This window comes from Peromyscus californicus, unplaced genomic scaffold, assembly GCF_007827085.1.
Source record: "Peromyscus californicus insignis strain IS unplaced genomic scaffold, ASM782708v3 Scaffold_7__1_contigs__length_154581171, whole genome shotgun sequence".
Classification (NCBI taxonomy): Eukaryota; Metazoa; Chordata; class Mammalia; order Rodentia; family Cricetidae; genus Peromyscus; species Peromyscus californicus.
Window position 1 is genome coordinate 139,008,665 of NW_026294595.1, and position 71,842 is coordinate 139,080,506.

Sequence of the window (71,842 nt, forward strand, 5' to 3'; positions counted from 1 at the left end):
TATCATCTGAGCCAGTTGCCTTGAAACCATTCTGGATGTTGGATCATCTGGGCCATGGTGTTATCAGAGACCTTTCAGGGGGTCTTGGCTGGTCAAATCTGATGTATCTTAATCTGGAACAAATCCATAGCCTCTTGCTTTCTGTGGAAACAAAGGCAGAGCCTCCTTTCCAAAGCAACATAACTTTAGATCCAAATTTTGAAATCAAGGTATCTTTAAAATATACATATTGGCTTAACTCAACAGCTTTTACAATCAAATATTTTTTTGCAGTTAAGAATCCCAAAGACAACACAATCCAGATTCTCTGTGTAATATCCATCTTTACATGGCTTACTTTTTATATTAATTTTACTCTCTCTTTAAAGACTTTTTAAAAAACTGTGTATTTCTTTAGATAACTGTATATATCATCTTTTTTGTATTTTAAGCCTACATATATTTTACACACATTGTAAACTATTCCATCTGAATCTGTCTTATTGTGAACCTATTGCTTTAAACTGCAGCATTCTAAGACTGAAACAACGCTGTGGCTGCTGGCTCTGCCCACCTCAGCTTCCCAACATGGCGGTGGTACAGTTTACCGCCAGCTCTGGGAGCCATCAACTGTCAGAAACAGTGGGTCTATGCTTCTATCAAAGCAGCGTGTAGCCCAGAATCCTCTTTTTTTTTTTTTTTTTGTACTATCAAAGGCTAAACCCACCACGCACCATGTTGCACGGCTTACAGAACCATCTGTGTAACTTGGTGGGAATATAACTCTGTGGGAATAGGTCAAGCCCACATATCATGAACCCGCCATAGACCAGCTCAAGCCCACATGTTGCAGCATCTAGCCACCCGTATAAGACATGAAGCAGGAACCTGGTTTTAGCTCTGTTTAGAATTGCTTATTAAATATTCTCAAGTTTAAGGTGGAAACTTGAGCCGTTGGGCACCATTTGTAGCTGGAGTTTTCTCCAGTCCTGCCTGGCCCACAGTCAGGACAAATCTCTCTTACCCACCAGTCCCACAGCCGCTTAGACCCAACCGAGTAAACACACAGAGACTTATATTGCTTACAAACTGTATGGCCACAGCAGGCTTCTTGCTAGCTGTTCTTATATCTTAAATTAACCCATTTCTATTAATCTATAAGTTGCCATGTGGCTCATAACTTACCGGTACCTTACATCTTGCTTTTCATGGCAGTGGTTGGCAGCATCTCTCTGCCTCAGCCTTCCACTTCCCAGAATTCTCTTCTCTGCTTGTCCTGCCTATACTTCCTGCCTAGCGACTGGCCAATGAGTGTTTTATTTATTAACCGATCAGAGCAACACATTTAACATACAGAACATCCCACAGCAGGAGTGTTGACTGGATTGATCTCATCCAGCTCTTCTGCTGGCAAGCACAGCTATCATGGGTCCATGGGGGTACTGGCCCTGTCATGTCCAGAAGTCAGTATTTTGTAGCATTCTTCCATGCATATGTGAATACTGAGTTTTACCTGCTAGTTCTGTTGGATGCCTACCCTGAGTAGGGGTAGAAGAACTGTGTGGTAACCAGTTCTGAAGATCATGATCATGGCTCAAGGGGTTGCTCTACTGGTTTCTCTCCTGATGTCTCCTGAGACTGAGGGGGTCCTACTGCAGACAATAAATAGACCAAGTCCTGGCGCATGCTGCCTTTTGGATCCAGGAATGAAAGGTAGAGAGGAAGTGAGTATCTGTGTCCTATTGCTACTGGATGCTGAATGTCAGCTGTACATTGCTACTGGATGCTGAGTGACAGCTGTACATTGCTAATGGATGCTGAGTGTCAGCTGTACATTGCTAATGGATGCTGAGTGTCAGCTGTACATTGCTACTGGATGCTGAGTGTCAGCTGCACATTGCTAATGGATGCTGAGTGTCAGCTGTACATTGCTACTGGATGCTGAGTGTCAACTGTACATTTCAAGCCACTGTGAGAAACTCAAATGGCATTCATGTGACCCTAATCATGACAGTCAGACTAAGTTCATAACTCTGCCCTGACTTCTGACTTCCTCCCCAACATCACTCAGTATCAGAAGTGAATTATAAATTGCTGAGATGCCATTTAAAATCCCAGAAAATTCTACATACTCTAGCCTTCTTGTGTTGCTGAGGCTTAGAGAGAGAAGGGAATTTGCCCCTTCCATGTCCACGGAGAGAAGAACTTTGGTCTAAAGATGGTGTGCTACTGTTATTTTCCAGAATCTAGAATGGAATCAGAACACAGGTACCTTGAATTAACAGGAAGGTGAAAAACTTGATGGACATGAAAGGACACTCTTCCCTGCCTAGGTACACAGTATCTTAGGTAAGCAAGACCAAGTCTAGATGGAATCCTAAGACCAATGGACATTTGGTCCAAAGCCATGCATCACAGGAGTCCTTGTAAAACTGTGATACACCTATCTCTTTAATGTAATACTATGTCTTAAAGCTATAATGGTTGCAAAGTGATTGTGGGCAATAAATATTGAGAGATAAAAGACCAGGCATGGGCTGGGATTATAGAAACTAGATGGCAAACAATCTGATGGAGTAAGCCATTGCAATTTAACGATAGAAGAATTCTGGACCCAGAAGTATGAGAAAGTGGGAAATAATCAAGTGCGTCTCTCATCTGCTGGGTGACACTGAGAAATCATCTCCCTTAGAGGGCCTGTAGAGTTGACATAAAGCAATGGGAGAAATGGCATCTCCCAATAATCGTTTTCTTGTCCTTTCTGCCCTTCACCATCAGTTAGCTGTATTTCTCACTCCTGCCACAAGGCTCAGGGGTCATTTGGAGAGAGGGGGATAGAGAGATTGTAAGAGCCAGAAGTAGTAGACATCTACAGGAAAACAGTATTTTCTGGGCATGGCAGGGTTATCAGCCACACAAATTCAGAGTCGCTGTGACTATGTGGTCAAGACATACCCAAGATCAAATCAGTTAAGATTCTAGCATGGATGGGGAAGGTCTCACAAAGTTCTACGACTACCTGAGGGGTTCTGGGCAATTGATGCTAGCTGGTGGAGTGGGGGTCAGTTTTCTTCAGGGATGCGTTCCTAGAGAGGCCACCTGTACTCAGCCCCCAGGCATGTACCACATACTGGCAGCACTAAACAGAGTGGGTGGATTTAACAAAAAGCAAATGAGCTGGATGGTGGTGGTGCATGCCTTTGATCCCAGCACTCAGGAGACAGAAGCAGGCAGAACTCCATGAGTTCAAGGCCAGCCTGGTCTAAAGAGTGAGTTCCAGGACAGCCAGGGTCCACAGAGAAACCCTGTTTCCAAAAACAAAACAAAAAACCAATGGAGTTGAGAGGGCATATTGGCAGGAAACAGTGGAGAAATTAGGAGGAAAGAAATGTGGGATGGCTTTGATCAAAAATACTGTATGCCTGTATGAAATTCTCAAACAATAAAAAATAAATAAAATGAAAATAAATAGTTTTAATTAAAATTTTAGTATTTCAAACATGAATATTGTATCTACATTGTTTCTGTTCCTTACTCTACAGCCTTCAACTCATCTCATATCCCATCCCACTCCCCCTTAAATTTATAACAACTTTTTCTTTAATTATATTGTTACCTATATGAAGGTGTGTGTATTCATATAGAGAGACTAAAAGACAAAACCACATGATATTCCCTTTAGATGCAGAAATACAAACATCCTTCATGATAAAAGTCCTGGAAATAGTAGGGACACAGGGGATATACCTAAACACTGTAAAAGTGATTTACATCAAGCCCACATCCAACATCATACTAAATGGAGAGAAATCCAAAGCATTTCCACTAAACATGGAACAAGACAAGAAGTTCCACTCTCTTCATACCTATTCAATGTAGTACTTGAAGTCTTAGCCAGAGCTTTAGATAACTGAAGTCAAAGTGTCCTTATTTGTAATATGATTTTCTACATACATGACCCTAAAGACTCCACCAGAAAGTTTCTACAGCTGATGAACAACCTAAGCAAAGTAACAGGATACAAAATCAGCACACAAAAATTGGTAGTCTTCCTATTTCCAAATGACAAACATACTGACTGAGAAGGAAATCAGGAAAACAGTGCTCTTCAGAATAGCCTCAAAAAGCAAAACAAAAACAACAATGAAACCCCTCAGGATAACTATAGCCATGCAAGTGAAAGACTTATATATTAAAAACTCCAGACACTGAAGAAAGAAACTGAAGAAGGCACCAACAGATGGAAAGATGTATTGGCCAGATTAACATTGTGGAAAACAGTCTGTCCTAGTTACGGTTACTATTGCTGTGATCAAACACCATGACCAAAGCAACTTGGAGAGGAAAGGGTTTATTTGGCTTACAGTTCCATATCTCTGTTCATCACTAATGGAAGTCAGGGCAGGAACTCAAACAGGGCAGGAACCTGGAGGCAGGAACTGATACAGAGGCCATGGAGGGGTGCTACTTACTAGCTTCCTCCTCGTGGTTTTCTCAGCCTGCTTTCTTACAGAACCCAGGACCACCAGTCGTGAATGTGAATGGCACCACCTACAATGAGCTGCACCATCCCCCATTAGTCACTAATTAAGAATATATTCCCATGCTAGGTTTCCATATCACCCCCAAAATATCCTAATTCCAGTTATCTCTCCCTGTCCTCTCTCTCTCTCTCATTCTCCCCCCTTCGCACCCCACCTGATGCAGTAGAAACTCCCAGGAGTCTATGAGGGTGATCCTAGTGAGGACTCCTAGTAAAAGATGATATGGAGCCTGAACTGGCCATCTTCTGTAACCAGGCAACTTCTGGTGGTGGGACTAGGACACCAACCCAGCTGCAAAACCTTCAACCTACAATCTATCCAGCCTGCAAGATGTGCACAGAACTTGTGGGAGTGGCCAACCAATGACTGGTCTAATTTGAGGCCCATACCAAGACAGGGAGTGCATGCTTGACACTGCTTGGATGACCAGGAACTGGAGGCTAGATAGCCCAGAGACCCAGGATAGAAAAAAATCAATAAAATGATTCCTAATGATATTCTGCTATACTCATAGATTGGTGCCTAGACCAATTGTCATCAAAGAGGCTTCCTCTAGCAGCTGATGTGAGCAGATGAGGAGGCCCACAGCCAAACACTGGGCAAAGAGAAAGCCCAAATTGGAGATCTCCATTAGGTCCTTCCCTCAGAGCTGGGGAATCCTGCAGAAGTGTTGGGGGGTTGTAGGAGCCAGAGGGGTCAAGGACACCAGGAGAACATGGACCAAAGAATCAACTAGGCAGGATTCAGGGTCTCACAGAGACTGAAGTAGCAGTCACAGAGCCTGCATGGGTCTACACTAGGTCCTCTGCAAATATGTTATGGTTGTGTAGCTTGGTGTTCTTGTGGGACTCCTAACAGTGGGAGTGGAGTTGTCTCTGACTCTTTCCCCTGCCCTTGGGACCCTTTTCCTCCTACTGGGTTGCCTCGCCCAGTCCTGATATGAGGGTTTCTCCCAAGTTCTATTGCGACTTGTTATGCCCTGTTGGGTTAATATCTTCTGGAGGCCCACCCATTTCTGAAGGGAAAAGGAGAAAAAATGGATCTAGAGGGAAGGGGAGGTTTGGAGGAGGGGCTGGGAGGAGTGTAAGGAGAGACGTGCAACTGCAGTTTGGAGGTATGCTAGGAGAGAAGAGTTTTCTAAGATCCACGTTTTTTTAAGATTTATGTTTGGGGAAAGGAAACTTAAATTGAGAAAATACCTTCACCAGGTTTGCCAGTGGGAAAATCTCTGGCAATTTTCTTGATTGACGTGAAAGGGCCCAGCTCACTGTGGACAGTGAGACTCCTGGGCTGTGGTCCTGGGTGCTAACCTATGAAGAGCAAGCCAGTAAACAGAGTTCCTCCATGACCTCCACTTCAGTTTCTGCCTTGAAGTTTCTGGCATAAATTCCTGCCCTGCCTTTCCTTCACATGTACTGTGATTGGGACATGTAAGCTGAAATAAACCCTTTGCTCCCCGAGTCAGTTTTGGTCATGGTATTTTACCACAATAGAAGCCCTAAGACGCCGGTGAAACAACCCTAACTTTCCTTCAGTTTCCTCCTTGTGTTCCTATTCCTGTGTGAATTAAACACATTAGCGATTAACTCTGAGTTACCAATAACGGATCAGTGCCACACTCAGGAAAGAAAAAACAGCGCCTCCCTTTGGAGTCATTTACCCAAGAGGGAGTCCAGGTTTGAAATCTCTCTACCATGCCATCCGTGTCTCCCATCCTCCTAAAGGCTTCCACTCTGTGCTTACTGGCCTGCGTAGAAATCATCCCACGAGGATGAAAGAAGATACCTTATAGACATCTTTAACAATGGTTGACAAGGGATTTAGTCACTGACTCCAACTGACCAGGACAACAAACAATACTACAAGCATCGTTGTTTATCAACCAATATCCAAGTGTTGAACTCAACATTTATGGTGAATATTCATTTTAGAAGGTTGCTCTCAACTTCTGTATTTGCTGCTTTCAGCAAATGATACACATGCATTGGGTCAGGGACAGTTAAAATACATAATTCAACATTATAGCTATGCATTAACTTAGATTGTAGAATTGGTTAAATGGGAAATCCAGGGCAAGTAAGGTTGATTATTACATTATTTTCTTTAAAAGAGGCTGAGTACACAGTAGGATAGCAGTCTTAAGTGACCTCATGGTTTATTGTTGACTCTGACTGTGAGGTCCAGCAGAAGTTCCAGTCTCTTAGGATGTAAGAGATGTATTTACCATAATGCAGTGACACATGTCTTAGTTGGGCTTCTAATGCTGTGAAGAGACACCATGATCACGGCAGCTCTTATAAAGGACAATGTTTAATTGAGGTGGCTTGCTTACAGTTTCGGAAGTTCAGTCCATTACCATCATGGCGGGGAGCCTGGGAGCATGCAGGCAGACGTGGTGCTGGATCTGACAGTCCTACATCTTCATAGGCAGGCAACAGGAAGTCGAGTGACCGTCACACTGAGGGAAGCTTGAACAAAAGAGACCTCAAAGCCCACCCCCACAGTTATACACTTCCTCCAACAAGGCTACACTTCCTAATAGTGCCACTCCCTTTGGGGGCGATTTTCTTTCAAACCACCACAACACATGTTATAATTCCTCTCTCATTGCTTCTGTGTGTTAACGTCCATGTGCCCATACATTGTGAATCCAGGGTAGATCTTAGCCTTCCATACTCTTCCACAATGTTTAGACAGTTTATACTTTTTAACTATTGTAAGATACATGGGTGATTTTTTAATCTTTTTTAAGTTGCTAAGTGATTTTTGTACACAATTGAGGGAAAACATTTAGTTTTTCTCTTTTGTTCCTTAAACATCTTATTCTCCAATTTTATAACATACATAGCCTGTTTTAATATTCTTGAATTTTGTTAACATCTGTGAGAGCCAAAGTTATGTTTTCAGTTTTAATGACTGTGCCCAAGAGACCCATAAAACGAAAATGCCTCTAACTTGTAAGCCCCTTTGCCCAAGGACAGATACTTCCTGAAATTCTGGAGGCTATTGTTTATGTAAGATAACTTGCCACATGTTTTTGCTCCCCTGAACAAATTTGTTTTACCCAACTGCACCAGATGTGCTTGATCACATGTAGAGAGGAGGTACAGAGACAAGAAGTAAATCAGCACAACTGTTTGCCTCTGAATGGACCTGGTGGGAAATATATAACCTTATGGGTTTGCCTTTATAAGCATCTGCAAAATGTGACTGGTCGCCATTTTCTGGGAACCCCAGAATGGACCTGGCCAGAGTCCACCATCCTGGCCAGTATTTATTTAAAGATTGCTTCAAATTTGGCTCAAATTGTGGTGGTTGTTTTCTTCTCGCTGGTGGGATTAACACATCTCCATAAGAGTGTTGCTTATGTCACCCATACTGACTTTGATTATACAATATACTGGCTCACACTAGTGGAGACCCATGAACAGTGGACTAACAGCTATGGAGCCCCCATGGGACTGGACTAGGCCCTCTGGATACAGGAGACAGTTGCTTGGCTTGAACTGTTTGGAGGACACCCAGGCAGGGGCATTGGGATCTGTCTCTGGTGCATGGGCAGGCTTTTGGGAGCCCAGTACCTAAGGTGTGACACCTTGCACAGCCTTGGTGCAGCGGGGAGGGGCTTGGACCTGCCTTGGCTGAGTGTGCCGGGCTCTGCTGACTCTCCATGGGAGAAGCTTGATTTGGAAAATGTGGGGATGGGGGGTGGTGGCTTGGGAGGGAGGGCTGCGGGGTGGGAGAATGGAGATGGGATCTGTGGTTGGTATGTGGAGTGAGTAGAGAATTTCTTAATAAAAAAATTATATATATACTGGCTCAGCAATCCCAGTGCTGAGAGTCAAACTGTGTGCCATTACTTGCTTTCCAAACAATCATCCAGCAAGTTTCACTTATTCAACTAACTGGAACCAATATGTCTGGTGAACTTATGCTTGCGTATTCCTGCCCCCTGGGTCGCTGCTTCTTGCTTTCATGCTGATGAATGCTTGCTTGAATGAGTTCTTTATCAATATCAGAATAATACTGTGTTCTATGATTTCTGGACCTTTTTTTCTTTTTCAAATATGTTCCCTGGGTTTTATCTGAACCTTTTGTTCAGTAGATTAGATAACAGATTAATTCTTTAATCTAAAACTGCAACCCAAGCTATCAGGTCCTTGCTTTCACAATCAGTCTCTACGTGAGGCACTTCCTGGAGGTCTCTTAAAAGGAAAGCAGTGGGAGGAGTGGAGGTGAGCAGGCACAGGAAGCAATGTCATGTCAGGGTGATTCCACTGTGATCTAAGGGCTCTGCTGGGGGAGCAATCACTAAGAACACAGTGAGAACCACGGTAGCAGGGCCACACGGAACCCACAGTTAGTGATACACTACTTCCACTCTTTTCCTTTCCCTAAAAGCATGCCCCTCCTCTCCCCTCACCCTGCACACCATGCTCCCTATGGCAGATTAGAATTTAGGAGGAGATAAATGAAAATAAACTCTACCTGTCTTCCCTTCAGGACAACCCAGCTCTTCTGGGACCACACCCAGGCTCACTGAAGGGGTGCTCTTCCCTTCTCCCCAGGTGTGCCCACAGCACAGACCCCAGAACTCAGTGGGAAGAGATGGCAGGCTGAGAGCATTAGGGTGGTCTGATGACGGCAGAAATGTAGACTTCCACACAGGAGAGAAGCACTCACTTTGATTCCAGCTTACGTATTTCACTCAGTTTATGATGGCAGAGGACATTCCTAAGAGCTCATTGTGAGTGCAGCTGTGTAGCACCACCATGGGAAAGTCTCTGTAATGATGTACTCTGCAGAAACCAGGGAAGTAGAAGGGGACCATTGTGAGCATGGAGGCGGGAGTGGTGGTAATGAGAATAGTGGGGTAAAAGTAATCTGCAGGGGTAATAGAGAGCACAAGGAGGGCTCTAATTAGGGAGGGAGGAAGAAAAATAACAGTAAGGATGCCTGAAAATCTCATAAGGAATCACAGTATTAATGATCTTTCCAAAAATACAAATAAGTCAGTATATACACATACATAGTTTAAATTAATTTTTTCCCATTTGGGCTGACAGTTCTCTCTCCAAAAGCCATAGACCATCTAACAAAAACTCCAAGACCAGGCATGAGAAGCTCCCTTTTGAGTCATTGGTTGGGGTTGTCCAACTCCCAAAACATTATAGACTATTGCTAGTGTCCTTAGTTTTCTCCAGAGAGGTGGAGGTAAGTCCCTATTGCTGAAGACATCATACACTTCAGACACAGGGCTCAGAGACCCCTGAGCTGGAACTGATCTGAAAGCATCCTCCCTGAGGTCTCTTTTTCATGGTAACAAAGTAATGAGGCACCTAGGACTATGATGCCTATTAACCACAACAATGGCCAGAACGCAAAGATGGCCCTAAGGCTGCTGCAGTGGCACGCACAAATTGGTGGTCGCCAACAACTCTCTAACTGGACTCAAGAGCCACTCAACTAGAGAGAATCATGCCTGGTACTAAAAACCTAACCAACTACCCATGGCTAGTGAAGTCATGGATCTTAGAAAAGAATCTACAACCATAAATTTACTAAATCAGCATAATCCCTAACTACATTCAAAATATTTGTCCTTATACTCACAAATAAATATAGTCCTTACCCCACATCAAGGAAGCATCTCTTTGCAACAGAAAGAAAGCATTGCAGAAAACCACAACCACTCAAAATGCACAGTTGAGGAGTCCAGTCCCAACTGGCATCTCCAACAGAATTCTGTCACCTAAATTCCAGGGCTCATTGTGAAATCAGGGGTGGAAAGATGGTTAAGACACAAATATATAGATAGTTTGCTGTGAGATTGTATCTCCTAGAAATGTCAGAAGCTACACCATACAGTCTCACGAATGGGATGACCTAAACATAGGCTAAATAAGGACTACAATAATAGATAAGTCAAAGTAGATGGGGGAAATGAGGCCTCAATCCTAGACAAACAAATGTAGGCAACTAAGGCATGCTGAGATCAGGAGAAAGTGTTCCCCATGGAAGAGTACACTAGTTGGTTATCCAATACCAAATGCTCAGTCCTGAAAACATACATATACAAGTACCATTGCACAGGCCGAGCAGGTTGTATTAGTGTATTTAGGAAGTTATATGTATGTAACAACAGCTAATAAATAAACAGGCCATGTATTTGAAAGAGAGCAAGGAGGACATATCAGAGGACTTGGAGGAAGGAAAGGGAAGTGGGAAATGACGCAATTATATCATCATCTCAAAAAATATTTTATGAGAGAGACAAATGTATAAAAAAGTAGAGTGTAGAGACCAAAATTCCAAGAGAAATATGACAAACTTAATTTTTTGTGCCACCTATATCTTGCTTACCTATAGGTATATTGAACTGGGTATAATGTTACATATAAAAAACAATTTAAAAAACAAACTAAAAAACAAAAAAGAAGGCTGAGCAAGCATGAGAGCAAGCCACTAAGCAGGGTTCCTCCATGGTCTCTGCTTCAGTTCCTGCCTCTGGGTTCCTGCTAGAGTTCCTGTCCTCGTATGATTCATTATAGATTATAAGGTATAAAATGAAATTGTATCATTCATTATAGATTATAAGGTATAAAATGAAATAAACCCTTTCCTTGCCCCAGTACACACACACACACACACACACACACACACACACACACACACACACACACACACCAAAAAAAAAAAAAAAAAAAAAAAAAACAAAGAAACAGTTTGGAGGGGGACTGAGCCAATATAAAGTGTTGAAGAGCATTGGGCACGTGTCAATAATTATAATTATAAACATCCTGTCAGCTTTCAATGCTGATGTGTCTCTTTTTTTAATCTATTTATTTTTTATGTGTTTATTCTGCAGTGTTCAGGACTAAAGTGAGGGCCTCACTATTGCTAGGTAAGGGCTCTGTCAATGAGATCTTCTACGGACCATTCAAACTTCCTCTCTTCGGATCCTTTTTAAAGCCATTTCTCCCTGTGTTCTTCTGCCTCTGAGTTCACGCCTTTTCAAATAAAAACTCCGTGGATGAAGGCTGTTCTGAAAATACAGGTTCAGAGCTGAGTCTGTGGTTATTTCAGTGATGTGTCTTAGAAGGGGTTCCATGCTGGAGAATGAAGGCATGATCAAGTCACGGATATTTTTGCAGCCTGAAGTCTCTTCCCCACTCTGAACTGAAACATGTTCTAGAAGTACAGAAATCGCTCTGTGGTGTTCTGAAAGTACAAGGGAGCTTTTCTGGGCATGCTCTGATGTTGTGTTCTTACAGAGTTCAAGGGAGCAGTACCAAGACCCCTACTGAGCAGAGAACGAAGCTGACATTTACAGATAAGAAAGGTCATTGCCTTTCATATCTTCAGGCAAAGCCTGTCAGGAAATATATAAAGGAAAAGCTCAGCTCAGCTCTCAGCCAAGGCCCTTCCTGGCAAGATGAATCCTACCGGCTTCTTCCTCCTTACAGTGCTCCTGGTTCTGGTGACAGAAACAGCTTCAAGGAAAACCCGTGGTGAGTGGCAAGTTTGTTCTGCAGACAATGGTCCTGGAAGGGTCCACCTGGAGTCTGCAGAAAGCTGTGTTCCCAGGGCTTCTAGCCCTGATGGAAACGGAGTCTTTTCTGAGTCTTAGCCGTCAGTTTTATGTGAACATCAGTGACATGACAGTCAAAGTGTCAGTAATGAGGGCTGCAGGGGAATGTGGGACATCAGGTGGCACGAGCATCCTCACTGTCATCTCTGGGGGAGTCAAAGGGGCCATTTGACAAGTAGATCATTCCAATTTCTAGCTAGACTAAAAGATCAAGAGCTTTATAGACAACAAAACAGCAACAGGGCACATCTGAACACAGTCCACAACCAGAGCTGAAGCATGGGCTCTTGACAGTGTCCTGATGAACACCTAATCCAGAATACAGGGAAAGATGGACATAGAGAATCAGGCATGCTTTTCTCTCCACAGAAAAATTCTCACAAGCATTTGAAGACCACATGGATCTAAAGGCACTGGGGGACAGCGGAGGATCCAGTTCTTCCCACGATGAGTACAGCCGCAGTGAGAGCTCATGGAACTCCTTTAAATCGAGAAGTCCTGAACCCGCCTTCAGTGAGGAAGTCTATGAGGAGAGGAAGCATAAACACACTTCTGAGGGCGGCGATCTTGGTTACAAGACCAGAGGATCTCAAAGAGAAGACATGAGCTCTTTCAAAAGCAGAATGAAAACCCGGATTGCTGGTAAATAATGTGTCCACTGGCAGCTGAAGACCTGGACCAATATGAAGGTGAGAATATTACCAGGTGAGGGAGAGGCCTGCCTCAGGGTTTCCAAGTTATGCATGGCTATTCACTGGGCCATTGTGAGACTGACTGATCCCCACTGTGCATACCTGGGGAGCTTTGGGAAACTGAGGGAAACACCTGAGCTATGACTGTGTCCTGAATTCCTACCCTTCGGGTGTAGCATTAATGGTTTTCCCCTGTACAATCCAGCAAGTGATAAAATTGAGTATGTACCACCTGCACAAGCATATGTATAAGCTTGTGATAGAATCTCGTCACTTCTTGTGTTGTGCTTGTAAAAGTTAATTTCATGCTTATTGTGGCACAAAATAGTGCAGTAGACCCAATCTCCTCGTGTCTACACAGTAGCCCCGCAAGGAGCAATTATCTCTTTCAGAGGCCATGTCGCCACGAATTAGCTTCCTCTTCCCTCTCAAAAAAAGAAAGACAACTGCCCTGCTTATGGCACACTAGAGATGAAATACAGCAGTAAGCTGCAGTAAAGGGAACCACAGAGACCTGAGACCTACACCAAATGTCCCCTGTGCCCTTCTCTGTCCTACCTCACAGGCTGACCTCTCCTTCCCTAGGTGCCACCGAACTGAGAGAAGCCTGTGTTATCTTCAGGATGCAGACTCCCACAGGGTCCCAGAAACAGCCATGGATTTCACTTCCTTCTCACACTTTTTTTTCCTTAAGATTCCTAAACCTGACAATATTCAAATTCAACCTTTTCAATTAAAAAAAAAGATATCATTCTGCATCATTATCTCCTGAAGTCTCCTGCTTTGGGGGCATAGGGGCTGGGTGGGATTCCTGAAATTAACAGTTCTACAAGTAAATAAAGTGACCTTCTGTGTCAGTACAGTGAATCATATTCAAAGACACATTTCCGACGTTCTGGATGGAGACCCATCATTCAGTAGAAGTGCCACCAACCCTAATCCCTGCCTGACCCTCTTCTCAGTGGGGCCTTAAACTGGCAACCTAGGATATGTCAGAGAAGACATGTCCCAATACACCGCTGAGAAGCCCTCATCAGGAGCCTTCAGGTTCACCAGTCCACAGCAGCACATCCTTAGGGTTGGTTCAAGAATCTTGCTCATTGAATGGCTTCTTTTAAGATTCAGCATCCTCAGGGGTTGGGGAGATGTCTCAGCACTTGGGATCACTGACTGCTCTTCCAGAGAACCTGGGATCATTTCCCAGCATCTACATGCCAGCTCACAACTGTATGTAATTCTAGTTGCATAGGATCTGGTACCCTCACACAGACATACATACAAGCAAAACACCGATGCACATAAAATAAAAATAAATAAACAATTTTTTAAAAACAGAAAAGATTCAGTGTCTCTAAGTGTGGTACAAGAAATGTCTACTGCTTACACAAGTGTGTGTTAAACAATACCATCTGTGGAGAGACACACCAGAGGACCAGCTGTAATAGGTAGAGAGGGTGTCTTCAAGTGCAAATCCTGATGCTCACACACCTTTCTTTGAGTATTTAATGAGGACTCCAGGGCGTAAATCTCTCAAGAGCAGAAATAAATATGGAGAGGGAAGACAACACAGGCCTATAGACGGGAGGTTTGGCTTCCAGTCCCACATGTGAAAGAACAGACTTATCTCTAATCAAATCATTTTTTTAATTAGATCTCCAGGGTCTACATGGATATAACATTAGTATATTAATTTCAAACCTCATTACAGCATCAAGGATGACACAGACAGAGGCCAGGACACTTCTGTGATTCCACAAACATCACTGACAGATTCTTAGTCAAGGACATGCTTGATCTTTGTGGAAAGAAGAGAGCAATTCTGAGTGTGAGCAAATGGCAACTGATCTGCCTGTGATATTTTGAGAACAGGGTCTCATGCCCAGAGGACAGAGCCACTGCACCGGGACTCTGGGATTGTAGTCATTTCTATATTTACACATCTCTCACAGCTAGTAGTTCAGAGGTTTGGGCCATCACCTTGATGCACCCAGCAAAAAGAGCGCTGAAAACAGCATTCTTCTGCAGCTTTATGGGAGAAGTTTGAGATCTAGACCTGCTTGGGACATGGACACACATTTTCCCACAACGTCTTCAATTGGAATGGACACCTGTCCTGCGTCTGCTGCACAGGTGTGCTCTGGAAATACATCGCCTCCCTGGTGTCACAGTTGATAAGCTGAAATTCTTCTTCAGAACTGAAATGTCAGAAGGCGTTGATTTAAAGTGGGTGATGTTTGGATTTCAACGTGAGGAGGCTGAGGGAGACTTTGAATAATTTTAGAATAGATTAAGCACATTTTATTTCAGGGAAGAATGCTAACAGCTTCAGAAAGAGGGCAGGTTGTTACAAATTGAATAAGCTCTCTTTAAAATAGTTATTTTTAATCTCTGTAGCCCCCAATATGGGGATATGTGGAAAGGGGCCTCTTTAAGTACAGTCACTCCTAGCCAAGGATCCCCACCACCAACTCTTCACATTGACTTTCCCAACATCCTCTCCCAAACTTCATTTCTCCTCCTTTTTCTCTCCTCCTCCTTTTCTTCCCTCCTACTCCTCTTTTCCTCTTTCTTCTCCTCCTTCTAGCATTGAGTCCAATTAGTGCCGCTGGTATGCATGGGAATGTAGGACATCAGAGCCTGGAGCACGGCCAACTATTATAGGCAACACTGCTGAAGAGAGGAAGTGAATATCTGTGTCCTATTGCTACTGGATGCTGAGTGTCAACTGTGCATTGCTAATGGATGCTGAGTGTCAGCTGTACATTGCCACTGGATGCTGAATGTCAGCTGCACATTGCTACTGGATGCTGAGTGTCAGCTGTACATTGCTACTGGATGCTGAGTGTCAGCTGTACATTGCTACTGGATGCTGAGTGTCAGCTGTACATTTCAAGCCACTGTGAGAAACTCAAATGGCATTCATGTGACCCTAATCATGACAGTCAGACTAAGTTCATAACTCTGCCCTGACTTCTGACTTCCTCCCCAACATCACTCAGTATCAGAAGTGATTATAAATTGCTGAGATGCCATTTAAAAATCCCAGAAAACCTGACATACTCTAGCCTTCTGGTTTTGCTGAGGCTTATAGAAGAAGGGAAATTGCCAGCTCAGATATCCTCTCCACTATTGCTAGGTGTCTTAGCTGGGGCCATCCTTGTGGATTCCTGGGAATTTCCCTGGCACCAGGTTTCTCCCTAACCCTCTGCCCCCCCAAACTGCCTCCTGCCTCCAGTCTACCTGTCTCACTCCCTCAAGTTCCCACCCCACCCTCACCCCTACCCTACCCACAGTTTACCCAAGAGATCTCTTCTATTTCCCCTTCCCAGGGAAATTCATGCATCCCTCTTTGTTGTCTAGCTTCTCTGGGGCTGTGGATTGTAGTTTGGTTATCCTGTACTTTATTCCTAGTATCCACTTACGACTGAATACATACTATGTTTGTCTTTCTGGGTCCGGGTTACCTCACTCAGAATTATTTTTTCTAGTTTGATCCATTTGCCTACAAATTTCATGAGGTCATTATTTTTTACAGAAAAGTAGTACTCCATTGTGTAAATGTGCCACGTTTTCCTTATCCATTCTTTGGTTGAGGGACATCTAGGTTGTTTCCAGGTTCTGGCTATTATGAATAATGCTGCTATTAGCATAGTTGAGCAAGTGTCCTTGTGCTATGATTGAGCATCCTTTGAGTATATTCCAAAGATTGTGATAGCTGGATCTTGAGGTAGGTTGATTCCCATTTTTATGAGAAACTGCCATATTGATTTCCAAAGTGGCTATACCAGTTTGCACTGCCACCAGCAGTGGAGGAGTGTTCTCCTTACTCCACATCCTCTCCAGCATGAGCTGTCATCAGTGTTTTTGATCTTAGCCATTCCAACAGGTGGAAGATGGTATATCAGAGTTGTTTTGATTTGCATTTCCCTGATAACTAATGATGTTGAAAAATTCTTTAAGTGTATTTTGGCCATTTGAGAGTCTTCTGTTGAGAATTCTGTTTAGATCTGTACCCCATTTTTTAGTTAGATGATTTAGTATTTTGATGTCTTTTTTTTTTTAGTTCTTTATATATTTTGGAGATCAGACCTCTGTCAGATGTGGGGTTGATGAAGATCTTTCCCATTCTGTAGGCTGCCATTTTGTCTTATTGACAATGTCCTTAGCCTTACAGAATCTTTTCAGTTTCAGGAGGTCCCATTTATTAATTTTGTCAATCTCAGTGTCTGTTGTATTAGTGTTATATTCAGAAAGTGGTCTTCTGTGTCAAAGCATTCAAGGCTAATCCCCACTTTCCCTTCTATCAGGTTTAGTGTAACTGGATTAATGTTGAGGTCTTTGATCCACTTGAACTTTGTTTTGTGCAGAATCAGTTTGTATTCTTCTACATGTCTACCTCCAGTTACACCAGCACCATTTGTTGAAGATGCTTTCTGTTTTCCATGGTATAATTTTGGCTTCTTTGTCAAAAACTAGGTGTTCATAGGTGTGTGGATTTATACAGGGGTCTTTGATTCAATCCAATTGATCAACTTGTCTTTTTTTATGCCAATACCAAGCTATTTTTATTGCTATAGTAGAGCTTGAAGTCATGGATAGTGATGCCTCCAGAAGTTGCTTTATTGTGCAGGATTGCTTTATCTATCCTGAGTTTTTTGTTTTTTTTCATGTGAAGTTGAGTATTGTTCATTTGAGGTCTGGGGATAATTGTACTGGGATTTTGATGTGGATTTCATTGAACTTGTAGATTGCTTAATAAGATTGTCATTTTTACTGTGTTAATCCTACCTATCCAAGAACATGGGAGATCTTTCCATTTTCTGATATCTTCTTCAATTTCTTTCTTCAAAGACTTAAAGTCTTGTCACATAGATCTTTCACTTATTTGGTTAGAGTTACCCCAAAATATTTTGTTTTATTTGTGGCTATTGTAAAAGATGGTGTTTCTCTGATTTCTTTCTCAGCTCATTTATCATTTGTATATAGGAGGGCTATTGATTTTTTTTGAGTTAATCTTTTATCCTACCACATTACTGAAGGTGTTTATCAGCTGTAGGAGTTCCCTGGTAGAATTTTGGGAGTTACATAAGTGATGTACAGTATCATATAATCTGCAAATAGTGAAAGTTTGACTTCTTCCTTTCCAATTTGTATCCCCTTGATCTCCTTTTGTTGTCTTATTGCTCTAGCTAGGACTTCAAGTGCTATAATAAATAGATTGGAGAGAGTGGACAGCCTTGTCTTGTCCCTGATTTTAGTGGAATTGCTTTGAGTTTTTCTCCATTTGATGTTGGCTGTTGGATTGCCATATATTGCTTTTATATGTTTAGGTATGTTCTTTGTATCCCTGATCTCTCCAAGACCTTTGTCATGAAGGGGTGTTCGATTTTGTCAAAGGCTTTTTCAGCATCTAATGAGATGATCATCTGAGTTTTTTTTTTCCTTTCAGTTTGTTTATATGGTGGGTTACATTGACAGAGGTTTGTGTGTTGAATCATCCCTGCATCTCTGGGATGAAGCCTACTTGATCATGGTGGATGATCTTCTTTGATGTGTTCTTGAATTTGGTTTGCTAGTATTTTATTGAGTATTTTTGCATCATTGTTCATGAGGGAGATTGGTCTGAATTTTTTCTTTGATGCATCTTTCTGTGGTTTGGGCATCAAGATAACTAGCCTCATAAAAAGAATTTGGCAATATTCCTTCTGTTTCTATTGTGTGAAACAATTTGAGGAGTATTGGTATTAGCTCTTCTTTGAAATTCTGGTAGAATTCTGCACTGAAACCATCTGGCCCTGGGCTTCTTTTGGTTGGGAGACTTTTAATAACTGCTTCTATTTCCTTAGGGGTTATTGATCTATTTAAGTTGTTTATCTGGTCTTGATTTAACTTTAGTATGTGGTACTTATCCAGAAAATTGTCCATTTCTTTTAGATTTTCCAGTTTTGTGGAGTATAGGTTTTTGAGTATGAAGTGTTGATTCTCTGGATTTCCTTAGTGTCTATTGTTATATCTCCCTTTTCATTTCTGATTTTGTTAATTTGAATATTCTCTCTCTACCTTTTGGTTATTTTGGATAACGGTTTGTCAGTCTTGTTGATTTTCTCAAACAACCAACTCTTTATTTCATTAATTCTTTGTATTGTTCTCTTTGTTTCTATTTTGTTGATTTCAGCTGAGTTTGATTATTTCCGGCTGCCTACTGCTCCTGGGTGAGTTTGCTCTTTTTGTTTTAGAGCTTTCAGGTGTGCTGTTAAGTCACTTGTGTGAGATTTCTCTAAATTCTCCACGTAGGAACCTAGTGCTATGAACTTTCCTCTTAGCACTGCTTTCATTGTGTCCCATAAGTTTGAGTACATTGTGGATTCATTTTCATTGAATTTTAGGAAGTCTTCAATTTCTTTATTTCTTCCTTGACACAGAGGTGGTTCAGTTGAGAGTTGTTCAGTTTCCATGAGTTTGTAGGCTTTCTGTAATTTCCGTTGTTGTTGACTTCTAACTTTAAGCCATGGTGATCCAATAAGATATAGGGGGTTATTCCAAATTTTTTGTATCTCCTGAGATTTGCTTTGTGACTGAGTATGTGGTCAATTTTAGAGAAGGTTCCATAAGGTGCTGAGAAGGTATATTCTTTTGTGTTTGGGTGAAATGTTCTGTAGATATCCGTTAAATCCTTTTGAGTCATAACATCTGTTAGTTCCCTTACTTTTCTGTTAAGTTTCTGTCTGTAGACCTGTCTCTTGGTGGGAGTGAAGTTTTGAAGTCTCCCACTCTTAATGTGTGGGGTGTGATGTATGATTTAAGCTTTAGTAATGTTTCTTTTACAAATGTGGGTATCCTTGTATTTGAGGCAACCATGTTCAGAATTAAGACTTCATCTTGATGGATTTTTCCTGTGATGAGTATGGCATGTCCTTCTCCATCTCTTGACTAATTTTAATTTGAAGTCTATTTTGTTAGAGATTAGGATAGCTACACCAGCTTGTTTCTTAGGTCCATTTGATTGGAAAATCTTTTCCCAACTCTTTACTTCAAGGTAATATCTGTCTTATCAGTTGAGGTGTGTTTCTTCTATGCAGCAGAAGGATGGATCCTGTTTTTGTATCCATTGTGTTAATCTGTGTCTTTTTATAGACAAATTGAGGCCATTGATATTAAGAGATATTAATGATCAGTGATTGTTAATCCTGTTATTTTTTTGTTTTGTTGTTGTTGTTGGGAGTGTGTGTGTGTGTGTGTGTGTGTGTGTGTGTGTGTGTGTGTGTGTTTCCCTTCTTTGGGATTTGCTGGTGTGAGATTATTTATTGCCTATGTTTTTGTGGGTGCAGCTAACTTCCTTGGGTTGGAGTTTTCCTTCTAGTATTTTCTGTAGGGCTGGATTTGTGGATAGGTATTGTTTAAATCTGTTTTTGTCATGGAATAGCTTGTTTTCTCCATCTATGGTGAGTAAAAGCTTTGCTGGGTATAGTAGTCTGGGCTGGCATCTGTGGTCCCTTAGTGTCTGTAAAACATCTGTCCAGGACCTTCTAGCTTTTAGGATCTCCTTTGTGAAGTTGGGTATAATTCTGATAGGTCTGCCTTTTTATGTTACTTGGCCTTTTTCCTTTGCAGCTCTTAATCTTCTTTCTTTATTCTGCACGTTTAGTGTTTTGATTATTATGTGGTGAGAGGACTATTTTTCTGTTCCAGTCTATTTGGTGTTCTGTAAGTTACACATGAGTATGAGTCTGTGTATGAGTATTCCTAAATACATAAATAAAACCTGTTCAGTCTGTATAATGTTAAAAAAGAAAGAAAAAGGTATTATTTAAAAAGTTAGGGGCTGGAGAGATGGCCCAGTGGTTAAGAGCACTGGCTGCTCTTCCAGAGGACCTGGGTTCAATTCTCAGCACCCACATGGCAGCTCACAACTATCTGTAATTCCAGTTCCAGGAGATCTGATACCTTCACCCCAATGCACATAAAATAAAGTTCAAAAAAAAAGTTAGAAAATACTTGAAAACTGGAAGAAAGAAATACTAGTGGACTATTTAACTGGAAAACATTAACTAAAGTTTACATGTAAGTAAGTATAAACTAAAAAGAGGCAGCTGGCATTTGGGTGGCAGGAAAGTGCAGGATCAGGAGAAACATTTGTTTTTAAAAAATCCCAGAACTTATCATCTAGCATGCCATCAAATCTACTTATTCTTGGTCCTAACTGTCCAAAGTACCCAGAAAGACTAAATATCTAAACTTAACCATTGTGCTCTCACATACATTTCCTGTGCCTTTTCCTACTTCTTATTTCATAGCATTTGATGGTGGCCAATGATGTACAGGACTAAGCCCCTTCACGTTAAGACTGAAGGCTTGGTAGGGAATGCTGTAGAGCTGTTACATAGCAAGACAGTGTCTGTGGGTTCTACCCAGACTCCTCCACTGTATACAGGGTGTCACCGGCCACCGTGAGCTGGGCCCTCCCACATCAATCCTCAGTCAAGAAAATGCTCCACAGTCTTGCCCACTGGCCATCCGGTGGGGGCATTTTCTCAGTTGAGGTTCCCTTTCCCAAACAACTCTGCCTTCTGTCAAAAAACTAGCCAGCACACACGGCTTCATTCCAGACATCTTCCTTCTGTCTGCTGTAAGAGTCATGACTTTTATTTTTCATAGATATATTAAATAACAACATAAACAAAAATGAAAGGTCATTTTGAATGTTCCTTAAGAATGTGAAGGAAGAATATCTTGGAGGAAACGAGTGTCACCTTAATGAATGGAGGAGTGACAGTTGAAGTGTTCACCAAGGTGACAATTGGGACCAATTCAAACAGCAGAAACTAACCACCTAATACTAACATGTAGGAAAACATTTATCTATAAATTATAGCCTCCTGGATGGCTGGTTCTTGCTTTTATTCTCATGAATGTTTATTTTAATGAGGTTTTAACAAATATCAATATCAATTACATAATACTGCGTTCTGCAACTTCTGGGTTTTTTGTCCCTTCAAATATGTTCCCTGGATTTTATTTACATCTTTTGCACAGTAGATTAAATAACAGAGTAATTCTTTAATCTAAGAATACAATCAAAGCTATCAGATCCTTACTTTCACAATCAATCTCTGCATGGAGATTTTTTTCAAGAGAAAAGCAGTGGGAGGAGTGGAGGCGAGCAGTGGGAGGAGTGGAGGTGAGCAGTGGGAGGAGTGGAGGCGAGCAGAGGGAGGAGTGGAGGCGAGCAGGCACAGGAAGCAATGTCATGTCAGGGTGATTCCACTGTGATCTAAGGGCTCTGCTGGGGGAGCAATCACTAAGAACACAGTGAGAACCACGGTAGCAGGGCCACACGGAACCCACAGTTAGTGATACACTACTTCCACTCTTTTCCTTTCCCTAAAAGCATGCCTCTCCTCTCCCCTCACCCTGCACACCATGCTCCCTATGGCAGATTAGAATTTAGGAGGAGATAGATGAAAATAAACTCTACCTGTCTTCCCTTCAGGACAACCCAGCTCTTCTGGGACCACACCCAGGCTCACTGAAGGGGTGCTCTTCCCTTCTCCCCTGCTGTGCCCACAGCACAGACCCCAGAACTCAGTGGGAAGAGATGGCAGGCTGAGAGCATTAGGGTGGTCTGATGACTGCAGAAATGTAGACTTCCACACAGGTGAGAAGCACTCACTTTGATTCCAGCTTACGTATTTCACTCAGTTTATGATGGCAGAGGACATTCCTAAGAGCTCATTGTGAGTGCAGCTGTGTAGCACCACCATGGGAAAGTCTCTGTAATGATGTACTCTGAAGAAACCAGGAAAGTAGAAGGACACACACACACACACACACACACACACACACACACACACACACACTCAACATACAATAAAGCAACAATGTAAATGGACATTTCCTGTCCCAACCACCTGGTCCCAAAAAACTGACTCAGAGACTAAATATGAATTATAAATTGTAGATGTATCCAACCTTCTTATTAAATAATAAACACAGAACCAATGCAAAGAAGAAAGCCAAGAGGTCAGAGCTAAGAGCTAAAACCTTACCCTTCCTCCTGCGGTGGTCCTACCTCTCCGAACCAGAGCTACCCCTGTGTTAAAGTCTTTATATAGAGTTCCTGTCCTGCCTTCTCATTGGTTGTAAACCCAACCACATGACCGCCTCCTCACAGCCTGTCTGCATAGGCCTCCAGGTTTTCCACGATTGGCATTAAGATCAAAAGCATGTGTATCCAATAATGGCTGTATCCCTGAACACACAGAGACTTACCCAGCTCTGCCTACCAAGTGCTGGAATTACAAGCGTACGCTACCACTGCCCTGCTTTCCTATGGCTTGCTAATAGCTCTGACCCCCGGGCAACTTTATTTATTAACATACAAATAATATTTTAATACAAATAAAATATCACCATAATAAATGCTGATAGCTCAGGCTTGTTACTAGCTACCTCTTACACTTAAATTAGCCCATATTTCTATCTATGCTTAGCCATGTGTCTCATGGCTTGTTACCTAATTTTTTACACATCCTGCTTGCTCAGTGGCTGTTTGGCCTCTCCCTGTCTCCGCCCTCCTTCTTCCCAGCATTCTCAAGTTGGCTTTCCCACCTAATTTCCTACCGGCCTATCAGCTTTTTATTAACCAATGAGAGTAATACATATTCATAGTATAGAAATGATTGTTCCACAGCATTTCCCCCTTTTTGTCTAATTAAAAAGGAAAGCTTAACCCTAATATAGTAAAACTATATATAACAAAACAGTTATTAAGTAAGAATTATAATAACATTACCCAATCCATTTACATTTGATAAAATTAGAGAAAATACTTAATTATCTATCTTATCTTGGTGAGTCTAAAGTTTTGCATCTAATTTATTTTCTATTATAACTAAGAAAAGCTATAATTATAACTATTTAGTCTTCAACTCCATCAAAGACCCCAGAAGGATGAAATGTTACCTAATGACAGGGACATCAGGCTGTCTAGACAGTCACCCAAAGTTCCTCTGCAACATTGGGGCATCCATCTTTGGCCTACAGGCCTAGTGTATCTGACAGACTTTCCTGTGAAGCAGGGTAATTTGAAGGACTGTCCTACCCTGTCTTGGTAAAGTTTGGCAGTCGCCTTTCTTGCATCCTACTGGTCTAGTTTGGAGAGTAACTGTCAGCAATTAAGGCAGGGACACTTACTTTGCCCACATGGCTGTTTTTTGCCATAAAGAAAACAAACTCCATATGGAGTTTCTTCAATGCTCATCATCTTCTCTGAAGTAGATTGGTGCTGCCAGGAGCAGACATGTCTCACTGTCCTGAAAAGCCTAAGTTATTAAAACATTTTAAATGCCATATTCTGTAGGTCTTTGAAGTGTTTGAAGATTGCCTATCTATCTGAAATATATCTCTGTATACCTAGAAAACAACTAACATTACCATAAGTTTGATAGATATGGGTGGCTATTATAGATGATTAATTATTAAATCTGTATTTCTTAATTATACAGTGCATTTTAATTGAGCTGCATAAACACAATACCTTAAACAAGAGTAGCAACACACATACAGTATAACAAAATTAACTTTAAATTTGTATCCATAAACCAAAATCCATACTAATGTAAAATATGTAAGATTAATAATTGGTTTTTGGATCAAAGTAGATTAATAATCTACACTTTTATCCTATCATTTCTATATGTCCCCATTTCTTTTAGAATGAAATCCCTGAATCTAATCTCCTTTGTTCAGTTTTTTTCCTTTTTTCCTGGTGATACAGGAGAGATGGAAAGTAAACACAAAAGGTAGAAGCCACAGGTGTCTGTAGGACATTTACATTGTTGGAAGAGAAAGTGAAAACACACAGAAGGGAAAGAATATTCCCTGCAGGTTTGAATTGAGTGACAGTTCATCTAAAGAGAAAGCAAGCAACGGGAGTAATAGGAGGCAGGTCACTATTGGTGACCTCACACTCTAATTTGGAATGGTTAGTCCAGCTGGAACCAGCCTCTCATGTTCATCCCTGATTCTTTATAGTACACATACCACTAATTGTCCTCTTTCCCAAGGAATCATCTTCCTGAGTGAAGTCTGTAATGTTTTCAAGATACAGACTTCTATGTGGTCCCAGATCTTTGCTCCATGAGTGACAATTCACATTCACAATTGCTTTCCTTGGAGTTTCTATACTTCCTCAAACACTTGGTTTCTAATAAAGAAATTACTTTCTGCGTGAAAATTTTTGATCTATAATTTCCTCCATGTTTAGAGTTTCTGGGTTAAAATAGACTGTCATGAAATAACAGAAACGTTATTGGGGCTGGAGAGATGGCTCAGTGGTTAAGACCATTGGTTGTTCTTCCAGAGGATCAAGGTTTGATTCCCAGCCACATGGAAGCTCACAACTGTCTGTGACTCCAGTTCTAGGGTTCTGACACCCTCACACAGACATATATCAAGGCAAAAACACCAATGCATATAAAATAAAAATAAATATTTTTTAAAGAAACATTCTTGAAGCACAATGGCAAACACCAATCAGACATATTTCTGAATTTCTGGCTAGAAATCTGAGTCGAAATTTTGCCACTCATCCCTCATACCACCTAAAGGCCCCCATGAGCCTTTTCCTAATGGGGCTTCATAAACTAAGAACTTCCCAGAGATGTCAGGGATGATGCTTTCCAGCAGGCCATGGGAAAATCTCCAATGAGCAGATTCCTTCTATTCCATCAATCCACAGTGACTCAGTCTTAAAGTTGCTTCTAATGTTCTGTTCCTCCTCCAACTTTCTTTAAGATGCGAACATCCCAAAGAGTGGCATAATAAGACTTCTGCCACTTCAACAAGAATGAGAGATCTCATCTATTTCTCCATCACTGGGCAATCCATGTGTCCTTCCTAGGGTCCTCCTTATTAGCTATCCTCCCTGGAGCTGTGGGTTACAGTCTGATTGTCCTTTGCTTTATATCTAGTATCCACTTATGAGTGAGTACATACCATGTTTGTCTTTCTGAGCCTGGGTTACCTCACTCAGGATGATACTTCCTAGTTCCATTCATTTGCCTGCAAACCTCATGATATCATTGTTTTTCTCTGCTAAGTAGTACTCCATTGTGTAAATGTACCACATTTTCTTTATCCATTCTTCAGTTGAGGGGCATCTAGGTTGTTTCCAGGTTCTGGCTGTTACAAACAATGCTGCTATGAACACAGTTGAGCATGTGTCCAACACCCCTCATGATAAAAGTATTAGAGAGATCAGGGATACAATGGGCATACCTAAACACAAAAAAGCAATATACAGCAAGCTGATTACCAACCTCAAATTCAATGGAGAGAAACTCAAAGCAATTCCACTAACACCAGGAATAAGACAAGGCTGTCCACTCTCTCCATACCTATTCAATATAGTACTTGAAGTTCTAGCTAGAGCAATAAGAGAACTGAAGGAAATCAAAGGGATACAAATTGGAAAAGAAGAAGTCAAAATATCAATATTTGCAGATGGTATGATAGAATGCATAAGTGATCCAAAAATTTCTACCAGGGAACTGCTACAACTGATAAATACCTATGGACAAGTGGCTGGATGTAGTCAGACTTTCTTTGGACCACCAGCTCCCAAATAATGACACAGAGACTTCTTATTATGTATGAAAGCTTGGCCTTAGCTTAGGCTTGTTCCCAACTAGCTCTTAAAACTTACATTAACCAATTTACATTAATCTACATTCTGCCATGTGGCTCATTACCTCTCCTTAGTACTGTACATCCAACTTGTTCCATCTCACTGGTGAATCCCCACCTCTCTGATTCCTTCCCAGAATTTCTATCTCTTCCTGTCAGTCCCACTTATCCTTTCCTGCCTAGTTATTGGACATTCAGCTCTTTATTAAACCAAGCAGAAGGTACCTTGTCAGAGACACATCTTTACAGTGTACAAAAAGATTATCTCACAGTGACTGGATATAAGATTAACTCAAAATTGTCAGTAACCTGCTGTGGGATGTCTTTCTGTATGCTGTGAATATGTGTTTTCCCATTGGTTAATAAATGGACTGCTTTGGCCTATGGCAAGGCAGCTTATAGGCAGGTGGGAAATTCAGGACAGAGACAGGAAAAGGAGAGGCCTGGACAGAGAGGAGGTGCCCTCCACCACCAGGAGAAGCAAGATGTGAAAGTACTGGTAAGCCATGGCCACATGGCAACTTATAGATCAATAGAAATGGGTTAAGTTATAGGAGCTAACTAGCAAGAAGCCTGAGCCATTAGACCATACAGTTTGTAAATAATATAAGCCTCTGTGTGCTTACTTGGGTCTGAGTGGCTGTGGGGGACTGGAGGAAACTTCCAACCATAGTAGCCCTCCTATATACAAATGATAAACAAACTGAGAAAGAAATCATGGAATCAACACCCTTTCCAATAGCCTCAAATAATATAAAATACCTTGGTGCAACTCTAACTAAGCAAGTGAAAGACTTGTATGTGAAGAAACTCAAGTCTTTAAAAAAAGAAATTGGAGAAGATGGAAGATGGAAAGATTTCCCATGCTTCTGGATCAGTAGGATTAGCATAGTAAAAACAGCTACCTTATCAAAAATTCAATGCAATCACCACTAAAAATCCCAACACAATTCTTTACAGACCTTGAGAAAACAATATTCAATTTCATATGGAAAAACAAAACAAAACAAAAAAACAGGATAGCTACAACAATCCCGTACAATAAAAGAACTTCTGGAGTATTACCATTATCTGATTTCAAGCTCTACTACAAAGCTATAGTAATAAAAACTGCATGGTGTTAGCATAAAAACAGACAGATGGTGGTGGCGCACGCCTTTAATCCCAGCACTCGGGAGGCAGAGGCAGGCGGATCTCTGTGAGTTCGAGGCCAGCCTGGTCTCCAAAGCGAGTTCCAGGAAAGGCGCAAAGCTACACAGAGAAACCCTGTCTCGAAAAACCAAAAAAAAAAAAAAAAAAAACAGACAGATGGATTAATGGAATCAAATCAAAGACCCAGACATAAATATACATACCTATGAATATCTGATTTTTGACAAATAAGCCAAAATTATACAATGGAAAAAAGAATGCACCTTTAACAAGTGATGCTGGCATAACTGGATGTCAGCATGTAGAAGAATACAAAGAGATCCATTTCTATTACCTTGCACAAAACTCAAGTCCAAGTGGATAAAAGACTTCAATATAAATCCGGATACACTGAACCTTACAGAAGAGAAAGTGGGGAATAGCCTTGAACACACTGACATGAGAGACAACTTCCTGAACAGGACACCAATAGCACAGACACTAAGATCAACATTTTTTTTTTCAAATAATTTACTTATTTTTATTTTATGTACATTATTGTTTTTCCTGCATGTTTATCTGTGTGAGGATGTCAGATCTTAGAATTACAGTTGTTAGCTGCCATGTAGGTGCTGGGAATTGAACCCAGGTCCTCTGGAAGAGCAGTCTGTGCTCTTAAGCACTGAGCCATCTCTCCAACACCAAAGAGCAATTTTTGGCTGTCTAGAAACTCTCTCTGTAGACCTGGCCTTGAACTTACAGAGATCCACCTACCTCTGCCTCCCAAGAGCTAGAATTAAAGGTGTGCTATCACTGCTCTGAGATCAACGCTTAATAAACGGGACCTCTGGAACTGAAAATAGAACAAAACAGCAGCCCACAGACTGGGAAAAGATCTTCACCAACCCCACATCTGACAGAGGGCTAATTTCTAAAAAAAATAAAGAACTCAAGAAACTTGACATCAACATCAACAGAGGAGCCTCAAATGGCTGAGAAACACTTAAATATTCAACATCCTTAGCCATCGGAGAAATGCAAATCAAAATGACTCTGAGATTCCATCTTATACCCATCAGAATGGCTAAGACCAAAAACACAGATGACAGCTCATGCTGGAGAGGATGTGGAGTGTTGTGGGATACTTGTTCACACTGTGAAGATGTGTCTCTAAAGAGGCACCTTCTGATTGGTTTAATAAAGAACTGAATGGCCAATAGCTAGGTAGGAGAGAAGAGGTGGGACTTCTGGGCAGAGATAGGAACTTTGGGAAGGAATCAGAGAGGTGTAGATTCCTCTGTGAGATGTGGAGGAAGTCAGATGTACAGTATGGAGGAGAGGTAACAAGGCATGTGTCAGAGTAGATTAATATAAATTGGTTAATTTTTAAACTTTAAGAGCTAGTTGAGAACAAGCTTATGCTAAGGCCAAGATTTCACACTTATTAAGAAGTCTGTGTCATTATTTGGGAGCTGGAGGTCCAAAGAAAAACCTATTACATTTGGTGTCCAACCTGGAGGCCCATATGTCCAAGCACAAGGCCTGTGAACAGCTGGCATGCTACCTGGCAGAGACTAGGTAGAAACACAGGTGGCAACATGGCCCAGAAACTTCCCAGAGCTGGGGTGGGTAGGTACAGCTCACTGTTGGTACCCACGGGCATGAGGTCAGGCTCTCATAGAAAGACAAGCAGTAGCTGCAGCCTTACCAATAGGGTTGCCTGCTGGACCAACCTAAGTGGGGCACAGCCAGCTGTCAGTGCTGTGAAGAGTACATAAGGAGCCTGCTAAAGAGTACAAGGAGGCTACCCCTGGGGACTAAAGAAACAATAAAAGGTGAGGAGTCTCACTGTTGATACCCACAGAAGGGCTTTGCAACATTTTTCAAAATTTTCCAGGAGCCACAGCATGCAGAAAGCCTGGATGGAGAAAACCTATGAACATGTAGAGTATTATTTAAAATGTGCATGGTGCTGAAGAAAGAAAAGAAAATGCATATAGATAGTCATAGAAAAAATAGTTTAAAAATAATGCAGTCTTTAAAGAGACAGTAAAGTAATATAAAAAGAAAAAGCCATGTGGATGGGAAATATAACACAGGACATCTGGACCCTATATGATGCTTTATTAACTTTAAATTTTTTAAATGCTAATGAATAAAAAAATGACAGCTGCTGGAAAATATTGTATTGTGGAAAAAGCTGCTGAATTGAACCAGCCTATATATTTTAAGGATGTCAACTTCAGAATGGAAGTCAGAAAATGTGTTGTGTTGGGGGAGGTTATGACTTCATTTTCACAGGAAGCAAAAAGCTATAGATTCCTTCAAAATTAATAAAGACCAGATTTGATCTGGGGAGACCTCTTGAAAATCTTGGCTGAAGGAAGAAACCAAGAAAAACTACAAGACAGATGATGTATATGCTGATCCCTCTACATGGGAACAACTCTGAGGCTGGATGAGACATGATAAATCTTATTGGCTACAGAATCCTCGTGACTTATTATTACATGCCATCCTTTCTTTCTTTTTTTTTTCCAGAGACTTCTCACCTTTTATTCTTTCCTTGGTACCCAGGGGTAGCCTCCTTGTCAGCCTCAGTGCCTCAGAACTCTGTTGGTCTCAGACACCACTTTGCCATTCACGACCTTGCGGGTGGTTGTCCTCTGGACAGTTTGCAAGGAGTTACTGGAGTCCAGGGCATCGCTGAGACTGAAGTCTTCCCCATCTTCCAGCAAGGGGCAGTAGGTGGCAATCTCAGCCTTAAGTTTGACCTTGATGTTCAGCAGGACTTCATATTCCTGAGTCTGGCGCTGCCCCTCTACCCAGGTTTGGGCCAGTTCTGACTCCAGGTGCAGAAGGATCCCATTGAGCTGCACCATCTGCATGTTGTATCCGGCCTCCACATCCCTAACGCTGATCTTCTGATTTTTCATGGCTTCCAGGTCAATCTCCAAGGCCTGGAAGGTGCGCCTCGGTCCATGAGTGTGGTCTCAGCATCTCTGATTTCAGCAAACTGGGTAGTGACTACCGTGGTGCTCTCCTCAGTCTGCTGGGACCAGTGCTTGTCCAGGTCCTCACGATTCTTCTGAGCCAGCTCCTCATACTGGGCCTGGATGTCAGCCATGATCTTGCTGAGGTCCTCAGATTTGGGGGCATCCACTTCCACGGTCAATCCGGAACTGGCAATCTGGGCTTCGTCCTCTGACTTCCTCCTTGTGATTCTTCTTCATGAACAGCAGTTCCTCCTTGAGGGCTTCAATTTCTGTCTCCAGCTGCAGCCTCATGATATTGGTGTCATCCACTACCTTTCGGAGCCCATGGATGTCGTTCTCCACAGACTGGCGCATGGCCAGTTCTGTCTCATACTTGACTCGGAAGTCAGCAGCAGCAAGACGAGCATTATTGATCTGCAGGATGATGCGGGCATTGTCCACAGAATATGCAAAGATCTGAGCCCTCAGGTCCTCAATGATCTTGAAATAGTGGCCCCAGTCTCTGAAACCCTGGGACCCCTTCTTCTTCAGATGTTCCCGGATTTTGCTCTCCAGTCTCCTATTCTCAGTCTCCAGGCTCTTCACCCTGTCCAGGTAGCTGGCCAGGTGGTTGTTCAGTTCTTGCATGGTCTCCTTCTCGGTCTGAATGCCACCCATTCCAACCAGGCCTGCAGACCCCATGGAGCCACCCCAGACGCTTGTGGTGCGGACACGGTGATCTGGGAACCGGAGCCCCCAGCACCTGCATAGACACTGGCTGTGCTGCTGGCAGGACGGACCCTCTGGTTGGGTGTCGGCACAGAGCCCTGGGACCAGTAGTTGGTGGAAAAGGTGGTAGAGTGGGTGGTGAAGCTCATGTTGTCTAGAGAGGAGAGCAAAGCGAAAGACCGGGACAGGAGTTCGGACGGCCGTTCGCCATCCTTCATATGGCGTGGATGGAGATTTATATTACAGTTTTGTTATGCAGTCCAAATGGACATAAAAAGTTGACAGATGTCTTTTACCTGCTCAAACATGGAACAGAGAATCATCTTCAGCTGATTTGTGCACACCACACATTCTATACTTGTGTTAATGCAGATATGTATGTTACCTTTAAAAGTCTGTGTGTTTTCGGAACAAAAGAACTAGACATTAATGAAGACAAGACAAGTAGCCAGGTAATCCTGCATCTCAAAATGCCTCTGTTGCAGTTTCCTCAAAAATCTGCATCCAGAACAACTTCAAAGTGGTTAGTTGAGATAGTCCAGCCTCACAGACTGCTCCAGCCAGGACTTCAGTCAAATCCTGCACTTTCCCACCACACAGAGACTAGACAATGAATGACACAGCTAGCTCTCCCAGGACTTGACCACTATCCCAATTTTCCCAGGCCCCCCTAAAGATGATGTCACCATCAGACAGCAGGAAGTAATTCTAAGAACATGACACCCACATTCCCAAGAAGTGAGGTGGGTGGTTTTCGTCGTTCAGTGGCTTGTGGGTGTTTGCCATTGTTCAGGGGGGATAGTTGCAAGTTGTTATTGGTCATGGTCAGGGAGGAAGCTAAACAAAAGAGGCTAGATTAAGGAATTTCTTTCTTTCTTTTTCTTTCCTCTATCCTTCTTTTTCTCCTACCTAGTGAAAAAAGAAGAATACAGGAATGATAGAATAAAAGGGTAGATTATTGACTCTACTAAAAAACAACTAGTAGTCTCAAATATTTTACATAGATGTGGATTTTTGTATATTGACACAAATTTAAGGTTATTTTTGTTATATTTTATATATGTTTCTACTCTTATTTAAGGTATTGTGGCTATGTTGCTCATTTAAAAATGCAATGTGAAGTTCTAGTCCTTGAAAGCTGTTACTGCAAACTGTTTAGGATAATTAAGAAATGCAGGTTAGTAGTTAGTCATCTATAACAATCAAACTTGTAGTCAGGTTAGGTATGTTTTCAAGGTTAAACAGGTATATTTTAGATAGATAGGTGGTCTTCAGTCACTTCAGAAATCTACAGAATGTGGCATTTGAGATGTTTTAATAATATAAGGCTTTTCATGACAGTGAGATATGTCTTTTCCTGGCAGCACCAATCTACTTCAGAGAAGATGATGGACATCAAAGAACCTCCATATGGAGTTTTCCTTCAATGCGGCAAAGCTAGCTATTTGAGCAAGAAACTTGCCTTGACTATTGACATATGCTGTCCAAAATGGACAAGCACGACACAAAGGAAGGCAACTGCCAAACTTTGCTAAGATAAGGAAGGCGAGTCCTTCAAAATTCCTGCTTCACAGAAAGGTCTATCAGATATTCTAGGCCTGTAGGCAGATGGATGCCGCAAAGTTACAGAGGAAACTTGGGTGATTGTCCGGGCAGTCAGCTACTTCTGTCATTTCTATTGTTTTTAAAATTGCTTGCTCTGCACTTCCTGTTTACTGAGGCAATATTTTATCTTTCTCAGATCTCTGATGGGGTTGAACACTAGATAGTTATAGTTTACAGTTTTCCCTGTTACCAAATTCAGAAAAGAAACCAATAAAAAAGATTTTAAGTTTATAATGGTTAGAGACATAAAAGGTTAAGTTGTTTATCTAAAAAATGTTTTAAGGCCTAAAAAGATACTTTTAGGTTGATTATATAAGTTATGATAAAATGTAATTTCAGCACAAAACTTTGGATTTACCAAGATAAGATAGATAATAGAGTTCTTCCTCCAAAGCTGTCAAATACAAATGGACTGGACATTGTGAATGTAATTCTCATCTGATAATTGCTCTTATTGTATATAGTTTTTCTGTGTTACAGTTAAAACTTTTCATTTTTATTTAGACAAAAAGGGAGAAATGTTGGAGAATATTTTATCACACTGTGAAAATGTGTCTCTGCCAAGGCATCTTCTGATTGGTTTAATAAAGAGCTGAGTGACCAATAGGTAGGCAAGAGAGGGTAGGCAGGACTTCCAGTCAGAGATAAGAACTCTGGGAAGAACTCAGAGAATCAGTGATTCACCAGCAAGATGCAGAAGAAGTCAGATGTACAGTATGGAGGAGAGGTAATGAGCCACATGGCAGAATGTAGATTAATATAATCGGGTTAATTTAAGTTTTAGGAGCCAGTTGGGAACAAGCCTAAGCTAAGGCTAAGCTTTCATAATTAATAAAAAGTCTGTGTCATTATTTGAGAGCTGGCAGTCCAAAGAAAGTCCAGTTACAGTGCAGCAATGGGAATGCTACTTCATTGCTGGTGGAAATGCAAACTTGTAAAGCTACCTTGGAAATTAATATGGTGGTTTCTCAGAAAACTGAATAAATCTACCACAAGACCCAGCTACACCACTTTTGGGCATGTAACCAGAGAATACTCAATCATACCACAATGACACTTGCTCAACTATGCTCATAGCAGCTTTGTTTGTAATAGCCAGAACCTGGAAACAACCTAGATGTCCCTCAACCAAGGAATGGATAAAGAAAATGTGGTACATCTACACAATGAAGTATTACTCAGCTGTTAAAAACAATGACATCATGAAATTTGAAAGCAAATGGATGGAACTAGGGAAAATCATCCTGAGTGAGGTAACCCAGACCCAGAAAGACAAATATGCTATGTACTCACACATAAGTGGATAATAGCTGTAAAAAAAAAAAAAAAGGATAACTATGTTACAAGCCACAGACCCAGAGAGAGTAGGTAACAAGGAGGGTTCAAGAGAGGACTCCCAGACCTCCCTAGGAAGGGGAAATAGAAGAGATTTCATGAGTGGACTGCAGGCATGTGGGGACAGGAGCATGAGGAATCAGGTTGGGGGTGGGGGACAGAGGAGGAGAGTACTGAAAGAGACTACTGGAAGCGGGGGGGGGGGGGGCGCAGGGGGAGAATTTTAGGGTCAGATAAAAACCTGGTGCAAGGGAATCTTCCAGGAATCTACAAGAATGACCCCAGCTAAGACTCCGAGAAATAGTGAATATGTAGCCTAAACTGGCCATCTCCTGTGACCAGGCAAGACTTCAAGTAGAGAGAATGGGAAGACAACCCAGCCACACAACCTTCAACCTACAGTCTATCCTGCCTATGGGACGTACTGGAGTAAGGGTGGCCTAGAGATTTGAGGGAGTGGCCAGTCATTGACTGGTCTAGCTTAAAACCCATGCCAAGAGAGTAAGCCCAACTCTGACACTGCCTGGAGCACCAGGACACACAGGCTGGATGACCCAGAGACCTAGGATAGAACCTAACATAACTGAAGATGGAAAAAGTCAATGTTGCCGGGCGGTGGTGGCACATGCCTTTAATCCCAGCACTTGGGAGGCAGAGGTAGGTGGATCTTTGTGAGTTTGAGGCCAGCCTGCTCTACAGAGAGAGATCCAGGAAAGGCACAAAGCTACACAGAGAAACCCTGTCTCGGAAAACAAAAAAAAAGTCAGTGTAATGATGCCTAATGATATTCTGCTATACTCATAGATTGGTACCTAGCCCAATTGTCATCAGAGAGACTTCATCCAGCAACTGATGGAAACAGATGCAGACTCACAGCCAGACATTAAGCAGAGCTTGGGGAATCCTGCAGAAGAGGGGGACAAAGGATTGTAGGAGCCAGAGGGGTCAAGGATACCACAAGAAAAACCATAGAATCAACTAAACTGGGCTCATAGTGGCTCGTAGAGACAGAACTAACAACCAGGAAGCCTGCATGGGACTGACCTATGCACTCTGCATATATGTTACAGTTGTGTAGCTTGGTCCTCTTGTAGGACTCCTAATAGTGGGAGCAGGGGCTGTCTCTGACTCTTTTCCCGGCTTTTGAAATCCTACTCCTCATACTGGATCTCCTTGCCCTGCCTTAATACATGGGGAGGTGCTTAGTCTTACAACTTGATATGCCGTGTTTGTTTTGTTGATATCCATGGGGGAATCTTCCCTTTTCTGAACAGAAATGAAGGAGGAGTGGGAATGGGAGGGGGTGGGGCTGGGAGGAGAGCAGGGAAGGAAAACTGTGGCTGGGGTGTAAAATTTTTTGAAGGTTTAAAAAAAGAAATTGTCAAAAAAAACAAGTTAATCAATAAAAAGAAAATCTGTAGAACTCACAAAAAATAGGCTGGAGATCTCAACATAAAGTTCTCAATAAAATAAACAAAAATGTCTAAAAAATACTTCAAAAGGTATTTATCATCCCTAGCAACCAGTGAAATACAAATTAAAACAACTTTGAGATTTCATCTCACCCCAGTCAGAAAGGCCAAGATCAACATAATCATTGACAATAAATGCTGGTGAGGCTGTGGAGAAAAGGGACTCCTCATTCACTGTTGGAAAGGCAAATTGGTGAAGCCACTTTAGAAGTCAGTATGGAGAATCCTCAAAAAACTAAAAATAAATCTACTATATGAGGCAGTTATTCCAGGACATACACCCAAGGACTTGATCTACTCAACAATGTTCCTAGTTGCCTTATGTGAAGCAACCTGTGATAGTTTGAATCTAATTGGCCCCCATAAGCTCACTGGGAGTGGTACTATTAGGAGGTATGGCTTTGTTGGAGTAGCTACGGCCTTGTTGGAGGAAGTGTGTCACTGTGGGGGTGGGCTTTGAGATCTCATATGCTCAAGATACACCCAGTATCTGAGATCATTTCCCATTGCCTACATATCAAGATGTAAAATTCTCAGCTCCTTCCCCAGCACCATGTCTGCCTGCACGCCACCATGTCCACCATAGTGACAATGGACTGAACCTCTGAAAATGTAAGCCATTCCAATTAAGTGTTTTTCCTTTATAAGCATTGCTACGGTCATGGTGTCTCTTCACAGCAATAGAAACCATAAGATAGAAGCTGGTACCAAGGACTGGAGTATTGCTTTTGTTTGGAGGAATTTGGGCTTTGGGAGTTTGGATTAGGAAAGCAGTGCAATGTTTCAAGCTCTGCTTAATGGGCCATACTAGTAGGAGCATGGAAGACAGTGGTGTTAAGAGTTATTTGAACTGTGGGGGGCTGACTCAATAGGTTTCAGAGGAGAAGAATTTTAGTATGTGGCCTAAAGATTGTTCTTGTGATATTTGTCCTTGTCCAAAGAGTCTGCCTGAGGCTAAAGTGAAGAGGTTTGAATTAATTCTGGTGGCAGAGGAAATCTCAAAACAGCCTAGTATAGACTCTGTCATGTGGCTACTAGTGTACATGCTTATAAAGATTTATAATATAAAGGAGCAAGCTGAGAAAGGAAAAATACAAAATGTACAATTTGAGGAGAAAAGGAGTACCATGAAGTGGAATGGAGCTAAGTTCTGTGTTCAAGGAGATAAACAGATTAAGAAATGGAATAAAGGGAGTGATGACCTCAGGGAAAGATCACACCCAGCTAAGTTTCCAACCTGCAGAAGGAACTCTGAGTTTGAAACCAACCTGGTCTATAGAACCAGTTTCAGGACATCAAAGCTTAGGCAGTAAAAGTAACCATCAAAAACAGAAAGTTGGTAAAGATGTAATTAAACAAGACAGCCATGTTTCAGTCCAGAAAACAGAACTTGACAGCTTCAGCCACATGGTTCTGGAGCTAAGGACAGAAGAAAGGGGCTATGGAATTTGCCTCTAAGACTTAGGAAACCCACTGAGGGTAGGCATGTGTTAGGGGTGTCCCTGAATGGAGACCTAGAGAGGTAATAGAATGAAGAAGTTATGAAGGAGAAGCCTGGATTGCCTTGGAGACCCCAAGATATTAGAGATACCAGAGTCATGAGATACCTGCCAAGGAAAGCTGCTGACAGAGAGTAGGACAAACCTAAATGAGAGAAGTGTGCTGCAGTTAACAAAGCTGAAAGGAGCTGGAGATTTGAAGATTCTTAGCTCCTTCCCCAGTACCACATCTGCCTGCATGCCACCATGATGCACCTTAATAATAATGGACTAAACCTCTTAAAATGTAGGCCACCCCAATTAAATATTTTTCTTTTATAAGAGTTGCTGTGGTCATGGTGTCTTTTCACAGCAAAGGAAATCCTAAGATACAACCTAAACTTCCTTCAGGAAACAAATGGGTAATGATAATGTGGTACACATACACAATGGAATACTACTCAGCATTTTTTAAAAAAAGAGAAAAAACCATGAAAATTTCAAATAAACAAATGACCTTAGAAAAGATGATACTGAGTGAGGTAACCCAGAAGGACAGATGCTGTGTGCTCTCTCTCATTTGCAGTTCCTAACTCTGAATCCTCAGATGTGAGTATAAAACATAGAGTGACCACGGAAATCAGGAAGTATAAAGGAACCATAGGTTCAGGGGATGGGGGTGTCTTAAAATGTCACTTACATTTAAAGAGGTTTAGTCCATTATCATCATGGTGCATCACAGTGGCATGCAGGGTAATAGCAGGATTCAGGTGATATGGAGTGGGAATTGCAAAAATGGGGTGGGGTTCCAACTGAGGAAGGATGTCAGTAGTATGTCAATAGTACGTCAAAAAGGAGGGATAAATAATTCTGAAGTTATTTGATAAAGCCCAAAGGAATCATGTTGTTCTGTATTTACCTGAAATTATACAAAGTGGTGTGTGTGTGTGTGTGTGTGTGTGTGTGTGTGTGTGTGTGTGTGCGCATGCTCACGCGCGTGCATGTGCACAGGCACATGTGCATGCATGCATGTACATTAAGAGAGAAAAGTTAAGCCACTTGGGCTGACAAGAACCATGGACTAATATAATAAAGCCTAGTACTGGACACAAGAAACCTCCTTTTGACAGGCTGGTAGGGTAGTCCAAGTGACTCTCAAAATTATGTCTACTATTGATGTAGCTCTTGGTTGCCTCCCAGTGGTTGAGGATACCACACACTTAGGACACACAGCTCAGACAACTAGAACTGGATCTGACCTGAAGTGAAGTAACTAAGGTAACTCCATCTTATCCTGACTCTGTTTAGTGTTGTCTTGGGCAGCCCTCAACCCTCTACCCCACAACAGCCACATCTGCCACAACTCATTTGAGGTTTCCGTGACCCTGACCGTGCTCCAGATGTACTAACCTAATTAATTAATGTTTATACAAACTTAAACAACTGAAGAAGGTTGTGGTGGTTTGAAAGAAAATGGCCCCCAAAGGGAGTGGCGCTATTAGGAGGCATGGCCTTGTTGGAGGAAGTGTGTCACTGTGGGGGTGGGCTTTGAGGTCTTTTTCTCAAACTTCACTCAGTGTGACAGTCAACTTCCTGCTGCTTTCTGGTCATGCTGTAGCCAGCACCATGTCTGCCTGCACGCTGCCATGCTCCCCGTCATGATGATGATGGACTGAACCTCTGAACTATAAGAGTCACCTCAATTAAATGTTTTCTTTGTAAGAGTTGCCATGGTCATGGTGTCTCTTTACAGCAATAAGAAACCCTAACTAAGACAATTCCCATTGTGTATATGTATGAGACAGAGTGTGTGAGAGAGAAAGAAAGAGATAGATTTATTCTATAAGTTCTGTGACTCTAGAGAATGCTGACTAATATAAAGGTATAAGTCAAAATTGTCATGTTGTATCCGCAACCGCTACTATGTTCTCCCTAAACAAACGTTGCAAGGTTACTCTGACCCTCATTTAACACTGATGTAATTACGGCCTTTGCCTTTTAAAATGCTGTACTCATGAGCTTCAGCTCCAAGCGACTTTAAGACATGAGCCCACTCTTGGTCACCAGCCAAAATTAAAGGACTCTTATAATCTTTTTTTTTTTTTATTTTTGTCTTTTGAGACAGGGTTTCTCTGTGCAGCCCTGGTTGTCTTAGAACTTGTTCTGTAGCCCAGGCTGGCCTCGAACTCAGAGATCCACCTGCCTCTGCCTACCCAGCACTAGGATTAAAAATGTGCGCCACCACTGCCCAGTTTATAATATTAATTGGCTTAATTAGCATGCTGGCCTGTATCTTTCTATCATGGACTTACTACAAAAGCCCCTTTCCTGCAGCCTGGCTTCCATAGTTCCAGAAAACACTGTGTAAGCTGCTGAGTACTGTGGGATGGTCTGTATGTCAAATGTGTTGCTGATTGGTCAATAAATAAATCACTGATTGGCCATTGGCTAGGCAGGAAGTATAGGCGGGACAAGGCGGAGAATAGAGCTGGGAAGTGGAAGGCTGAGGCAGAGACACTGCCAGCCGCCATCAGGACAAGGAAGATGTAAAGTACCGGTAAGCCACAAGCCACGTGGCAAGGTATAGATTAATAGAAATGGATTAATTTAAGCTGTAAGAACAGTTAACAAGAAGCCTGCCACGGCCATACAGTTTGTAACCAAAATAAGTCTCTGTGTTTACTTGATCGGGTTTGAGCGGCTTGGGACTGGCGGGTGAGAGATTTGCCCTGACTGTGGGCCAGGCAGAAAAACTCTAGCAACAAATGGCGTCCAACGTGGTGGCAAGAGTTTCCACCTAAAACCTGAAAAAAAAAGATTCTAAAACGGAGCTAAAAACAGTTCCTAATTGTCTCTCTCAAATGAGCGGCAGCTGCCGGTTTGAGCTACTGGCGGGTTGCTGGCGTGCGCGCTCGACCTGCAGTATGGTGGGAATGAGGCCTCAACAAGTGGCACATTAAGCTACATTGTGGATTTAGCCTTTGCTAGTACAAAACAAAAAAAGAGGTTTCTGGGCTACACGCTGCTTGGATAAAAGCATAGACCCACGATGGCTCCCAGAGCTGGCGGTAAGCATACTGCCGCCATGTTGGGAAGCTGAGGTGGGCGGAGCCAGCAGCCACAGCAGCTGCAGCTTAAAGCAACAGATTCACAATAAGACAGATTCAGATGTAATAGTTTAAAATGTGTGTAAAATATACGTAGGCTTAAAAGAGACAAAAAAAGGTGATATATACAGTATAGAAACAAATACATGGTTTTAAAAAATAAAGTCTTTAAAGAGACAGTAAAATTAATATAAAAAATAAGCCACGTAGAGATGACTATTACACAGAGAGTCTGGATTGTGTTGTCTTTGGGATTCTTAACTACAGAGAGATATTTGATTATAAAGGAAGCTGAGTTAAACCAGTATGTATATTTTAAAGATACTTTGACTTCAAAATTTGGATGTAAGGATATGTTGCTTTGGAAAAGAGTCTCTTTTGTTTCCACAGAAAGCAAGAGGCTATGGATTTGTTCCAGAGTAAGATACATCAGGTTTGACCAGCCAAGACCCCCTGAAAGGTCTCCGATGACACCATGGCCCAGATGATCCAACATCCAGAACCGTTTCAAGACAACTGGCTCAGATGATACAGCCTCACGGACTACTCCATGATCCTAAAATTTTCTTTGTTTCCCCAGAAGATACAGCGCCCCCCTCCAGCAGGAAATAGTAAGAGAAGCTACGCCCAAATTCCCAAATATACCAAGCTGACTTTGGAGATATGTAAAGGTTAAAACCTTCCTTTTTAAGAAAAGAAAAGGGGAAGTACTGTGGGATGGTCTGTATGTCAAATGTGTTGCTGATTGGTCAATAAATAAATCACTGATTGGCCATTGGCTAGGCAGGAAGTATAGGCGGGACAAGGCGGAGAATAGAGCTGGGAAGTGGAAGGCTGAGGCAGAGACACTGCCAGCCGCCATCAGGACAAGGAAGATGTAAAGTACCGGTAAGCCACAAGCCACGTGGCAAGGTATAGATTAATAGAAATGGATTAATTTAAGCTGTAAGAACAGTTAACAAGAAGCCTGCCACGGCCATACAGTTTGTAACCAAAATAAGTCTCTGTGTTTACTTATCGGGTTTGAGCGGCTTGGGACTGGCGGGTGAGAGATTTGCCCTGACTGTGGGCCAGGCAGAAAAACTCTAGCAACAGCTGAGGGCAGGAGCAATTAAGCAGTCCTTGGAGGCAACATCTGTACCACGAAATTGACAAGCACGGCAAGATATCTGTAAAAGTGCAATCGGTGGCACCCAGTGTCAGTGGCAGCCAACAGCTGTCTAACTGGGTGTAAGGTCCACTCAACAGGAGGGAAATCACGTTTATCACGTCTGGGATTAGAAACCTAGCCAGTTTCCTGGCACTAATGAGGTTACGGGCTTAGAAAAAAGATCGACTTCCACCACTTTGCTAGACTAGCATAATTTCTCTAAATCTTCCTCTACCCACAGATAAGTGTTGAAGGGACTCTAGGCAACCCAAGCACAGCCGACATGGCTCTGGCCAGCCTTGCCCTTCCCCTATTCCCTCTGCTTTGCCAAAAAAAAAAAACCCCAAAAAAAAAAAAAAAAAAAAAAAAACACGTTATATTACATTCCTAAAGCTAGCCACCAAGGTCTATTCCCTTATTTGACCACTTCCTCCTCCTGAGGCTGATTACCAAGGTCCAGCTATCCAAGTACTAAAGCTCAAAAATCAAAAGCCCACTTTAGCAACCCTAATTAATGTGCCCAATCAAAGTTAAACACCTCTGGCTGCAGCGGCCTGAGCATCATGCTCAGACCTGTCGGTGTGGCTGTGGCAGCTGCAGACTTGATCTCTCCAAAGAGTGAGCCGTCCAGTACTTCTCCTCTAGCCTGGCGAGGTGGGACCCAGAGAGGACCTCCTCAAAGAAAGGAGGCCGTGAGAAACAGCACTCACGCCTGTCAGGCACCATGACTGGCATCATCAAGAAACAGATCATGGATGCTGGGAAGCACCACAGCCTGGCCTGGACACGGCAGCCATGTGCCCCATGGGGTACAGTGGGAAATGAGTAAGTAGATGATGGAGTGATGGGAGAGAAAGAAGTGAGCACATAGACGGTGGAGAGATGGGAGGTGAGCGGCTAGTGTGCTCGGAAGCGAGGTGGGCAGGAGACACAAAGGCAATTGTGGCTCTGGCTCCTTGGGGAAAGGTGAAGTCTTCTGGGCATCAACAGAACCAGTAACAAACAAGTGCTAATGGGCCTATTCCTTCTTCCTTTGAGAAAATCAACCACTGTATGAGTGGCTGTGACGCCCAGAGCTGCATCCTAGCCCAGGAAGAAGAGAAGCAGTGTCTGCAGAACGGAGACCCAGAACTGACTGGACATGTCCTGCTCTGTTTACTTCTCATCAGTGGCCTAGCTGCTAATCTCTCTAGATGGCTTTGGTGGCAGTTCAGCTGTGAGACTGGACAACAACTCTATGTTGAGCTACAGCTTGCCGTGCTGTGTCTAACCTTTGTAGTGGGTAGCCATTCCAGCTTTGATCTGGAAGTTCCAACCCCCATTGAGACTTTGGCAACTGTCACGCCTACAAGGCGGGGCCAAGGGAGGCGCCTGGGGATCTGAGATCTGGATGGGCGGCGCAAGCACTCGGTTCTGGGACCTTGGACGGTGAAGGTGGGCCAAGCAGAGCTCCAGAGAACACCGCTGGACTGCGATACACCTTCCCCAGACCCCGCGACCTACCTATCCCTTAACTTGTAAGTTACGCCATTAAATAAATCTCCTTTTAACTACGTGGAGTGGCCTTAATAATTTCACCAATATCTGGCGCCCAACGTTCGTGGTACGGATTCTCGAAAAAGCTACTTGCCTGCGGGTCTTGTGGGCCCCAGCTCAGGCCCAAGCTACACTCAGCCGGTTGTGGTGGCGCACACCAGTAGGGTTTGCTGAAGGAGGCAGAGGCAGTTTGAGACCGGCCTAGGAGGCTTGGGAGAAGCTTCGGCCCCGTACTAAGCCACAAACAGTGGTGGGACCATGGAGGCAGCGGCTGCTGCTCCAAGTTGCTGGTTCCTTCTCATCTTATCGGTGACTGCGGTGATGCTGCTACCTGGGACGAAGGGTTTACCGCTGCTTGTTCAGAGAAGAATTGCCAGGACCATCATGTTACAAAAAAACATCAACAAAGATCAGTTTGGAAAAGTTTGGCAAGACAAATGGTGGGGAGAAATTGCTGTGAAGATTTTCTGTTCTAGGGAAGAATGTTCATGGTTCCGAGAGACGGACATTTATCAGACTGTGATTACTCCAAACCACAGAGGAGGCAAAAAAAAAAGTCTGCAGGGAACCATGACCACGCCTAACAGTGACTTTGAAATCTTCAAAAGGATGACAGGATCCCGAAATGACGAATCCACATGGACTATGGTAAAGCCATTAAGCTGGTTAACACCAAGGAAAGATCTACGTTGGACTACAAACTGGTCAGGACAATTTCGAGATGACTAGCTGAGATGATCCAACCTGACAGACTACTCGAACAAGGACTTGTTACAGGACTTGTGACAAATGATACAGGACTTGACAATTAACCTAAATTTTTTCTTTTCAAGATTCCCTAAAGATATCTTCACTCCTAGAAAGCAAAAAGGAAACGAGAATATAGATATGAGATAGATCATCAACTCTACTCTGAGAAAAATGATAAATAATAGGAGAAGTAGGTAGATCACTGAATCTACACTGAAGAAAACAGGGGAGATATAAAAATGACAAAAGGTAGACTACTGAATGTATTATGAAAAGAAAAAAGAGAGAATATGGATATGATAAGATAAAAAGGGAAATTATGGAATCTACTTTTAAAAAGGAACTACTTGTTTTAAATAAGATAAGTAATGAAAATTTTTTGTCTGAATTTGTCAAATGTTTAATGGACTAGACATCATTAATGTAATTTTTGACTGTATATATTGTATATACTTATTAGATAGTTTTTCTTGTATTAGTTACAAGCTTTTTTAATTTTAGACAAAAAGAGAGGAAATGTGGTGGTATTGTGTTCCCCAAAATATTGTGTACCTTAATAAACTTATCTGGGGTCAGAGAACAGAAAAGCCACAAGATACTTAGGATAGAAAATGTTAGCACACGCCTTTAACCCTAGCATTCCAGAGACAGAAATCCCTCTGGATCTCAGTGAGTTCAAGGCCGCATTGGAAACAGCCAGGCATGGTTACTCATGCCTTTAATCCCAGAAAGCAGCCTTTAATCCCAGGGAGTGGTGGTAGAAAGCAGAAAGGTTTATAAGGCGTGAGGACCAGAAACTAGCAGCATTTGTCTGGTTAGGTTTTTGGCTGGTTAAGCATTTGGCCTGGTTAAGCGTTCAGGCTTTCGAGCAGCAGATCAGCTGAGACCCATTGGGATGAGGACTTAGAGGCCTCCAGTCTGAGGAGATAAGACCAGCCGAGGATCTGGCAAGGTGAGATAGCTGTGGCTTGTTCTGTCTCTCTGATCTACCAGCATTGACCCCAATAACTGGCCTCAGGTTTGATTTTATTAATAAGAACTGTTAAGATTCATGCTACAAACCTTGACCAGAGATTTATTTCCTTTAGAAGCCTTGGGTTGGACAAACACTTGAAGACACCCAGAGGCCCCACCCACTACCACACAGAGTGGGCAGGAAGAAGATACTCAGAGACTCTGCCCAATGCGTGGCCCGCCTGCAGCATGAATCACTATGATGTGCAAGTGTGGCGTGGAGAGATGGGAGACAGAGAAAGAGGAACAGCTTGAGCACTATGAAGAGAGAAGGATCTGAACACAGGAGGGTGGAGAGACACAGTCTAATGTGAGTAACCTGTGAAGCCACCTGAGCCCATGGTGAAGTCCCATCCCATGCTGCCACTGAGGGCCATGTTGGAGTCCAATGCCATGCAGCAGCAGGGGTCTGTGCTGATGTCTACAGCCCATGTTACCACTAAAGGCCATGTGGATGTCCCTGGTCTGGACTGCTGCTGGGGACCATGTTGATATCATTTGCACAGAGTTGGCCCCGCCCTTCCCTAGCCATGGCACTAGGGAAAGATACCACTGCCCCTGGCCAGCTGCAGCACTCAGAAAAGTGGGCACTGCATATACCGTGCCCAGGCAACACAGGAGGGCTGACCCTATTGTTGGGGCTTAGGGTTTGTGGGAGGCTCATATAAACTGGCCTTGGGGACATGAGCACGGGAGAGCTGGCCCTGCTACTTGTCTGTCCTGTGGTGGCATGGACAAGGGAAAGATGCCCCTCCCCTGACCCCTCACCACCTGCAGCAGGTGGGAGAGCTGGCCCCATGGTCATGAGAGTGGGAGAACTGGCCCTGCCCCTCACTGGCTGAAGCACTGGGGAGAAGGGACCCTGCACCTCGCCTGGGCAACACAGTAGAGCTGGCCCTGGTGGTGCTGGTGTGGGTGAGTCAGCCCTGAGGGCTTGCAAGCAGGAGAACTGGCCCCACCCCTTGCTGCCTGCAGCACTGAGTGAGCTAGCCAAGGCAGTGCTGGAGAACTTGCCCTGGGGTTGGGGATGCAGGAGAGCTGGTGGGCTGACCAACTCAGCTACCACCCAGGGCCAGATCCAGGGCCATGCGTCGGCTCACCCCATCCACCATCCCATCTATGAACTGCTGGAGCATGTGAAGGGGTCAGTCTTGCAGATCCAAAGCTGCAGGATCTTCACAACACAGGGCAGCAACAGGATATCCAAGAGGAGCCCCAGAGAGAATCCAGTATTAACAGTGTAGCAGATGCCAGAGACCTCCAACCAGACCAATGACTCTTTGCAATGAACATCTACATGTAAAGATATATGGACTAAAGGGAACACTATGTGACTTACTGTGACACACTGCAGTAAAATTTTTTAACTTTTACTTTATTTGTTGGTAGAAGTTTGCAAGGGCAGAGGGAAGATACTAAAGGATGGAGAGATGAGTGATGGGGTGCGTGATGTGAAATCCACAAAGAATCAATAAAAAGTTAAAATTTTAAAAAAATAAACACCTCATCCTCACATGGGTTTTTCCCTTTTCTCTTTACAAACTGCCATTTGCCTGTGGGTCAAGGCAGTCTCCCCTCTATCCAGAGGCAGTCCTTTGTCCCTCTGGGACAAATATCCCTTACCCCTCTCCCTTGTTCCCTTCCCTTTCTCCCTCGTCCTCTGTCTCCTGTCTTTGTCTCTTATTCCCTGTCTCTGGGGTAAATCTCCTTTGTGCTGAGAACTTGGTCCTGGGGGCCTGAACCAATACTGATCCCTTCAAATGTGGCTACCGCTCCTCATCACAGAAGCTTTTCTTTACAGAAAATGGAGGATTCTGTGAGCAACTGCGTCAGGATCATGATGGGGCAACATGCAGGGACAACCAAACCAAACTAGAGGGAACTCATGAAAATTGGATCAATGACTGTGGAGCCTACATGGGACTGGACTAGGACCTTTGTATGGCGAGACAGTTTGTGTAGCTTGATCTGTTTGGGAGGTCCCCTGGCGATAGGATCAGAATCCATCTCTGGTGCATGAGCAGGCTTTTTGGAGCCTACTACCTATGATGGGACACCTCGTGCAGCCTTGAGGCAGAGGGAAAGGCTTGGACTTGCCTCTACTGGATGTGCCTCCTCATGGGAGGCCTTGCCTTCTTGTGGGTGGGAGAGGGGTTTGGGATGGGAGGAGGAGGCTGGGGGGCCGGGAGGAGGGAAGAGGGAGATCTTTGATTGGTGTGTAAAATGAATGAAAAAATTTCTTATTTAGAAAAAAGGGAAAGAAAAAAAAGAAAAGGAAATGGAGACCGTCACAGAAAACCAACTGGATGCAAAGTAGAGATCCACAGACCATGGGGATTCCAGCCCCAATACATAAATCCCTTCATCCAAAGCTCAGGGAACATCCCAGAAGAAAGTGTGCAGAAACTGGAAGAGCCAGAACCCCAGGAAGTCTGCAGTGAAACAGTATCTCCTAGAAATGGCTGCTTCTAAGACCAGAATAACAGCAATATCAACAGACATGTTAAAGTAGAAGGAGGAACATTGTGGAGTCCCGCCCCTAAAGAAAAGAACTACACGCAACTATTGTCTGCTGAGAAAGGAGAATTAGCCTCTCCAAGGGATGAGCTCTCTTGGTGTTTGTCCCATACAGAGTGGTCATCCCTGAAGCCATATGCACCCAACCTACAAAAAGGGACTCATCATGATCACTGGTTTGTCTGGAATCCACAGCTGACCACCTGACTACCATATTTTTGCATACGTGTGTGTGCTGAGGAGGGGGGTTACAATGCCCCTTTCTCTTTGTGGACTCATGGCAATATTAACCATAATGCTTCCTGTAACACTAACCCTGACAGCTCCCAAGCCCTGACTCTGACAAATTTTACTATCTCAGCTTTATCTAAAAATAATAGGTTTATATACAAATTACCTGATTTCCTTAATGATTTACGCATTACTGTACATCTAAATAACAGTTGGCCCTTATAAATAATAAATTTTAAAAGGTCAACAATTACTGATTTGATTGGAATCTGTGGCTGACCATTTGACTCACATATTTGTGCACACACCTCTGTGTGTGGGTGCACACATGTGTATGCATGTGTATAATGTATATAATCAAAGATAAAGAGGCTATCAATATGAAAGTGGGGAGCGTGGAAAGAGTTCAAGGAAAGGAAAGGGAAGTGATGTAATTCTATTTCAATTGAAAACGTAATGAAAAGAAAATTCCAGCCAGGAGGTACTGGCTCACACCTTTAATCCCAGCACTCAAGAGGCAGAGGCAGGCAGATCTCTGTGAATTCAATGCTATGGCCAGCTAGAGCTATACAGTGAGATCTGTCTCAATAGAAAGGGTGGGGGACTGGAGAGATGTCTCAACAGTTAAGAGCACTCACTAGTAGTGCTTACAGAGGAACCAAGTTCTGCCTCACCACTACCAAATGGGAGCTCTCAGCCACCTTTAACTCTAATTTTAGGAATTCTGGCGCCCTCTTATGGCCTCTACAGACACTGAAAACATGCAGTGCACTTATATAGCCCCAGACAAAACACACACATAAAAAATAAAAACAAATAAATGTTTTTTAAAAAACAGTAAAGTCAAAATATTGCCCAAGAGTGAAAATATAAACCAAATTAGACAAATGTATGAAAGGAAATAGTAAATAATGTATAATTTTAAAATACTGCTGAAATGAAATTAAAATGACAATCAAGGTAAAAAACAAAACAGAAGGAAGGAGACAGGGAGGGAGGAAGGTTCTGGAGTTCCTTCTTTATGGTTCTGAAAACTGGACACTATCAGTTTAGGGCATGGAGGCAGAATGGCAGGTCTAACCTGTGAACCCAGTCCTGGCTAACTCTGTTGTTCAGTCTGTACACGATGAGAGCCTGATATTTACCACAGTCATCTTCACCCTAGTACTGTTCCTTCTTTGCACACTTGTAGCCTCTGCTGGCCATACTTAAATTTGCGATCTGTGGCCTATACCGCACAGAGAGAAAATATTTGTAAGCCATATATTCAATGAGAGGTTGATATTCAAACACATAAGCAATTTAAATGACTCAACAGCAAGAAACAGCCTGATTTGGGGCTGTATTGTATAATGTAGTATATAGTGTAATATTATTATTAACATGAGAACTTGGGCATAAACAAGAAAGGAAAGCTTATGGTTTAATAGTGATGCGTTTACACATCATATTGACAAGAATCCACTTTTTGTTAACTTGACACAACATAGAGTCACATGGGAAGAGGGAACTTCAATTGAAAAATGCCTCTACTGTATTGGCAAGTCTATGGGACATTTTCTTGATTAATGATTGATGTGGGAGGGCCCAAACTCACTGTGGGAGGGGCCACCCCTGGGCAAATGGCCTTTGGTTATAGAAAAAGGCAAGCTGAGCAAGTCAGGGAGAGCAAGCCAATAAGCAGCAATCCTTCATGGTCTCTGCTTCAGCTCCTATGTTCCTGCCTTGAGTTTCTGTCCTGTTTTCCTTAGTGATTGACTGTGAGCCAGGACATGTAAGCCCAATAAACACTTTGCTCCCCTCCCTCAACAAAAATTAAACATAAGCAAAACATCTGATCATGTATTTCTCTAAGAAAGATATATGAATGGTCAACAGGTGTATGAAGAAAATAACCACTAACACTAATGATTTTGGAAATGCAAAGTAAAATGCCAGTACCACTGCACAGCCATTGGAGTGACTACTACCTAAAGGATGAAGTACTGGTAAAGATGTAGAAAATGGAGAATCCTTGTGCCCAGCACTAGCAAAGATGTGTACTACTACAGCCATTTTGGTCAAAGCATGAACAGTTTCTGTGAACCAGAAGGAAAGCATTTTGAGGTGTAGTCTACAGCCTGTGTAAGGGTTAATCTTGGTTGTCAGTTGGATCTGGAATCAACTAAGAGACGCCCCTCAGAGCAGGTGTATGAGGATGGTTTGGTTTTTTTTAGGGGGGGACAAACTAACCTGGGAGGAAGATCCTTCCCCAGAGTGGGCATCAGTTTCTGTATCTGGGCTGTGGCCCAGATCCAAGGTGTGCAAAAAACTGTAGAAAAAGCTTTTTGTGTTTCATGTTTTCAAACATGAAAAGCTGTTGCATTTTGATGTTTGTCCTTCTTCTTGCTGGTGAGTGTGTTTACCCTGGGACCACCACAGCCACTGCTGCTGCCACTGCTGCTGCCACTGCTGCTGCAACTGCTACTTGTCATCCATCACCAACAGCAAAGCCCACAGTCTTCAGCCTTCCGATGTGGAGTACAGACCAGTGAACCCCCAGAAGTCCTCCAGGCATTCAGGGGCAGACTAGGCCCACATATAAGTGAATGCATACCATTTTTATCTTTCTGGGTCTAGGTTACCTCACTCGGGATGATTTTTTATTTTATAATTTCTGATGCCCTAGAGAATCCTGCCAGTGAATATGCTTATTAGCTTAATTTGATTGCTCCATATAGTGTACAGATGTTAAAACATCACATCATTCTCTATCAATATGCACAATTGTAACTTGGCAAATAAAAACTAGAAATATGTTGTAATCCATAAATATACATAATTATAATTTGTCAGTTTCAAAGCAGCAGATACAAATCAAGCAGTTAATTATGGGAAAAGAAACAAAAATCAAATACCTGTTGGAGATTACTGTTCAATTCAGTAAACATTGTCAGTGTTTCATTGGCTAGGGACTTTTTGGAACTGTTTGTTTCTTTGTTTGCTTATGTCTGTTTTTTTCTGCTTGATGATTAAAATGCTCTAGAATGCTATATAGGCCATATGCCCAGAAACTTGGACGAATCTTAGCTTACTAATTTTACTGAGCATTACAAATTTCCATATAAAATAATAATATTTAAGATAGGCATGGTGGCATGCACACACCCACAATCCCAGCACTTAGGAGGTAGAGGCATAGAACATCAGAATTTTGGGGCTAGCTATATTAGTCTCTCTCTCTCTCTTCTCTCTCTCTCTCTCTCTCTCTCTCTCTCTCTCTCTCTCTCTCTCACACACACACACACACACACACACACACACACACTCACACACACACTATTTAAAAATAGAAATGTAAACATGACCACTTTGCAGCTTTCTTCCCTATATTAACACGCTCCATTGTTGTAACATCCTGCGCTGCTTTAGACATCAGGTGCATTGCTGGAGAACACTGTTAGCCTTGCTGGTTCCAACCTCAGTGAAAGGTCTACTGGAAATACAGCTTAATATGAATTTTTAAAACATAGTCTTAGGTGCATTTCTATGTGTGTTCATTTCTAGTCTTAATCTTAACAAAGCAGTCACACTCACAACAAAGTGCTTGAGGCATCTTAAAACTCCCGTGGATTCTAACTTTGAACATTTCATGGAGCTTCAGTTGTGCATGGAGCACAACTCTCCTCAGCGCTGACATTGGCTCATCACTGCCTTTCTTCTACAGTTTATGTTTAGCTGAACTATAAACATGGGGAGAGGGGCCGGGCGGTGGTGGTGCACGCCTTTAATCACAGCACTCGGGAGGCAGAGCCAGGCGGATCTCTGTGAGTTCAAAGCCAGCCTGGTCTACAGAGCGAGATACAGGACAGGCACCAAAACTGCATAGAGAAACTCTGTCTCAAAAAAAAAAAAAAAAGAGGGAGGGGCTGGAGCTCCTGGTCTCTGTCAGCGACGCTGTCTGGCGGCTCTGGCGGCTCGAACTGACGGTGCTGTGCGGTGCGCCGGCAGCCTGCCCTCGCCATGGGTCTCGGCACCTCCATCGACCTCCGTGTCTTCCTCCCTCTCTTCCCTGGTGGCGGTTTGGTCGTCATCCTTGGACCCGCACGTTTAGGAACTCAAGCCTGGGACAATGGTGTGCATTCCCTGTATCGTTATTCCAGTGCTGCTCTGGATCTTCAAAAAATTCCTGGAGCCATACTTATTCCCTCTGGTTTCCCCTGTGGTCAGTCGTCTATGGCCTAAAAAAGCTATACAAGAATCCAGTGCTAAAAATACAGGCAAAGTAGACTGCAAGGGTGCAGATACCATTGGATTACCCGCAAAAGGACCAATAGAGGTCTCTGATAAAAAGAAAGACTAGCGCGGTTTTCCTGAAAGCCCCTGGCTGTTTTCAAATGGACCCGGTAATATGAAGCACCTTCTTTGTCTCTTGCCTTTTTTCTCTGAGACCAGGATTCTAGATAAACAGTTTAGCTAGCTATCTGATACTGATCAGGAAGTAAATGATATTTATATTAAAAGTGTAAGTAGTTATATTTAATGACCTCACCCTGAGTTTCTTTTCATTAAGGTAGCTTTTATTTCTGTTATTCCATTTTACTAATATGAATAAATAGAAGGTTTGTGTGAGCAGACACTCAGAACTTGAAGTCCGTGGGCCTTTGCATTGTTTCGCATAAATTTGGCTGCTGTTTTCGCTTCCTGTGGGCTCTTGTGACTTGAGCAGGATGAGTCTAACTGTAAAACAGTACAGTCGATGGGATGAAGTGTGAAAGATGTAATTATTGTCCAGCACAATGGAGAGCTGATACTTAGGAACAGTTATTGCTCTGGGTTAACTGGAAAAGAAGGAACTAGGGGAAGCTTCTTTGAAAAATGTAATATCAACATCAATGTCAATCCCATAAATTCTAATTCTGCTATACTTCTATTCCTACAAATGCATTAAACATTCAGTTTAACTTGAAAAAAAAAAAGAAAACACATGAGGAGAGGATACTGGGGAGATGGGTCAGTGGTTAAACTGTCAACAGTACAGGCATGAAAAGTTCAGTTCGGACCCCCAGAACCCACATGAAAAGCTGGGCATGGGAGCAAGCGTATATAACCTCAGCAGGTGAAGGGCAGAGACAGGCAGATCCTGAACACTCCTTGGTTGTCCAGCCTAGCCTGATCAGTGAGCTTTTGGTTCAATAAAGAGACTCTGACTTTTCTGATGAGCAGAAAGTGACAGAAGAACACACCTAACGTCCTGCTCTGTCCTCCAGAGGCACACACAGGGGAGCACACCTGCACACAAGTGCACACACATATACCACATTATAATCATTAACAACAACAGGAGGAGACAAGTGGCCATGATGTGTGAATGTACTCTGGTCAAGCACTGCTGCTAATTACACACACTTTGTACCCCTCTGCACCCTCTACATATTACACACACTTTGTACCCCTCTGCACCCTCTGCATATTACACACACTTCGCACCCATCTGCACCCTCTGCATATTACACACACTTTGCACCCCTCTGCACCCTCTACATATTACACACACTTTGTACCCCTCTGCACCCTCTGCATATTGCACACACTTTGCACCCCTCTGCAACCTCTGCATATTACACACACTTTGCACCCCTCTGCACCCTCTGCATATTACACACACTTTGCACCCCTCTACATCCTCTGCATATTACATACATTTGGTACTCCTCTGCATCCTCTGCATATTACACACACTTTGCATCCCTCTACATCCTCTGCATATTACATACATTTGGTACTCCTCTGCATATTATACACACTTTGCACCCATCTGCATCCTCTGCATATTACACACACTTTGCACCCTCTACATCCTCTGCATATTACACACACTTTGCATCCCTCTACATCCTCTGCATATTACATACATTTGGTACTCCTCTGCATCCTCTGCATATTACACGCACTTTGCACCCCTCTGCATCCTCTCTATATTACACACACTTTGCACCCCTCTGCACCCTCTGCATATTACACACACTTTGCACCCCTCTGCACCCTCTGCATATTACACACACTTTGCACCCCTCTGCAACCTCTGCATATTACACACACTTTGCACCCATCTACATCCTCTGCATATTACACACACTTTGCATCCCTCTACATCCTCTGCATATTACACACACTTTGCATCCCTCTACATCCTCTGCATATTACACACACTTTGCATCCCTCTACATCCTCTGCATATTACACACACTTTGCATCCCTCTACATCCTCTGCATATTACACACACTTTGCATCCCTCTACATCCTCTGCATATTACACACACTTTGCATCCCTCTACATCCTCTGCATATTACACACACTTTGCATCCCTCTACATCCTCTGCATATTACACACACTTTGCATCCCTCTACATCCTCTGCATATTACATACATTTGGTACTCCTCTGCATCCTCTGCATATTACACGCACTTTGCACCCCTCTGCATCCTCTCTATATTACATACACTTTGCACTCCTCTGTACCCTCTGCATATTACACACATTTTGCATCCCTCTGCACCCTCTGATGCCCTGTACATTGTAAATAAGTGGTTATGTTGTCACTTAGAAGACTAAAAACATGATATTTAGGAGGAAAATTCACTTTTCCAAATGTCACAGAATCAGTACTGTTCAGATTCATAGTGTATAAGCCCCAGGTTTCAAACAGCCAACTCATGCAATGAGCACAGGTTGATCTCAGTCCTCGGGGGAGGCTTTGCCCTGGAGGAGGTGGAAATAGGGGGTAGGTTGGGGGGAAGGGGAGGGGGGGCGGGAGGGGGGGAGAACAAAGGAATCCGTGGCTGATATGTAGAACGGAATTGTATTGTAAAATAAAATTTAAAAAAAAGATTCATAGTGTAAATTCAAGACTGCCCAAACTAGAATCCTCATGCTTCTCCTCCATGAGTGTAGAAGGAAGCCTCATCCCCAAGCCTTCCCTTATTGATTCTTGCCACATCAATCACCTCAATGAATCACAGAGGCAGGGTGTGCTTAGGGAAATAAAGGTGCGTATTTATTTGCTCTCCAACAGTATTTCTTTAAAGCCTCCTGAATGCTGAGCATGTGGCAAAAGGAGAGGTTGGTGGCAGAAGCAAATTCTCTTGACAGGTTCCAAGCCTGGGAGTCGGGGAGCCAGGGAGCAGAGAAGTAGTTTCAGGACCACATAGAGCACAACTCCAGAGCTGTCTCCAAATGTCAGGAATCAGGCTACAAGAGAAAATAAGATAAGACCTTCAACATAGGAACTGACCAAATCATTTCCATGTGGCCATCCATGAGGAAGCCAGCTGAGAGAGATCGAACAACAAAGAGGGGCTGTAGTCCAGGGGAGTTGGAATTCCAGGAGAATGGGTTCGAGTCTCACGTGCATTGTAAAATTCAAAACTCAGGGCACTGACCTAGACATCCCTTTCACTGTGTCTATCCTTTGTGCTTTGACACTAGACACCATGAAGTAAATAATTTGGATAACAAATAATGCATATAGTTCTTTGCAAAATGTTTTCAACTTCAGGGTTTCCATTCTGCACATAGAGAGACCCAGAAAGTCATTTGCCCATGGCCCTTACCCAGACAGGCTGCAGGAGAATCAAAGCCACAGGAATCCTATGTCTTTGCCCTAAGAAATAGGGGACAGTTCCCTTAAAGGACAACCAAGACAAAGGCTCTTGATTAGAGACTCCCTGCCCATGAGCCTTGAAGCCGAAAAGGACTAGAGAGATGAGTTCTATCCACCCCAACCCACTCCTTACCTTACTGTGGGAGAAGGCAGAGTCTCCCACACATGCCCGGGCAGCACTTATATTTGCCCTCACACTCGCCATCCCTATTACACATATTGGGAGGATTCAGCATCATACATCGTCCTTTAAATGTTGGGCACTTCCCAGACTTCCTCCTCACTGGTGACAGAAGAACCACAGGTCACATGTCTTAAACTTTAGAACCGCATCGCTGCTTCTTTAACCCACCCTCTCCAGCCCGAGCAAGGAAGAGCATCCCCATTCACCCTCACCTCAATCACCTCCTCCCACATATGTCCCCTGAAACAGCACCTGGCTCCTCTCTAACGTCTGGCCTCCAGTCAGTGCAGGTGGCCAGCTGTCTAGTACTGAAAGGGATGGTGGCCTCCATCAAGCCGCCTGGATGCCCAGACAGTTATTGCAAAACTGTTATAGAATGGCTGCTTCAGACAAGTGCCTCTTCCTGCCTATGGCAGTACGATGCCTTGACTGGCTGACATGTTGGATTCAACAGCTCTTAGAGACAAGGATGCCTAGGAGGACCACTTCCTCAATCCCATCCCCTTTCAGTCTAGGTCTTGAGGTTCGTTCCTCTCCTCCGGGTTCCTCTGCTGGCTCACCTGGTCTGCGGATGGGAAGAGGATTAGTGCATTTGACACCACAAGGACCTTGGCAGCATCTCTGATTTCCTGGGCATTGCCAGTCTGAATCACACTGGGGTTTCTCAGGCCTAAGGCACTTGGCAGGTTTGATAGAAGGGCAGGCTCCAATTCTGATAGAATCTAAAAAGAACGTCAAGATGTTAGTAGAGTATGGAATATTCCTGTCCTAATTCCTAGACAAAGGACCACTTTCCAGAGTATAGATCCTCATCCCAGTAGCCCACAACTTCAAAGAGAAATGACCTGACTGACCCCAGGGGAAGAAAACAAAACAAACAAATGAACATCAACTGACCGGCTTGGTCAAGCAAGACGCGTAACCAGGAATAGTCACAGACTGAGGACAAAAGGCACCGAGTCCCCGTCAAGTTCTTCCTCCTCAGGGCTACACTAGCTTACACAGAGACAGAAGGGGAAAGTAGGAATCATGGCGACCAAGAAAGATAGCTGTGAAGGGAACAGACATGTGAGCTGTTTATCACTAAAGCCAAAGGCAAAAACAGAAAGGACAGGAACAGAGATCGAGTGAGACCTGAGTCGACAGGGTGGCTGAGCCGTAAAGGGGGCATTTCTGCATGCCTGGAAGCCTCACAGGATCCTCAGACCCCAGCAAGACATGGATGCTTCCAGGAGGTCCAGAGTAAGCTGAGGAACAGCCTAGAGAAGGGAAAACACCCAAAACCACCAGGAGCCCTCACCCCTCACACTCTAGGCAGTGTCGGACCAAAGTAACGCCAACTTACCTTTTTTAACTCCTTCCACAGCCCAGGATGCCAGCATCCCCAGAGCAAGGAGCACCATGAAAGGGAAGAAGCTGCTGGACTTCATGATGAAGGCAGAGTGGTTCCAGTGACCAGTCCCAAACACCACTATTTATATCTTCACCAGTAGGTGTGGTTCCTGTGGAGTGCATTTGGCCCCTCCCAGCTGCTATTGCATAGTCAGGAAGCTTTAGCCAGAGAATAGAAGTCTTGATACTACAAAAGGAGATGGTAGTTTTTCTGTTTCAGGCAGGACCATGAGGCCAGCAGAGTCACTTCCAGAGAGTTAAAAATGAAAGGAGTTGGTTTGGAAGTTGTCCCTAGAGGGACATTCCAGGTGACCACCTGAGCATTGTGAAATCTGAGAGCCTGTTCCCTGGTAGAGAAGAGCAGAAAGGGTCAGTCACAAAAAGGTTACCAGGACCTGAAGCTGAAACATAGGAGGTGGGCTCTCAGCTGAGACTGTGACATGCACCTCTCTTTCTCATGTTCCCGGACTCTCTGGGATTTTGAAACTCCAACCTATTGCTCAATGCAAATTTCCTCTCAAAATACAGATGACTCATGGCTCAACCAACTGACGATTCTTTCTGCCAAAGTATGTGCACTGCTGTTTGCCCAGTGCCTATTCCATGACTGAAACGTGGAAACAATCCCTAAACAAATGGAAGTTGTATACAGAAGGGCCTTGCCTTCAGCAAATCTCTTTGGAAATCAGTTTCCTAGGCATGAAATGACTTGGGACTGGTCCTGAGATTAAGAGTTTGAAATGGCCCTTAAAATAATGAATGAATTGCATCCCTTAATATAAGAGAACATTGAAGTGGATTGGAGTAAAGGGACAAAGTCTCTTACTCGTCACTGTAATCAACATTGAGTTGTGACGTCATTTGAGTTCTTAAAGGAATTCTTCCTACCCCTAAATCCTCTGTGGGCATCAGACGTCAGCAAAAATTATGGCTGCGGTGCCTTCAGTCCGTTGTGTGCGATACCCCGTGTGTACAAAGTGCTTCTAATTATTAGGAGTGCCACCATTCTCTCTAGAATGCAACCCAAACTTCCCTACCTGCAAGGTTTGAGTCTTGCCTCAGCATCATGTGACCTTCTTTTAACTTCATATACGTTTACTGCATCTATATAATTTACCTCCTCCCTCTGTTCCCTCCAATCTTTCCCCCATCCTCCACTCTCTCTCAAATCCTTGGCCTCTTTTTCTTTTTCCTTTTCCTCGATGGGGTGATTTCAAGACAAGGTTTCTCTGTGTAGCCCTGGCTATCCTGGAACTCTCTCTGTAGACCGAGCTGGCCTCAAACTTTGCCTCTCAAATGCTGGCCTTAAAGGTGTGTGCCTGCACCACCACCCAGTATTGGTCTCTTTTTCTTTAATTATTACTGTTCTGTGTGTATATGAACAGATATATTAACACAGCCTGCTGAGTCCATTTAGTGTTATTCATGTTTATATGTTTTTAGCCAATTGAGGGGCTTACCCATGGGGAAGACTTCCTCTCTCATTAATTGCCTCTATCTCACCATCGGGGATGGATGATATCTTCCCTTCCACAGTGGCATGTCAACTGGTGATTTCCTTGTTCTGGTCTTACTTAGGTAGCCATACTGTTGAGATTTTATGGTCCTTGGAATTTTCCCACTCATTCCTTTAAGGAAGTTTGTAGAAATTCAAAGAGACATGAAAACGCTAAGCATTAAGTGCCGAACTCCTCAAAGTATTCTCTAATCCAGGAGCCAATTGTTAGCAGATCCTTTTATGCAGAAATTATTCAGTGGTTTAAAGTTTGGTGCCAAAGAAAAGGGGGGAAAATTAACATGCACCAAGTAACTACAGTCGGAAATAAGTGTTAACTCCTAACTAGAAAACTAGCAAGACTGTAAGAGGGAAATGGAAAGCCTGGCTTCCAGCTGTGGACACCCTTACAGCTGGCTGGGGTTTCCCTCACTTCCTCCCACACAGCCCTGTACTTCCCATTCTCTCTTTCTTCCTTTCTTCCTCAGTGCCAAGAGAGTTTCCAGAATTTTCAAAGTATTTTTTCTTGAAGAGTCAAAATGAGAATTCAGCAGCTAGATCTTTCTGTGTGTGACTAATGATCGATTGTATGACTATTTGAAACCAACTCTTCCCATCAGGAAGAACCCTGTAATCAATCAGGATAGTGGTGCATGGCAATTTCTATTTTCAACATAATGGATTCTAAATCTTTAAATAATATAACGTTAAGGTTAAAAGGAGCCTCTGAAGTTATCTAGAGGATAACCAAGGACCTACAGCTACAAATCCTGAGCCAAATCTAGCAGGATTTTTTTTTCAGATTCATTTATTTTAATGTGTATTTTAATGTGTATGAGTATTTTGCCGGCATGTATGTCTGTACACTGCTTGTGTGCCTAGTACCCAAGGATGCCTGGAGAGGGCAGCAGATCCCCTGGGACTGGAGTTTCAGACTCCAGCTTTAGCTGTGAGCCACTGTGAATGCTGGGAATTAAACCTAGGTCTTCGGAGAGGGCAGCCAGTGCTCTTAACTGCTGAGCCATCTCTCCAGCCTTCAGCAGGCTGCATGCATGCGTGGGTGCATGCGTGCGTGCGTGCGTGCGTGCGTGCATGTGTATGTGTGTGTTTGGAAGATTATTGGAGCATAGTCAAAAACTCATTCATTTATAAATTGTTTATAGCTTTTAGTCTCCTATAATGATAGTGTAACGTAGTTGCATCAGAACCTGAAATATTTACTACAAAATCTAAAATATCTAATGTTTGGTACTTTACAGAAAATGTTTTGTGGTCTCTGATTCAGGCCAAACTCTCAACTTGTAGTTAAAGAAACAAGAGAACATATAAGCCCCAAGTTACATAATGAGTTAATTCTAGAATTTAAGACAGCTTCTCTAAAACAGCTGACTCATACCTAAAACCTGTTTGGTTATGGATACATCCTCTTATAACCCTGTCTTAGCCTATGATTTATTCACTAAATTGACTTCACACACTCTCTTGGCATCTGTTAAACTCTATATATCGATTCATTCATTCACACAAAAATAACTTAACAATTACTTACCCCATGCCAGGTGCTGTGCTAGGTCCTGAGGTTTCATTGAAGAAGACACATTGGGCAATACCTCACAGTCATCAGAACTTTCAAGTCAGACATACCTGACATGTAAAATGACTGGACCTCTTTTGGTTCCTGTTACTCAGCTGTGAATGGGAACGTTGCTTTTCTCCTGTGTGGGACAGATGTGATGAGAAGTAGCTGGAAAACCCACAGCAGTAGACATTGTTCTACAACTGGGAGACTGCAGACACTGGACACACAGGGAGCTATCAGTTTCTAGGTAGAGACTCAATACAAAGGGGTGGACTTTGTGACTGTGGTCCATCTTGTTCTGACCATTAGACGCAAAATCCCGTTCCATCAATGCTCTGGGTCTGTCTCTCTGGAGAATCCTGAATGTACAGTTCCTAGTAGCATTTCTTCAATGATGTATACACACACACACACACACACACACACACACACACACACACACACACAGACACACACACACACAGACACACACACACACACATATATATATATTCTTCATGAGGCACATCATCCTTTGGGCCTCAGGACACTGGCTTCAAAAGACTATTTCCAGGGTCAACAGTTTGCAACAGTTCGGTTCTTCCTCATGGTCCATCAATGTCAGCATAGGAAGAGGAACCCTGCAATGGGTGGTGCCTAGAGCAGTAGCAGGTCATTGTGAGGCCTTCACTCTTCTGTGAGTGTCCACATGCCTTTGGGGGAGCAACCTTAAATGTCGTTTTAGGAGTCCATGGTAGAGCTAGGTATGGAGACACAACTGAAATTCAATCCCAGCACTCAGGAAGGGTGACAGTGAGCTGGAGGTCAGCCTGGCTTATATAACCAGACTCTGGAGCCAAGAAAATAAATAATCCAAGTTGCTCACACCTGTAATCGCAACACTTGGGAGGCTGAGGCAGGAGGATCACCTCAAGTTGACCAATCACTAGCTGCTTAATTAGTTTCAGGTCAGGGCTTCAGAGTGAAACTTTGTCTCTATAAATACATAAACCTAAATAGAAAACTAAAGAAGAAACATTAATTTCAATACTTTCAGTAACACTTTTTTTCTTTTGGACAGAAGATATCACACTCTCATTTTACACCACATGTTCCCTTTGCAAATTATGAAGCCAGTGCAAGGGCTTATGGGTAAAGAATGCATTTCATTCACATAAGAAATGCCCATGCCTCATCCACCATGGCTCAAGACTGACCCTGACATGTCAATCAGAGACAAAACACATGACTACCAGTGAAAGGAAACAGGGAAAAGAAAATCTGAATGATTAACCTCTGTAACAAACTACAAGCAGCCAGGAGAAACATCCTCCCAAATCAGTAAAGTCCACCTCCTTTTGCCTGGACCCCAGGATGTTATCTGTCAATGAATATGAGTGTGAGCTTGTGTGTGTGTGTGTGTGTGTGTGTGTGTGTGTGTGTGTGTGTGTGTAAATTTTAAAAAACAACCATTAGAAAGGCCTGTGAGTTGAAGTGCTATGGTGGTTTGGGAAGCCCTGGGTAGGAGGTAGAAGCAGCCACACTCACCCACAAGGAAGTTGTTGAAGGCGCCAGCACAGGATGCCAGCAATGGAGATACATTCTCTAGAGTAGGATAAATGCCGCACTAGACTCAGGCAGATCTCAGGGCAAGTTCTGCCCCACAAGCACTGGCAGTCCTGGCTGATTTAGACACTGAAAGGAAATGTTAAGTTTTAAGGAACTGGATATAGGTAGTTCTCTCAGTTAAACCAGGGTGAACGGACTTATCTTTACAGATGAAGTTATACCTCAGAAGTTTCCCCACTTCTGGTGTGCCTAGTGTGAAGTGCAGGATGTGACTAGATGTTGGACTTCAGATAAAGCGAGAAATCTATGGGAGCCTGCTTAAGGAATATTAGGGAATTGATTAGGATAGAAATTGAGGAAATACACTCATGAATACAGAACTGAGCAGACAGCTGAAATCATCCTCTGATCTGACCGGGAGCAAATCTTTAAGAGGTCACATACAATAGCAAGAAGCGCCACCTCCTTCGGGCCATATAGCCCAAGGTCATGGGCAGAGCAAATACCACTGCAGGTAACTACAATAAAAACTCATATTTGCCGGGCAGTGGTGGCGCACGCCTTTAATCCCAGCACTCGGGAGGCAGAGCCAGGCGGATCTCTGTGAGTTCGAGGCCAGCCTGGTCTCCAAAGCGAGTTCCAGGAAAGGCGCAAAGCTACACAGAGAAACCCTGTCTCGAAAAACCAAAAAAAAAAAAAAAAAACTCATATTTTAGAAAAGGAAACATGAAAAGCAGTATGCATGTGGTCACCAACCCCTGGAACACATTATATCCTATGTGAGTCAAGGATGTGAGCACTCCCTCTCTGGTGACAGAGGGATTTCCTTGTCCTGGTGATCTGGAAAGTCCAGTTCGGCTCTTGGAAGCCCCTCCCTTGCCTACTGCAAAGACTACAACTTCGCTGAGGAAGGCAGGCAAGGGTACACCTTTCCAGGAACTCACTTCTTCCAGATGAGTAGGACTTGGAAAATGATGTGAGCAATCAGTGGCTGCTGCTGGTGAAGCTTGAATTGCTTGTTTAGTTGGGTCCTGGTCAATTTTATTCAAGGAAAGCATGAGTTAGCAGCCACATTCCAAAACTGTGCTAAGTTGCGTTTCTGTGATTCAGTCTCTTCAACCATGAATGTGCACTTTTTCCTTCTTCTTTTTTTAACCTCTGTACCTATTTATTTATTTACTTATTTGCTTTTTCAAAGTTTCCCCTCCCTCCCCTCTTCCCAGTTCCTCCCCTGCCCCCCATCCACTCCTCCTCCATGGTTTGTCTTCAGAAAAGGGCAGGCCTCCCATGGATATCAACTAGCCATGGTTCATCGGTTACAGTGACGCTGGGCACCTTCTCTCCTATTAAGGCTGGATAAGGCGATCTAGTAGGAGGAGTAGGTACCAACAGCTAGCAACACAGTCAGAGACAGCCCCTGCTTTCACTATTGGAAGCCTCGTCTCACAAAAAGACCATGTTCCACAATTGTGCATATATGCAGAGGGCTTAGGTCAGTTCCATGCAGGCTCCCTGGTTGCAGGTTCAGTTTCTATGAGCCCCTATGAGCCCAGGTTAGCTGGTTCTGTGGGTTTTCTTGTGGTGCCCTTGACATCACTGGAGGAGTTCAAGTAGAGCTGACTGATTGTTTTTCATATATGAAAGTTTAGATTTGTGTTGCTGGGTGGTGGTGGTGCATGCCTTTAATCCCAGCACTTGAAAGGCAGAGCCAGGCAGATCTCTGTGAGTTTGAGGCCAGCCTGGTCTACAGAGCGAGATCCAGGACAGGCTCCAAAGCTACACAGAAAAAATCCTGTCTCAAAAAAAAAAAAAACAAGAAAAAAAGTTTATATTTGTGATTCTGTTAAGGGTCTTCATAAGATTATCTTTTGAGATAAATGATAAAATGATTGATCCTTTCCTTGTTACCACAAAATGGAGCCTGCAAGTAAAACAACTAGCTGAGAAAAATATCTTGCCTATTTACATTGTTAATCTATAACAAGTTACTTGGGTATTAATGTATATGGGTTTGGGGGACAACTTGTTTTTCACCTGTAATGCGTAAAACGTTGAATTATGTAAGGGATATGGAAAACGTGTTTTTTACTTGTATTTATTGCAATAATTCACTAAAAAGGTAGAATTTAACCACATTGTAATTTTTATACTACTTGAAAGATTTTGCTGGGGTATATAAGCTGTAAGGGAAAAAATAAAGACACAATGGAAGGAAAACACCAGAAAAATGTAGACGGAAAACTAGAAGGAAGATATCAAGAAAGACAGAAGAGAAACATCAGGGTGGAAAAACAAAACAGAAGAGAAACAGAGTAAAACAAACGACAGTAAAAATAATAAATGAAGAACTAAGCTTTGGCCCTCAGAAAAGTCCTCATGTGTCTGTTTGTCTGTCCAGTAGTTTGCCTACTCTGTGTCTCCTCTTCAGTTTCTTGGAACTGCTGAAGGCTTGCCATTCATCAACACCCTAGGTGAGATCCTGACATGTTGGAGATGTGTGTGTGTGTGTGTGTGTGTGTGTGTGTGTGTGTGTGTGTGTGTGTGTTTCCCTTTTTCACCAGCCCCAGAAAGTTAAGTTTTGCGCCCCTCACCAGCAATAGAGAATTAAACTTTAGTACCTCAGATAGAAAAGTCAAGTTGAGTGATAGTCAGCTGACTCTGTTGACTGCCCCACGAACCCTGAGCTGCTGGAGGCTGGTCCTCATGACAGCTATAGTTCTCATTTACTTTGTGGCTAATATACACTTATGAGTGAGTACATGCCATGTTTGTCTTTCTCAGTCTGGTTACCTCATTCAGGATGATCTTTCTAGTTCCATCCATTTGCCAGCAAATTTCCTAATGTCGTCATTTTTACAGCTGAATAATATTCCATTGTGTAAATGTACCACATTTTCTTTATCCATTCTTCAGTTGAGGGACCTCTAGGTTGTTTCCAGTTTCTGGCTATTATGAATAAAGCTGCCAGGAACATAGTTGGGCAAGTGTCCTTGTGGTGTGGTGAAGTATCCTTTGGATATATGCTCAGGAGTTGTGTAGCTGGGTCTTGAGGTATATCGATTTCCAAATTTCTGGAAACCCACCATATTGAATTCCAAAGTGCTGTACAAGTTTGCACGCCCACCAGCAATGGAAGAATGTTCCCCGTGCTCCACATCCTCTCCAGCATGAGCTGTCACTTGTGTTTTTGATCTTAGCCATCCTGACAGGTGTAAGATGGAATCTCAGAGTTGCTTTGATTTGCATTTCCCTGATGAATAAAGACGTTGAACATTTCTTTAAGTGATTCTTGGCCATTTGAGATTCCTCTGTTGAGAATTCTCTGTAGATCTGTACCACATTTTTAATTGGCTTATTTGGTTTTTTGATGTCTAGTTTCTTGAGTTCTTTATATACTTTGAATATTAGCCCTCTGTCAGATGTGGAGTTAGTGAAGATCTTTTTCCATCTGTGAGCTGTCATTTTGTCCTTTTGACAGTGTCCTTTGCTTTATAGAAACTTTTCAATTTCATGAGGTCCCATTTATTAAGTGTTGATCTTAGTTCTGCCCCACTGCTGTTCTGTTCAGGAAGTTGTCTCCTGTGCCAATTAATTCAAGGCTATTCCCTACTTTCTTTTCTATCAGGTTTAGTGTATCTGGTTTTATGTTAAGGTCTTTGATCCACTTGGACTTGAGTTTTATGCAGGGTGATAGATATGGATCTATTTGCATTCTTCCACATACCAACATCCAGTAAGACCAGAACCATTTATTGAAGATGTTTTCTTTTTTCCATTGTATAATTTTGGCTTCTTTGTCAAAAATCAAGTGTCCATAGGTGTGTGGATTTACTCCTGTACCTATGGTCATGTCAGAGGAGCTGCAGACAGCAATTGAGCTTATGGAATACAGACCAGGGGATAGCAGAGCTACTCTTGGTCCATCCTGGAGAGGATTGTTTCCAAAATGCTCCTTGCTTCTGTTATGCTTCCTCCTGCTTCCTGCTGCCGTGTTCCTGCTGTGGTTGGCATGCTGTGATTGCTATATGAAAAATCCACTCTATCTAGTATAGTGTAATTGTTTCTTGAGAAAAATTCAGTTCCTCACTGGGCACTTTACTTGAAGATCATAATGAAGATGAATTTTTATAAGAGCAATGATGATTAGTTAGATATATGATTTAACTGGATTTTCTGGGTTAGCCTTAAAAATACAGGTGGTTAGGACAGTTAGTAAAGATGATGAAGGAAATGTTTTGGGTGAAATTCTGCCAATTTCTCCAATAAAAGACACATAAAAGGCAAAAATAAGCTAGAAGTCACCTTCTCCTTTGTTACATATGAGATTTTCAGAAGATGGAAAAGAAGAACAAGGAAGTTTTGTACATTATGGACTCATGAATTTTGCCTATGGAAAAACAGGCTGATAATAATTTTCTTTAAAGAAAGCAATTATGTCTTGGGTGTTATAAAAAGGATAAGGGGAAAATTTAAAACATAACAAGCAGAAGAAAAAAATAAAATGAAGAATTAAGCTTTGGGCCTCAGAAAAGTCTGCTGTGAGAGTATGCAGTTTCGCTGAAGCCACACCCTCTTTCCAGAGTCTCTGGCCTGCTGACAGCTGACTTCTCAGCAACACTTCTGGGTCTTCAATTCAGTTCCATGGATCGACCTGTCTGTTTTTATGCCAATGCCATGCAGTTTGTTTGTTTGTTTGTTACTATTGCTCTGTAGCACAGCTTGAAATCAGGGACGGTGATAACTCCAGAAGTTCTTTTATTGTACAGGATTGTTTTAGCTATCCTAGGTTTTTTTTTTTCTGTATGAAATTGAGTATTGTTCTTTCAAGATCTGTAAAGAATTGTGTTGGGATTTGGATGGGGATTGCACTGAATCTGTAGATTGCTTTTGGTAAGATGGCTATTTTTACTATGTTAATCCTATCAACCCATGAACATGAGAGACCTTTCCATCTTCTAACATCTTCTCCAATTTCTTTTTTCAAAGACCTTGAAGGTCTTTCACTTGCTTGGTTAGAGTTACACCAAGGTATTTTATATTTATTTGAGGCTATTGTAAAGGGTGTTGATTCCCTGATTTCTTTCTCAGCCCATTTATCATTTATATATAGTAGGGGTATTCAGTTGTTTTTTGTTGCTGTTTTTCATTTTGTTTTTGAGTTAATTTTGTATACAGCCACTTTACTGAAGGAACAATCACCTGTAGATGTTCCCTGGTGGAATTTTGAGGATCACTTATGTATACTATCATATCATCTGAAAATAGCAATGCTTTGACTTCTTCCTTTCCAAACTGTATCCCCTTGATCTACTTATGTTGTCTTATTGCTCTAGCTAAAACTTCAAGTACTATATTGAATAGATATGGAGAGAGTGGACAGCCTTGTCTTGTCCCTGATATTAGTGGAAATGTTTTACATTTCTCTCCATTTAATTTGATGTTTGCTATTGACTTGCTATATATTGCCTTTATTATGTTTAGGTATATCCTTTGTATCTCTGATCTCTCTAAGACTTTTATCAGGAAGAGAATTTCGTCAAAGGCTTTTCAGCATCTAGTGAAATGGCTATGTGGGTTTTTTTTTCTTTTAGTTTGTTTATATGGTGGATTACATTGACAGATTTTCATATGTTGAACTATCCCTGCATTTCTGGGATGAAGCCTACCTGATCATGGTGGATGATGTTTTTGATGTGTTCTTGGATTCAGTTTGCTATTATTTTTGCATCTGTGTCCATGAAGAAAATTGGTCTGTAATAGTCTTTGTGTGGTTTGGGTATCAGAGTGACTATGGCCTCATAAAATGAATTTGGCAATATTCCTCCTTTTGTGGAATAATTTGAGGAGTATTGGTATTAGCTCTTCTTTGAAGGTCTAGTAGAATTCTGTGCTAAAACCATCTAGCCCTGGGCTTTTTTTTTTAATTTGGGAGATTGTTAATGACTGCTTCTATTTCCTTAGGGGTTATGGGTCTATTTAAATTGTTTTTCTGATCTTAGTTTAATTTTTGTAAGTGTTATCTATTGAGAAAGTTGTCCATTTCTTTTAGATTTTCCAGTTTTGTGGAGTACAGGTTTTTGAAGTATGACCTAATGATTCTTTGGATTTCCTTGGTGTCTGTTGTTATCTCCTCCTCTTCGATTCTGATTTTAATTTGGGTGTCCTCTCTCTGCCTTTTAGTTTGGATAAGGATTTGTCTTTCTTGTTGACTTTCTCAAAGAACCAACTCTTTGTTTCATTGATTCTTTGTTATTGATAGCTTGGAGGACCAGCCTCCAGCTACCACCAGGGTATGTTAAAAAAATCTACACAGGCAGTGAGATCTTAGGAAAAATTCTCATCTATCTGAGGGCTAGACACTTTCTATTGGAGAATATTTAGAAATAGTTTTTATCTATCTGAGGGGTAAAATAAGAAAACACACACATTTTCTGATTGTAACTTACTCTTTTACTTCATCTAGAAAAATCTCTTTCTCTGAAAATTTCTGTCTCCACATACATAATTCCGCATTGTTACATTCTCCATACGTTCTTCACACAGCCACAGGCCTCTTTTGCACAGTTACATCTCTTATCTGTACAGCTTCCTTTTCCTCGACATCTCTTTTTTACACAGATCCTCATCTCTCTTCTATACACATTTCTTCTCTCTACTCTGCTACATTCCTTCACATATTATTACATCACTTATTCACTCTTTGCTTACTCATTCTCTTATTCATTCACTCTCACGTTACTCCTGCACACTCATCTCCTTTTGAGCACACACACACACACACACACACACACACACACACACACACACACCTCACTCTTTCACTCACTCACTCACTCCTCCCAATTCTCTCTATTCTAAGCCTTTGGTTCCAATTCTCTCTGTCCATTCAGCTTCATCCCTCACTCAACATACACATCTACACACACTCACACACTCACTGCTCTCTCACAGCCAAACTCTGGACAATTACATGTTACATTTTCAGAGCCTGACCCATTCTTATAACACATGATAAGTCACTCAGTTTTTCACAGACTAAGTAGGTCACAGTGACCAACCAGTGAGTAAGCTTGGCCAAGCACTTAGCTCTAAGTTGGTTAGATTTCCCAGACAGAAAATGACATTGAAATTCAAGACTAAACCATAACAGTTAGTTAGCAGAACCTTGAGTGGTAGGTTTATGTGCTGTCAATTATGGTAGAGGGTTTATGTCTTAATGTAAACAGCCTGACCTTGATTTATCAATAAACACCTGGAAACTAGTCTTTGTGTATTTTCTGCAGGGGCAGCTTAATCTATTTTGAATTTGTTCTGAAGTCTAAAATTATCTGTCTTTGAGACTGAGAATACTGTTGCTTTCCTGTGTCAGTTACAAAAATATATTCTGATAATATTAGAATTATACAGCTTAAGTAGAAATCATCTTCCTGACCATCCACAGCAGTATGTGTGCCCAAGATGTAAAACACACTATCAATAGGCTGTGGAAAGAACCCCACAGCTGCTTTTTTTAGAGAGGTAAGTGGTGGCATATGAGAAAGTTACAGACAGAAAACAACCAGTTTCCACAGACAGTGACCCACAGACGTTGCCAAGTGGGGCTCCCCAACAGAGAGTTACTCATCTGGTAGGTCAGCCTACTGAACACTAGTTGTCACTTGCTGTATATTCCCATGGCCTCTGGTAAAACCATTGCTACCAGCAACTCTCAGCACTTTGAATTGTTCTCTTTTTTTCTATTTTATTGATTTCAGCCTTGAGTTTGATTATTTCCTGCCTGTGTTTGCCTCTTTTGTTCTAGAGCTTTCAGGTTAAGTCTCTGATATAAGAGTTCTCTAATTTCTTTATGCAGGTACTTAGTGCTATAGAAGTAACTGTCTTGTTAAATAAGAAACACAGAGCCAATTGCAAAGTTAAAAGCCCAAGAGGCCAGAGCAAAAGCTAAGAGCTAAAAACCTTACCCTTCACTGCCACTGCTATCCTCCTCAGCAAGAGAGCTACTTCCTGTGTATCTGTCTTTATATAGACTTTCTGTTCTGCCTTCTCATTGGTTGCAAACCTAACCACATGACCTCCTCGTCGTGTGACACCACCGCCCGCATGTTTGTTTGTTTGTTTGTTTGTTTGTTTGTTTTTTAATGTGCATTGGTGTTTTGCCATGGGTGTCAGATCCCCTGGAACTGGAGTTACAGACAGTTGTGAGCTGCCATGTGGGTGCTGGGAATTGAACCTGACTCCTCTGGAAAAACAGTTTGTGCTCTTCACCACTGGGACATCTTTCCAACCCCTGGTAATGTTTCTTTTACAAATGTTGGTGCCCTTGCATTTGGGACATAGATGTTCAGAATTGAGACATCATCTTGGTGGATTTTGCCTCTGATGAGTATGAAATGTCCTTCTCCATCTCTTTTGATTAATTTTTGTTTGAAGTGTATCATGCTAAATACAAAGATAGCTATACCAGCTTGCTTATTATGTCAATTTGATTGGAAAATCTTTTTCCTACCGTTTACTCTGAAGTAATGACTATCTTTTATGTTGATGTGTGTTTCCTGTATGCAGCAGAAAGATGGATTCTGTTTTTATGTCCATTCTGTTAGCCTGTGTCTTTTTATTGGGGAACTGAGTCCATTTATATTGAGAGATATTTAATAACCACTGATTGTTTTTGTTGTTGTTGGTTTTGGTGTTTTTGTTTTGGGGTATTTTTGTTTCTTTTTTGTTTGTTTGGTTTTTTTTGTTTTTTTTTTTTTTTTTTTTTTTTTTTTGAGACAGGGTTTCTCTGTGTAACAGCCTTAGCTGTCCTGAAACTCATTCTCACTCTGTAGACCAGGCTGGCCTCAACCTCACAGAGATCTGCCTGTCTCTGCCTCACAAGTGCTGGGATTAAAGATGTGCACCACCACCATCCTGTTGGTGTTGGTGATGGTGGTTGTGTGTGTGTGTGTGTGTGTGTGTGTGTGTGTGTGCTGTCTTTGGATTTTGATGTTGTCTATTGCCTGTGTTTTCTTGGTTGTAATTAACTTCCTTGGGCTGGAGTTTTCCTTCTAGTACCTTCTGTAGAGCTGGATTTGTGGATAGATATTGTTTAAATTTGACTTAGTCATGAAATATCTTATTTTCTCCATCTATGGTGACTGAAAGTTTTGCTGAGTATATTAATCTGGGCTGGCATCCGTGATCTTTTAGAGTCTGCGAGACATCTGTCCAGGCCCTTCTGGCTTTTAGGACCTCCATTGAGAAGCTGGATGTAATTCTGATAGGTCTGCCTTTATATGTTACTTAGACTTTTTCCCTTGCAGCTTTTAATATTCTTTCTTTGTTCTATATGTTTGGTGTTTTGATTATTATGCGATGTGGGGACTTTCTCTTCTGATCCAATCTATTTTGTGTTCTATAAGCTTCTTGTACCTTTAAAGGCATGTCCTTCTTTAGATTAGGGAAATTTTCTTCTATGATCTTGTTAAATATATTTTCTGGTTTTTGTGCTGAGATTCTTCTCTTCTTCTATCCCTGTTATCCTTAGGTTTGGTCTTTTCACTGTGTCTCAGATTTCCTGGATGTTTTGTGTCAGGAATTTTTTAGATTTAACATTTTCTTGAACAATGAACCTATTTCTTCTATTGAATCTTCAATGCCTGAGATTCTCTCTTCCAGCTCTTGTATTCTGTCTGTGATGCTTGCATTATCCAGATTTTCTATTTCCTGAATTCCCCCAGTTTGTGTTTTCTTTACTGCTTCTATTTTGATTTTCAGGTCATAAATAGTTTTTTCAATCATTTATTTGTTTGTTTTTTCTTGGATTTCATGGCATTCTTCAAGGGACTTGTTGATTTCCTCTAATATTTTGGTTGTCTTTTCCTTGATTTCCTTAAGAGTTTTTTATTTCCTCTTTAAGTATCTCTATCATCTCATGAAGTTGTTTTAAGGTCGTTTTCTTGTGCTTTGGCTCTGTTGGAATGTTCAGGTCTTGCTGTCATAGGGTTGCTGGGCTCTGATGGTACCATATCACCCTAGCTGTTGCTGATTATATTCTTTACACTGGTGTTCTGGCATCTGGGTATGGGATGATTAGTTCTAGTCCCTGATTTCTGAGTTTGTCTTCATTGGATGGGTGTTTTGTTCCTTGGTTTCTGTTTCCTATTTGGTCTTCTGGTCTTTGTGGCCTGGATATCTGGCAGCTGTTGTGACCTCTGATCTAATTGGAAGTCTCTGTCTAAGCTGGGCCTTAGCTTTCCAGTACTTAGCTTGACCTTTGGTGCAGTGGGGAGCTGGTTCTGACTGGTGTGGTCTGCATTTGAGTGGCAGAAGTCCCCTGCTTTCCTGGGCCCAACAGCAGGAATCCAGGGAGTGGAGGTAACTCTGCTGGCAAGTGGGTCATTCACCAAGTCTGGATGGTGTGGCATGTACCTGAGTGGTGGAAGTCCTCTGGGGTTGGAGCCAGGGCCCAGCAGTGGGGCTGAGAAGGAGCTGGGA

General features: G+C 42.5%; 3 protein-coding genes and 1 pseudogene across 3 annotated transcripts; 2 read left to right on the forward strand and 2 right to left on the reverse strand.

Annotated features, from left to right (window-relative positions):
* Positions 1-11,838: 11,838 nt before the first annotated feature.
* On the forward strand, positions 11,839-14,018 carry LOC128102193 (seminal vesicle secretory protein 5-like). Its single transcript, XM_052725756.1, has 3 exons — positions 11,839-12,034; positions 12,484-12,803; positions 13,392-14,018. The coding sequence occupies exons 1-2, from the start codon at positions 11,959-11,961 to the stop codon at positions 12,762-12,764; spliced, it is 357 nt and encodes a 118-aa protein (XP_052581716.1). The 5' UTR covers positions 11,839-11,958; the 3' UTR covers positions 12,765-12,803; positions 13,392-14,018.
* A 16,202-nt stretch (positions 14,019-30,220) lies between these two features.
* LOC128100572 (keratin, type I cytoskeletal 18-like) lies at positions 30,221-31,476 on the reverse strand (annotated as a pseudogene).
* Positions 31,477-51,545: 20,069 nt separating this feature from the next.
* LOC128101205 (UPF0729 protein C18orf32 homolog) lies at positions 51,546-52,245 on the forward strand. Its single transcript, XM_052724102.1, has one exon. It carries the CDS (start codon positions 51,634-51,636, stop codon positions 51,862-51,864), a length of 231 nt encoding a protein of 76 aa, XP_052580062.1. The 5' UTR covers positions 51,546-51,633; the 3' UTR covers positions 51,865-52,245.
* A 2,385-nt stretch (positions 52,246-54,630) lies between these two features.
* Positions 54,631-56,963, reverse strand: Slpi (secretory leukocyte peptidase inhibitor). The gene is made up of 4 exons (XM_052726178.1): positions 56,698-56,963; positions 55,913-56,074; positions 55,302-55,451; positions 54,631-54,756 (listed from the first exon to the last, which is right to left on the reverse strand). Exons 1-3 carry the CDS (start codon positions 56,780-56,782, stop codon positions 55,303-55,305), a joined length of 396 nt encoding a protein of 131 aa, XP_052582138.1. The 5' UTR covers positions 56,783-56,963; the 3' UTR covers positions 54,631-54,756; position 55,302.
* Positions 56,964-71,842: the final 14,879 nt, after the last annotated feature.

What these genes read in the sequence shown, in the direction of transcription:
- LOC128102193 (XM_052725756.1), top strand. Translation starts at nt 11,959, where the DNA reads ATGAATCCTACCGGCTTCTTCCTCCTTACAGTGCTCCTGGTTCTGGTG. An exon ending in AGCTTCAAGGAAAACCCGTG is followed by an intron (nt 12,035 to 12,483) that starts GTGAGTGGCAAG and finishes TTCTCTCCACAG; the next exon opens with AAAAATTCTCACAAGCATTT.
- LOC128101205 (XM_052724102.1), top strand. Translation starts at nt 51,634, where the DNA reads ATGGTGTGCATTCCCTGTATCGTTATTCCAGTGCTGCTCTGGATCTTC.
- Slpi (XM_052726178.1), bottom strand. Translation starts at nt 56,782, where the DNA reads ATGAAGTCCAGCAGCTTCTTCCCTTTCATGGTGCTCCTTGCTCTGGGG. An exon ending in TGTGGAAGGAGTTAAAAAAG is followed by an intron (nt 56,075 to 56,697) that starts GTAAGTTGGCGT and finishes CGTTCTTTTTAG; the next exon opens with ATTCTATCAGAATTGGAGCC. An exon ending in TCTTCCCATCCGCAGACCAG is followed by an intron (nt 55,452 to 55,912) that starts GTGAGCCAGCAG and finishes TTCTGTCACCAG; the next exon opens with TGAGGAGGAAGTCTGGGAAG.